At 41.1% G+C, this 71894-nt stretch overlaps 5 protein-coding genes across 10 annotated transcripts; 4 read left to right on the forward strand and 1 right to left on the reverse strand.

Annotated features, from left to right (window-relative positions):
• The first annotated feature begins 5871 nt into the window (after nucleotides 1–5871).
• Nucleotides 5872–19695, forward strand: slc9a3.1 (solute carrier family 9 member A3, tandem duplicate 1). 4 transcript variants are annotated; one of them, XM_077008004.1, is made up of 16 exons: nucleotides 5872–6342; nucleotides 10896–11198; nucleotides 11297–11457; nucleotides 11585–11663; nucleotides 11818–11995; nucleotides 12462–12682; nucleotides 12885–13087; nucleotides 13196–13285; nucleotides 13390–13460; nucleotides 13582–13711; nucleotides 13865–14013; nucleotides 14327–14444; nucleotides 14525–14698; nucleotides 14794–14848; nucleotides 14935–15027; nucleotides 15590–19695. In XM_077008004.1, the coding sequence occupies exons 1-16, from the start codon at nucleotides 6084–6086 to the stop codon at nucleotides 15856–15858; spliced, it is 2553 nt and encodes an 850-aa protein (XP_076864119.1). In that variant the 5' UTR covers nucleotides 5872–6083; the 3' UTR covers nucleotides 15859–19695. The 4 variants fall into 4 exon arrangements, with proteins under 4 accessions (XP_076864119.1, XP_076864120.1, XP_076864122.1 ...); XM_077008005.1 differs by having other exon boundaries at nucleotides 15593–19695; XM_077008006.1 differs by lacking the exon at nucleotides 5872–6342 and adding an exon at nucleotides 9614–10112.
• A 14-nt stretch (nucleotides 19696–19709) lies between these two features.
• ago3b (argonaute RISC catalytic component 3b) lies at nucleotides 19710–39764 on the reverse strand. 2 transcript variants are annotated; one of them, XM_077008001.1, is made up of 20 exons: nucleotides 39649–39764; nucleotides 39264–39491; nucleotides 34856–35027; nucleotides 34390–34510; nucleotides 33665–33873; nucleotides 33212–33348; nucleotides 32877–33011; nucleotides 32435–32522; nucleotides 31903–32050; nucleotides 31183–31302; nucleotides 30507–30650; nucleotides 29857–29990; nucleotides 28964–29148; nucleotides 28572–28731; nucleotides 28273–28363; nucleotides 27868–28062; nucleotides 27504–27638; nucleotides 27267–27368; nucleotides 26883–27082; nucleotides 19710–25726 (listed from the first exon to the last, which is right to left on the reverse strand). In XM_077008001.1, exons 2-20 carry the CDS (start codon nucleotides 39280–39282, stop codon nucleotides 25618–25620), a joined length of 2604 nt encoding a protein of 867 aa, XP_076864116.1. In that variant the 5' UTR covers nucleotides 39283–39491; nucleotides 39649–39764; the 3' UTR covers nucleotides 19710–25617. The 2 variants fall into 2 exon arrangements, with proteins under 2 accessions (XP_076864116.1, XP_076864118.1); XM_077008003.1 differs by having other exon boundaries at nucleotides 30528–30650; nucleotides 39264–39757.
• A 1341-nt stretch (nucleotides 39765–41105) lies between these two features.
• Nucleotides 41106–46444, forward strand: olah (oleoyl-ACP hydrolase). The gene is made up of 7 exons (XM_077008008.1): nucleotides 41106–41217; nucleotides 41472–41603; nucleotides 43435–43573; nucleotides 44467–44566; nucleotides 44896–45065; nucleotides 45237–45319; nucleotides 45681–46444. Exons 2-7 carry the CDS (start codon nucleotides 41474–41476, stop codon nucleotides 45821–45823), a joined length of 765 nt encoding a protein of 254 aa, XP_076864123.1. The 5' UTR covers nucleotides 41106–41217; nucleotides 41472–41473; the 3' UTR covers nucleotides 45824–46444.
• A 3659-nt stretch (nucleotides 46445–50103) lies between these two features.
• On the forward strand, nucleotides 50104–54651 carry tekt2 (tektin 2 (testicular)). Of its 2 annotated transcripts, XM_077008010.1 has the most exons (12): nucleotides 50104–50193; nucleotides 50344–50492; nucleotides 50885–51050; nucleotides 51199–51324; nucleotides 51527–51732; nucleotides 51895–52038; nucleotides 52232–52346; nucleotides 52570–52677; nucleotides 52772–52915; nucleotides 53039–53118; nucleotides 53411–53610; nucleotides 53731–54651. In XM_077008010.1, the coding sequence occupies exons 3-11, from the start codon at nucleotides 50895–50897 to the stop codon at nucleotides 53607–53609; spliced, it is 1278 nt and encodes a 425-aa protein (XP_076864125.1). In that variant the 5' UTR covers nucleotides 50104–50193; nucleotides 50344–50492; nucleotides 50885–50894; the 3' UTR covers nucleotide 53610; nucleotides 53731–54651. The 2 variants fall into 2 exon arrangements, with proteins under 2 accessions (XP_076864125.1, XP_076864124.1); XM_077008009.1 differs by having other exon boundaries at nucleotides 53411–54649.
• A 2151-nt stretch (nucleotides 54652–56802) lies between these two features.
• On the forward strand, nucleotides 56803–58279 carry LOC143516137 (free fatty acid receptor 2). The gene has a single exon (XM_077007729.1). It carries the CDS (start codon nucleotides 56820–56822, stop codon nucleotides 57834–57836), a length of 1017 nt encoding a protein of 338 aa, XP_076863844.1. The 5' UTR covers nucleotides 56803–56819; the 3' UTR covers nucleotides 57837–58279.
• The last annotated feature ends 13615 nt before the right edge of the window (nucleotides 58280–71894 follow it).

Here is a 71894-nt window from a genome sequence, read left to right on the forward strand (position 1 = left end):
CCACCTCCTCCAACATCTAGGCGCAGCGGTGGAGGGGTTAACTCTGCCCATCCAAAGACTAACCTTGCCTGCTGCTCCCACACTTGCGCCGGAACCACCCACACCTCCTCCTCTTTCCGAACTGCTTCCCAGTGTCTCACCCTCAGTACGTATGGCTGTTCCAGAGATATATGATGGTTCTCCTGGTCTCTGTGAAGAGTTTCTCCTCCAATGCTCCCTATACCTTGCCTTTTCCTTGCCCTTCTGTTACCTTTATACTGTTTTGGATTTTCTGGATTTTGACCTGGATTTTGATTTTGGCATTTGGATTCAACCCCGCATCGTGATTCTGCTTCTTTACAGTTGTCAGTTTTCTTTATAGGCAATTTATAGCGCAATTCAGTAGTTTAGTCCACCGTGTAATTACCTATCTCTGAACTGAATGGACTATGCTAGAATGTGCAGATTTCCTTAGAAAGTGTTGATTGATTTGCTGACATTTCTGTTTGTTTGAAATAGAAGACGCATATCACATCGTATCTCACCTCTGGCAACATTTTTGTCCTTATTTCTCATATACCTCTTCCATTTTCCTCTTTCTTGCAATATCTATTAATCCATCATCACCCGTTATTATATTGTGAATAATAGGATACTAGCTTGCAAATTATACGGTTAAACATTAACTTCAATATCTAATTTTAGATTACGTATTTTTATGTCTTCCGCGATTCCTGCCAGTGTATTACAGTTCCCATAAGGTCTTTCCTCCATTCCCCTTTTTTCTATTTTTAGTCAAGGGTGGAGAAAACCTTCCCCTAAACAAGCACATACTAAAATGTTAAAGCAAGTGTAAAGTTCATATAAGTGTTGGATGGGAGTGGTATGATAAAACTTGCTGTTTTAAATGGGATATTACAGCATGTTCTACTGTTATTAAACATGGATGTAGACTATACCTTCATGATAATTAACTTTGTTTTCCTCTGTTAGCCTCTGCACCCATTGGACTGCACCCATTAGATATATTTTAAAACCTGGAAGTGGTTTGTTTTACAGCTTAGGTCTCCTTAGAGCGCCCCTGACTCCTGCCTTCTGTCCATCTGTGTGAGCACGTTCACGTGTATTTATGCATGTGAGTGTGTTCGTCAGTGTTATTTTTTTCACTTGCCTGTCGTCTTTTTAATGTAATGAGTTTCACTTGTTTCTTTTTAACGTTTGTGTATTTAGGTCGGATTCTTCAACATCGTTGTACTGACTAGTCCCTGTTGTTGCTGCGTGTTGTGTTGTTTAAAATAAACGTTTTGTTCTTCTGTACCGCTCTCACCTCGGCACCTTGCTTCATCCGTTGCATGTTACAATTACACTACCACATATGGAAAAGGTTGATAGTATGTGCATAAAAGTGTGTGCACAACAGTATGCGCAAAGAAGTGTGTTTTTGCTTCTAGTTGATAGCAGAGTTTGGTTTGTTTGCGTATACCTTGTGTTAGTACAATAATATTGGCTCACCAGATTGATAAAATGGTTACTTCTTCTTCTCATCATTTCCTAAATAGATTTTTTGTTTCATTTTGTTTAAATATGTCTAATTTTTCCAGACACTTGTCTAAGTCTGAGTCAGCCCATCTCCCAGACTGCAGCTGAAAATATACCTTACTCAGTATTCTTATAGATATCATACATTTATATGAAGAAATCAATGAGTAAATGAAAACAAGTATAGTAACAACTCATCATGACTCAAATAATTGCCAAATTAGGGGTTAAGTTCCAAATTTATCCATTTTATTTTTCCAGTACATACACTGGCAGTATTAAACACAATAAAACAAAGTGCAAATCTGAAGGTCTTTAGGTGCATGATGTTTTATGTTCACGCTGCACCGCACTGTTCAAATGTTTGGGGCCCAGTCTGAGATTAATTCTTACAGACTTAGTCCACCTGCAATAAAGGCTTACTCTGGTTTCATTTCTGTAAGGAGTTAGGAGAAACAGCTTCACACTTAACCCTGAAAACTGGTGTAACTATATGCAATACATAAATAAATTGATAAAAAAAACTCTTATTGTATCTCTCTCTCATCTTCTGATGGCTACTTCCAGTAGGATAATGCGCCATGTCATAAAGCGCAAATCATCTCAGACTGGTTTCTTGAACACGACAATGAGTTCACTGTACTTGAATGGCCTCCACAGTCACCAGATCTCAATCCAATAGAGCACCTTTGGGTTGTGGTGGAACGGGAGATTCACATCATGGATGTGCAGCTGACAAATCTGTAGCAACTGTGTGATGCTATCATGTCAATATGGACCAGACTCTCTGAGGAATGTTTCCAGTACCTTGTTGAATCTATGCCATGAAGGATTAAGGCAGTTCTGAAGGCAAAAGGGTGTCTAACCTGGTACTAGCAAGGTGTACCTAAAGTGGCCGGTGAGTGTATGTATGTGTGTGTGTATATGTAAGCATGGGTAACATTGGTAACATGTTGTTATATAAAATATATAATATAGACTCACATGTTACCAGTGTTAGTTACCTGTGCTTTGCTGTGGAATTGCGTAAAGATGCCAACTCTGATGAATGATGAAGAGTTACACTGAGCCTTTCTCAGAAACCCAATGGCACTTTTCAATCAACACACGACTTTTACATCAGTCAGCACACCAGTGAATAACTAGAATAACTAGAATAACTACATCCATGACAATCTCCACCATTAGTCTTCCTTTTCAGATTATACGAATGACACAGGTAACCTGTGCTATGGAGAATGAAAGCTAATCTATGATCTGACGTTTTAAACCCAGTGTTATGTTCGGAAATGGCTTGACTCTAAGTTAAGCAATCAGAAATACTAACCTTATTAATTCACAAAAAAACATATTTTTCAATCTAGCATGTTGCAAAGCATGCTTTAGCGGATGAAAAAGTTCCCACAATTGAGTCTACATTTGTGTTGTGTGCTGTCATTGTTTACAATTGAGACATCTGATTAGCATTGGAAAGTAACAGTAGATATGCTAATAGAAAACAATCAAACATCATCTATCTTTAGTCTTTAACCTTGCCTATACTGAACAAGTCCACCAATTATGTGTTCTCTAATGATGTCAGGGGGGTAGTTTCCCTGTATAACCTCAGCAAGTATAATAGGTTGTATGTATATTGTATGTGCATTGTGTGCATGTGCAAAGGAAGAGGGCATTAAGTCTGGTTTCCTCATGTCTGTGGTTACCTGAACCACTTGAAGCAAACAACTCAGCTGTGTTTAAAACACACCCTCTTTCCCTCTGAATGGTAGCACTGATTCACCTGCAATGGCTCTACTTGTCTGGGCAATAATGTTTCATGGAAAGCTGAGCTACACATTTCTTTCATCTATTCTTGCATATTCTATCCTACATTAAGGGTTACATTGGGCATGTTTTAAGCAATTAAGGCAGTATAATAAAATACACCTTTAAATTACGTTTTTTGGTAAAGAAAGGATTTATTGCCCAGTTTTGTGAATGTGTTGTGTTGACACAAATCAAAGCAAGTGTTAATGTACAGAATATTTAAAAAATGATATTTTAAAGTGACCCATGTAATCATTTTGACATAAGGTGTAGCAAAAACACAGTTTTAACCATATGAAGTTGTATCTCAGTGTGTATTCTGTTTCGAAAACCCAGAAATTCTTTTGTGTTTGAAATGAAACAAAAATGTGACTCAAAGTCCTTCTGAGATCGTTTATAACACGCTTCACGCCAATTGTAAAAACTTTGATAGGAGTTCAGCTGATATCAAGTGTGCTGTTTTGTTTTAACAATATTGATAGCACAGGATAGCAGTTAAAACACAGACCAGTTAAAGCCTGTTTCTGACTGCAAAAAGAATCATAAACCAGTCCTCTCCACCTAGTGCTGATATGACAAAAAAGAGACAGCTTGACCTGTATCAAGAACATTATGTACCTTATACATTAGCTTAGCTCCTTTCAAACAGGTCTCTAGACCTGAGACCTTGCTTTTGAAGTGTATGCTTTGAGGACTGTCTTATAAATTAATGTTCACATCCTCAGGCATAGCTACAGGGTGTATCTGAGTGAAGCAAATGCAAAGCAGCAGCCATATTTGCACACACTCCGGTGGTTACTGGTTGTACTCTTAAAATGTTCAGTTCAAGTCTTCCTTTTAAGCAGTAATTGCAGGTTTTAATCTTTTCAGCTGAAGTACATTTTGGAACTCTATTGTGTGTGGTAGGTAATGCATGACAAGGCACTTTTCTAATACATATCAAAGAGACACCTTAAACGATGTTGTGAATCAACAAAAATAATAGTAATTAAAAACATCTGTGAACATAGCAAATAACAACTATAATAATAGTAATAGCAGTAATAATAAAAAAGATTCAAGGTAATTGTTGTTATTATGTAACTTCTTGTGACAATAAAGAGGGACAGGAGCAGTTAATTAGCAGGAAACATTCAATGTAACACAGGGGCATAAGACACAAGGAAATGTAAGAAACAAGCAGAGTCATGAACACAGAGAAAGTCAGGGTCATGAACACAGAGAAAGTCAGGGTCATGAACTCAGAAAGTCAGGGTCATGAACACAGAGAAAGTCAGGGTCATGAACTCAGAAAGTCAGGGTCATGAACACAGAGAAAGTCAGGGTCATGAACTCAGAAAGTCAGGGTCATGAACACAGAGAAAGTCAGGGTCATGAACTCAGAAAGTCAGGGTCAATAACTCAGAAATGCAGGGTCATGAACACAGAGAAAGTCAGGGTCATGAACTCAGAAATGCAGGGTCATGAACACAGAGAAAGTCAGGGTCATGAACTCAGAAATGCAGGGTCATGAACACAGAGAAAGTCAGGGTCATGAACTCAGAAATGCAGGGTCATGAACTCAGAGAAAGTCAGGGTCATGAACTCAGAAATGCAGGGTCATGAACTCAGAGAAAGTCAGGGTCATGAACTCAGAGAAAGTCAGGATCATGAACACAGAGAAAGTCAGGGTCATGAACACAGAAAGTCAGGGTCATGACCACAGAGAAATTCAGGGTCATGAACACAGAGAAAGTCAGGGTCATGAACACAAAGCAAGTCAGGGTCATGAACACAGAAATGCAGGGTCATGAACTCAGAAAGTCAGGGTCATGAACACAGAGAAAGTCAGGGTCATGAACACAGAAAGTCAGGGTCATGAACACAGAAATGCAGGGTCATGAACTCAGAGAGAGTCAGGGTCATGAACACAGAAATGCAGGGTTATGAACACAGAGCAAGCAGTCCACTACAATGCTCATTATAGATCATAGGAAATACCTTGTGAAGAGCTCTGAACAGTCTTATATACACAAAGACTAACCAGACCAGGTAAAACTGATTAATACTAGAGGTTTTGACTCACAGGTAACTGAGGTAAGGTCTTTAACTGTATACCAGGTGTTTTCAACAAAATGCTGTTTCTAATAAAGTGGCTGGTGATTGTTGAATTAATAGCCTTCTTTTGAACATACCGAACATTTGATTTGCAAATTGCAACTCTGAGAAATGATTTTGGCCAAATTATTTTCTCGTAGAAGCTTGATATGAGCTCTCTAAGAAACAAACAAGCCTAGGGCAATGCAAAAGGGCTCATCTAATGAACGTTGATCTGCGCACAACTCGGTCTTTATCCCAGACGTCTAGAAATGTATAGGATCTGGTTTTGTGCTTCAAATGAGACATTGTGATGCTGCACCTGTAATGCTGCAAGTGAGAGTCAGGAGGGTGGGGCCTTATTGTCATACTTACCCAATCACTATTGGACAAGAGGAGGAGCTATAGATGTAGAAGGGATGGACACAGGTGGCATATACACACCACGCTCTGACAAAAAAGACTGTGTGAGAGTGGCATAGAAAGAGAGTGGGTATAATTAAAAAGAAATGGTAGCGTGAGAGCAGTGGGACGTTTGAATGAGTGAAGACTTACAGGACAAACAAATGCAGGTCTCTCTAGGGCACAAGTGAGAGAGAAGGTAACAGACAGGAGACGGACGAACAAAAAGACTACAACAATTAAAACGAGCCTTTAATCTTCCCAGCAGATCCTTTACACACATGGCACTTTACTTACAACTCAGCCTTCTCCTCACCACGCTGCTGCTCTTCGGGGCACCATGCGCATACAGCCAAACAGGGGTGCGGAGCGTCGGTGAGAAGAATTCAGCCTCAAGCCACAGCAGTTCGACTAGTGAGAGCACTGGCAACTCGTCGTCAACCATCACGACGGTGCCCATCGTCACTTGGAAATGGCATCACGTGGATGCACCGTACCTGGTGGCCCTTTGGATCCTGGTCTGCTGGCTTTGTAAACTGTGTAAGTAAACTGCTTGTATAGATGCACATATCTGGTTCATTGAGTGTATTGTGGTGATTTGGAGACAGAATGGCCACACTACCTCCACACTGGTCAATATGTGAAAATAGTCTTTATAACTAAGTTATTCTGTTAGTGTGATGTAAAGATTTTGCGTAAATTGTCTCAAATTGTAATTTATATCAACAAAACAAGGTTTGCTGTGATTACTATACATTACCATAATGTTACTAATTGAACTATTATTAGCAAAACAAGATAATTCGGTTATAGTCAACATATTTTCAAAGAGACATATGTCATATGACATTATGACATGGTGAAGATTGACACTTGGGTTGAAGATATTTTTCTGAGTTTAAATGAACTGATATACACTGAACAAACTTCTACCAAGTAATACACTTTTACTGGTGATATATTATTCACAATGACGTCAGATGGGGTGTGTCTGTGAAACAGTAGCTCATTCCAAATTTGCACACAATCAACGCCATGCCAGAGAAATCTAATGTGTCAACTGCAATTAATGTTTCCAGAAGAAAAAACCTGAAACGCCTTTCATTATTAGAAGACAATGTGTAGCTTTGTGGGGACTGTAATGAGACTTTTCAACTTGATAATGTCAACATGCATCAAATGCATCAAATCCAGATCAGTTACAGCTTTTGTAGACAACAAAGCACTTCTGCATGTCTGCAGTTCAGGGGGTTCCCTGTGTTTTATAATACTGGAATCAGACTTCAAGAACTTTCAGAAAAAATGACAGATCTAAGTAGGCCTATTTGTGGGTTTGTGATTTTATATCAGAAAAAAAAGTAAATTTCGAATGAATTCCAGCTTCATGAATAATCCACATGTTCGTCTATCAGATCATCTGGCTTAAGATAAATACCAAATCATATGGCAAATGTGTCCTCTGGATTACAGTGACCTGCGCCCCCTGGAGGCTGCTTTATGTACTGCAGTGTGAAGAAGCTTGAGTTTCTCAAGTCAATGATATGCACTTCAGCTCTAAGAAGGACTCACAATGCATAATTTAAGATGTGGAGTCATTTTCCTCATTGCTTGACTTTTACTTGGCCAGACTTTGATAGAATTTCAGCTTTAGGGCAGCCAGTGTAATGGCAGATACCGATACTGCAGTGTGGCATTCCAGACCATAGAAACTAAGCAAGCAGGACCATGCAACAGGACAAGTGAACTAACGATATACACACTGATGGGACACTGATGGTCATGCTTGTGACTTAAGTGTGTGAGTTAAGCCCAAATCATCTGTAGCCTATATGTCATTTGAAAGCCCTCAGGGCAAAATGCCCGACAAACTAAATTAAGCGCGACGAATGTTGTCACTGATAACAAGTTCTGCAGATCATATGTGACTGTGACACCCATGCAGGTTACGGCCATAGACTTAAGGCAGGCAGGCATGTGTTTTCTTTCAATAGCGCCCCGGATGTCCTTTGTATGTTTAACAACTCTGTGTTCCCAGAGCTCAGTGAACTGTTCAGGAAACATCACTCCATATGAGTGTGAAGTAAAGCGGTAATGGGCAGAACTGTTAGAAGTGCCTCGCTGTCTGGAAGCATGCCAGTGCATGGAAATTTCCAGGGTTAATAGTAGATGAGTAGATATAGTAGAATAGTAGATGCCTGTCCTTGAAGGCACTGAATGCTACGTTGAGTTGGCTTCAGCAATTTCTACTCACGGTATCTTTTGTTCCATGTGCTTGTCTGCTTTCATTGGCAAGGAGTGAATCAAACAGAGACACACAAAAAGACAAACATGGAGTGTGTCTAGCCAACGTAAAGAAAGAAAATACATTTCTATGGAAATGACATGATATTAGTAGCGTTAATCAAAATTGCTAAATTATATTTTTAAGAATTTGAAACCATTTATTTTCATGGTATATAAGCATTGGCCATTTTTCTTTTCAGCTTTGGAGAGAGAGAGAGAGAGAGAGAGAGAGAGAGATCTGGAGAGAGAGCTAGAGAGAGAGAGAGAGAGAGAAAGTACAGAAAGTACAGAGTACAGAAGCAGAAAGCTTTGAAGTTCTGAATAGTTCTGCAGACCCAGACCAAGAAAGTTTAATCAGTAGGGACTGACATTTTGAATCCTTTTCAGTCTACTTCTGTACTTAAAATAGGTCTCTGACCTTACATTAATACATCTTTAAATGAACGGACATACCATGAATGTATCATGCCGCAATCTGTCACCTTTTTGTACTGGAAAGCTCACTAACAGACATTGGGAAAGGATTACGTCAATCATTAAAATGAACCTACTGCAGAGGAAGAGAGAGTTAACATTTCATTGAAAGTTGGTTGAGTCATTTCAGCTGGGTCACATAAATATCCAGTTCAAGGTCATCGTGGTCACCAGAGAGCCATGACCTTTCATGCCGTGTGGGTTTGCATTTGAATCATGCAATATGTACACGGAATAAAACACCAGTGTATGGAGGCATTACTTGTAAGGAAAAGGCCAATTCCTGCTGCCAACATTTTGTTCATTCATTGCATTTGATAAGAAGTCTGCAATGTATCCAGTAAAAATGGCAACAAAAACCAGCATCCTAAAAATACCAACTTCAGTGTAACAACCTTTCAGCACAGTCTGTCCAAGATGAACAATTTTGAACAACTGTTGATTAAACCAGGCATGAACTGATTAGCTTACAGTCCCCTTTCACATTATGGTATTTAGACAAAATGAGCCAGTGAACAGACCAGCAAACTATTCACCCTCTTTAATTTACATAACACTACACAGTGTTCAAAGTCTGATCAATGCCTGAGGATCTGATTGATAAATAGCATACATAAACTATCTACAAATGATGTTAGGGCTATTGAATGATGTTAGGGCTACTGATGGTTTGCATTGGTCTTCAGTAGGCATCTTTCTAAGGATCTTTTTCTGCCTTGTTTCCAGATCTGAGATGTATATCACCACAAATAGTATTGTTGTGCTGTAGAGTACGTAGAGAATGTAGAGAGTAGGAATGTAAAATACAAAAACCAATATTCTTAAAATTATTACATTCTAAACCCAAAAGACAATTACTCACTTATTCCTATAATATTCCAAAAGTGGAAAAAAGATAAATGCAATGTGTTGGAAGAGACTCATTTGAAATGTCTTAACATGACGCACTAACGTTGTGTGCAAGAAGGAGGTCCTTAGTCCTCTCTGCTACAGCGTAACTTAAAAAGCTGAGCGTTTCTGAAAAACTACACTCATCACGCAACATTGCACCTTCACTGACCAGAGGCAGAGGACGAATGAGTGTAAGGACAGAGAGAGAGAGAGAGAGAAATGGAATATATATCTGCAACAAAGAGAGCCAGGAAGGTGACACGGAGCAGGGCATGAAGGATGCTACAAGCTGAAGAACAACACCATTCCCAACAATCTGGAAAGACAGACAACAAAAGGCTTGCCTTGCCACGAGCGTGAGGACCGCACACAGCCAGCGCACTGCTGAGCACTGTCCTTGCAGGGGTAGAAGTGGCAGGAATAACAGTGTTTCAGCTGCCACAATATGCCATTCCCTGCTTGCCCTTGTTTTCTGAGGGCTTTGTTCCTCATGTCTGTGACAATTCCAATGTCTGCTGGAGGGAGTGCAGAGTCGAGCCAAAGCCAGCACGCAGAGATAAACATAACATATGTTCCTGTAGTAACAATGAAATGGCATCACGTGGAGAAGTCCTACCTTGTAGTACTGTGGATACTTGTGGCCGGAGTGGCAAAGATGTTTGGTATGTGACTCCGAAAAATAAACAAGTGAGGTATTGAGCACAGTAGTTCAAGCTATTTCAGTAGTTCAAGAAGTGTAATGTTTTTTTCAGTAATTGAATTAAGTTGTCATGCCTGTTATTTAGCACTACTTCATGGACAAGTTCATTTCAAATTTGGGTTACAAGATTTTTTTTCCTCCATTCCATTATGCATTATAGCATTACATTATAAATACTATACGAGATTGCTGACATGATGTTAAACCTGGATGGATCTTTCAGAATTTTCATTTTCTAAATATGCTACAAAGTGGAAACCCTGTGAACTTGTGAATTATTTTTAGTAATAATCATCCTCAGAAGCATCAACAGTCATCGCCATCCCACATTGCAAGGCAGCAAGCTGTAACTAGCCAAATCTTTTACAAAAACGGCAACTGTAAGAAACAGAAAATATACACAATCCGTTTTTTTTTTTTTACTATTTAACAAATTCCTCAGGGGAGCACAGTAATTAGTCTTTGAAGTCTTTGCCGTCTTCTCAGCTGACAGGTTTGTGTAGTACCTGCTGAATCTCATGTATGTTTTAACTCACAGATCACTCAGTCTGCACTCAGCACTGTTCAGTCTAGGTCTGGCCTGCTCTGTCACGTGGCTATTTTGTGCATTATTGGTGAATGCTGGGATGTCCATGTCAGAAGGAATTCTGCACATAGAACCACATAGTGACAGAAAGAATAATTTGCATAATATTCATTTTAAGATATTTCCACTGGTTTACAGAAATTAATCCTCTCGTTGCAGTGGCCCAACTGAATTCCCGGCTCAAAAGCTTCTTCCCTGAGAGTGGCCTCCTCATCATCAGTGGTTTTATACTGGGAGGGATCATCTGGGGTGCTGATAAGGCACAGACGTTCAAGCTTGTGCCACGAAATTTCTTCTACTTCCTGCTGCCACAGATCATCCTGGACACAGGCTACTTCATGCCAAACAAACTTTTCTTCAGCAACTTGGGTGCCATCCTTGTCCACGCCGTGATTGGGACGTGCTGGAACGCGGCAGCACTGGGCATTTCACTATGGGGATGCTTTCTGGGCGGAGCCATGGGTATGTCTGAGTGATCTTCTACATCCTAAATCATTCTGGTCATTAGCTCTGTGCATTCACGAGAGCAGTGCACTGAATGATGTGTGTGCACCCTGCAGGAAACCTGCAGATAGGCCTCCTGCAGTTCCTGCTGTTCGGCAGTCTGCTTGCAGCCGTAGACCCCGTGGCTGTGATTGCTGTATTTGAGGAGGTGCATGTCAATGAGGTGCTGTTCATCTGGGTGTTTGGAGAATCACTGCTCAATGACGGAGTTACTGTGGTCAGTCTCATTCTCATGTTACAATGGCTTAAAAGGCAACAATCTATTTGATGATTTGCTGTTGATTCCAAACAATTTAGCTTCATCTTTCGTCCTCTTATTGGCTTATTTTGATTTTCTCATACAGGTGCTGTACAATGTTTTCGATGCCTTTGTGTCTTTAGGAGGGGATAAAATCGATGCAGGAGAAATAATCAAAGGCATAGGTAAGAGTCTGAACCGCTTTTTACTACCATTATGAAAATTTGGAAACGTTTTCATTACAGTCATATGTATCGTATGTTGTGTATTTCCCTTGGCTTTGACCCATGTTGACCCTTTCTTCATGTCTTACTCTTTTCCTTTTGGTTTGCATATCAGTTTCATTTTTTGTAGTTGCGTTCGGTGGTTCGCTGATAGGTGTTGTGTTTGCCATCCTGATCTCGCTGCTCACCAAGTATACTGGGAAGATCCAAATAATTGAGGCTGGTTTTATCTTCGTACTGGGCTATTTGTCCTACCTCACTGCAGAGATGCTCTCCCTCTCTGCCATTCTTTCGTAAGAACCTGCTCAGCACTTTTTAAATAATCGACATTTCAAGCTTTGCATCTGATACTATTAGTATGTTTCTACAAACAATTTATTACTGATTAGCGAGGTGGACATGTTTGTATTACTGCTAAACTGAATTTGAAAAGATCAAGTGCATATAATTTAAAAAATGTCAAATTATTTGTGTGCAATGGTGTTTCCTAAACATAAAATTTTAACAGTACTGGAATAATTAAAAAGTAATAACACTGTAATTGTGGTCAATGATATATAGGTATTTTTATTTCATCCCATCCCTAATGTGTGAAACATTATAGGTAGTTGTGAGAAAGTTTCTACAGTATATTAAAGCAATAACATCAAACTGGTTGCTGATGTTGGCATACCATTGCAAGCTTCTAAAATTCAGAACAACTCTTTTCTGTACTGTGTCAAAGTTTTGACGAACGTTTTCTTTCTTTCTCCACAACAGAGTCACTTTCTGTGGTGTCTGCTGTCAGAAATATGTGAATGCCAACATGGATGAGAAGTCTGTTACTGCTGTGCGGTATGCTATGAAGGTATTTGCTGTTGGCTCGGAGACAATGATTTTCGTCTTCTTGGGTATCACAGCCATTGACTCTGACATCTGGGTGTGGAATACTGGCTTCATATTACTCACTCTGCTCTTCGTTCTAGTCTACAGGTTCATGGGTGAGTTTGTTAATGTGAGCGTGGCTGTGTGTCATGATATTTTAGGAATGTGTTCATTTGTGCAGAAATTCCTGTGAATAACATTAGCATATAGTTACAAGTGAATTAAATGAAACTGAATGCTATCAACACCTATTTGTTAATTATATTTTTTACATCTGCATGTCTCCCTCTGCATATGTGTTTGTGTTTGCACCTAAAGGAGTCTTTTTCCTTACTTGGATTCTAAACCGGTACAGACTGGTACCTATTGAGATGATTGATCAGATCGTGATGAGCTTTGGTGGCTTGCGAGGGGCAGTGGCATATGGCCTGGCAGCCTCATTAGATGAAACCAGGATCAAAGAGAAGAACCTAATGATCACCACAACACTCATTGTGGTGTACTTTACTGTCATACTTCAGGTACAACGTTATCATTGTCTCAACACTAAGAAAAACTAACAAATAGATTAAAAAAAACTATGATGTTCATGTCTATTTAGTTTAACATCACAACATTTCCCCTCCCAGGGTCTCATTATGAAGCCCCTTGTCAAATGGCTAAAAGTGAAGAGAGTATCACACACTGACCTGAAACTTATTGAGAAAGTGAATAACAGGGTAAGCTTTGATTAAATTACTTAATTCATGAAACAGATTGACTACAAAGAAACATGTTGAGAGAACATGAATGCATGAGTTTGTTTGCATATATTTGTGCTCAGGCATGTGAGCACATTTTGGCAGCAATGGAAGACATTTCAGGACGAATAGGGGATAACTGGTGGACCAGAGGGTGGGCACAGGAGACTGATTCCTTTTTGATTCCATGGCATTACAGACATAACTGTCTTACTTTTGCCCTTTCTAGAAAGTCCAGCAGTTTCTGACTTCTCTTTACTGCCCATCTATTTCAGCTGGAAACGCTTTGAAGACACATACATCACCTGGTTTTTGATGAAGCCAGAAGCCAGAAAAAACAGAGACTACCTTTTCAGCATCTTTCATAAACTAAACTTAGAAGATGCCATTAATTATGTTACTGAGGTAAAGCCAATGATAACATGCCTCAGAACTGACCTTTTGTCTTTTTTCATATTGTGGATATAATACTACACTATATGAATGAATGAATGAATGAATGAAACTATACTCCACATTGTTTATTCCAAAAAAGCTGAAATTTACTTGTTAACTCAGGCAGAAAAACGGGGATCTCTGGCCTTCCTGAATCAGAATGAGGGTCCTATTGTGAATTTTGAGAAGAAATTGGGATTTTCTGGAGTGATGCCTGACATCATGTCTGAGCTCGACTTTGGCAACAACAACTTGCCATCAAGCTCTGACACGTAAGTTTTGATTAAATTAAATAGTTACAAGATAACCTAGACAGACACAGACATAGTTAGTTAGACATAGTTACAAGATAACAGAAGTGGGTTTGGATTTACACCTGTATGACATTTCAAGAAAAATCCAATATCTATGACATTGTCCTTAAGGTCAAGTCTTCAGATCAGCTGTGCTACAGGAAGTGTAAATACCATTAACATAGAATGTTTATGAATGACACACCACTATCTTAAAGAGGTCAAACTGACCTTAATGACCTTGAAAGTGATGATGGACTATACTACAGTATTTGTCCTTTTGTTCACACAGTCGCACCAATGTTCCTTCAGTGTCTCTGAACATCCATGAGAATGAGATGAAGGGCATGAATCAAGACTTCAATGCCCACCACCTACTTCAGCAGCATCTGTACAGGAGCAGGAAAAACGTATGTGGACTCTCTCTCACTCACACATGCGTCATTCTAACACACAAACCATGAACCATTATAGTGATGTCTCTTCACAGCACCGTCACAAGTACAGCCGTAATAACTTCAGAATCAACCAGAGTGAGGACGAGGTGCAGGAGATCTTCCAGAGAACCATGAGGAGTCGGCTGGAGTCCTTCAAATCGGCCAAGATGGGGGTTACTCCTGCCAAGAAAATCACAAAGCATCCCAAGAAAGACCCAAATCATAAAGTATGAAAAAAATAAGAAATCACATAATCCTTCCAATAAAAACACATTGTGTATACATTATTAGAGGCCACACTAACAATTTTGTTTATTTCCAGATGTCTAATGGCAAGACGCCAGATAAAAGCAAAAAACATCCATATGGAGATGAAGGTATCATGTTTTATTACTGTTCTTCACGTCACGTTCATGGCTGTCAGGGGACGTTCACTCTCTTTACTCTGGAATCTCTTGTGCAGATTTTGAGTTCTCAGAAGCAGACAGTACCTGCAGTGTAGATGGTGGGGCCAGAGGTGGCAGCTCTCTAATGAGAGGCACTCAAACATTGAAAGGTGAGCAAAAAATGAAAAGTGAAAAGTACTTCAACTTTTATCTTAGTCCAATTTAGGCTATATGCACTTCTAAGGGGAAACTTGCATGTGAAGTTGCCATTATCTATTTCTGGTAGATATATGGTTGCTATTGACTGAGGAATGTCATACCTTCATAGTTAACCGTCATACTTATACCTGAGGCTCACCATCTGCACCGAAGGGACTGTGACTACTTGGCCTGGGAACAAGAACCTTAACTTTAACTGTAGAACCATCCTGCGCACCACAGACTTGTGCTAACGGGCCGCCCAATGGAGGATGGGTTCCCTTTTGAGTCTTGGTCCTCCCGAGGTTTCTTCCTAATCCCCACCATCATAGGGAGTTTTTCCTTGCCTCTGTCACCTCTGGCTTGCTCATTAGGGATCTGGACACATACGATTGTAAAGCTGCTTTGTGACAACATGTGTTGTGATAAGCACTACATAAATAAATTTGACTTGACTTGACTTATACCCTACATAGTTAACTGTCATACTTATACCCTTCATAGTTAACCGTCATACTTATACCCTTCCTGTAGCAGGTGTGGAGAACCCGGCATTCATGCCAGAGATGGACGCCCCTCCCCCTCCATGGTTAACAGAAGCAGAGGCTGACACCAGTGTGGCCCCTTCCCAGAGAGCACAAAGGTACCTCCCCTGGAGTCCCAGCAATCTCCACCGTTTAGCACCTTTGAGGATCAGTGACCGCTCAACAGATTCCTTTTTGATGGCTGATACTCCTGCCACAGAGGATTCACCTGAGGACCCATCAGAGCCAGCGCCCCAAAGGGATGGTACACACATGTAGCATGTGTACTTCAAAGTACTCAATCTTTATTATTTACCACTACCCTCCAAAACATCTGATCATGTTTGATAGTTTAAATACTCATAGCTGCCTATTAAGCATTTAAATATTACTGTGGAAGTTTTTTTTATTATTATTTTTTTACCATCTTGTGAAATTATTTTAATAGCACTTTATCACAGGGATAGTAGGCCAGAGAATAATACATAATGACAGTCACATGATATTGAAAGAGTGCTACAAGCACATCTGGGACATCAACAGGGGCTGCTGTACACACTGTGAACATTTAATGAACAACAGTCCTTCTACAATCCAGTGAAGGCATATTTATGTAGAAAATGTTATTTTTGGTGTTAATGTATTCTTCCATAGTGTATGATGTAGATTCAGCTACATTTTAGTTCTTTCTCTTTTTTGCCCACTCCAAAGTCCTTTTACTTGAACACGCTAATAAAAAATATTAGTAACACTTTATATTTCCATGACCCAATAAACAGCATTTTAATCATTAACTTATAGTTTGTTAATGCTATTCAAAATTATATAATTGTTTTGGATAAATCGATAAATACTGCAGTTTGAATAATTATACTAATTTATATATAAATTGTTGCAGTATCTTTCAGTATCCTGCATAGAAGATCATTGTGGTAGTTTTTGGCTGGTTATAATGCCACTCAGATGCTCAGATTGTAAGGTTTGGTGGGCAGAAGTGCAGTTGAACACTGGTTCCAGTCCAATCACTGGGTAATCCAAAAACAATAAACGGGACATAAACAAAATAACCAGGCACAGATTCAAAAGACATAAACAGGTTCCAAGAACAATGACTTAGAAATGCAAGACAAATGCTGGCTGAGACTTCCCCAAGGTTTAAATACACAGGAAATATAGAAAACTAGACACAGGTGAACTTAATAAACAGGGGACTGGTAATGAACACAACGAGTATGAGCAATGTTGTCCACTGGAGTCATGGTGGAAGCTTCAGACCTGAGAGGAAGCTCAAGGATGTCCCTCCGTAGAACTCCATAGAACTCCTCTGGACCATAACCCTCCCAGTCCATGAGGTACCCGATCTTGACACAACAATCATATAGTCCAGGACCATACAGTATAAAGTGGAGATCTGTGAATCACTCCTCAGTACGCAGACTGCACAATGGGCATGCAACATACGCCTTGTGGAGCGACACGTGGAAGGAAGGGGAGACATGGTACGAACGTGGCAACTTCAATTTGTAAGTGATGTCATTGATTTCTTTCTCCACCCAGATAATGGGACTGCAGTTTAAAACTCCCCATAGGTGAAGGTCCTGAGGGGACAGCCGATCTCCTGGTAGGAGTGAGCAGGACCATGCCTGCTTGAATTGTCTGATGGCCAGCTCTAGATGCTAGTGAATGTTATTCCAGACTTGTTCCCTTATCTCTATCCATGAATCCATAGCCGGAGTGGAGATTGACATTGGATAGGATGGAACAAATGGTGGCTGAAAGCCTAATGCACACTGGAAAGGAGTTAGGCCAGTGACAGGCAGACTGGACTAGAGAGTTTTGTTTTCCCAGTTCTGTTATTCTGAGGATGGTAACCCAAGGTTAGGCGAATGTTCACCTCCAATCTCTCGATGAAGGACTCCCATACTTGGGAGGCAAACTGAGGTCCTTCGTAAGACAGTGTGTCTTCCAGTATCCTGTGAAACCTGAACACCTGTTGGAATACGACTTCTGAAGTTTCAAGGGGTTAAGGGGAGAGCAGGTAGTAGGATAAACCTCAATGCCTTAGAGAATCAATCCACTACAGTGAGAATAGCAGTGCTACCATACGATTGGGGAAGAACCACAACAAAATCTACAGCAATGTGGGGATAGCAAGGGTCACTCTCGTGTAGGTGGGGGAACAAGTTTACCGACTGGCAGTGTACAGGGAGCCTTTGCCTGGGTGCAGTCTGAGCAGGAAGTTACAAAAATATCCTTTACCATGTCCACTAATGGTGAGACAATAATTGCTGTGTTTTCACCTCACCAGGGTGACCTGAGGAGAAGAGTGAGGAATGAGTTCAGCTAATTAGTCCAGGACAAAATGTTGGAGGCCTTGGAATTGTATTGGTCTTCATCAAAGTACCACAGAATGGCTCCTATGACACAATCAGGAGGAAGAATGGGAAAGCACTTGGAAGCACAATTGGACTGATCCAGATTATGAATTCTGAAGAGGGCATCAGTTTTACCGCTCTTGGTCTGCAGGTAATCTGGAAATGGGACTGGTTAAAAGACCAGCAGACCAGTTGCAGAGGTGTTTGTCCTGCCTTAGACACTCCAAGTTCTTATGGTTGTTTAGAATGATCTAACCAATGATGCCACTCTCCTAATGATGCCACTCTCCTAATGCCAGCTTGATGGCAAGCAGCTCCCTGTTCTCCTCTTCATAGTTGTGCTAAGCAGAATACCATTTGCAAGAGACGAAGGTTATAGGATGTAATTCTGGGGGAGAACCTAACCTTGAGAGGGCATTGCCTCTATTCCTCTCTTCAAAGCTTCCACCTGTACTAGAAATGGGACTTGTAGGTCAGGATGTTTTAATTGAGCACCAGTGAAGGTAGCCAAAGTTACCAATGAAGTTTCAATAGAGTGCATGGGGTTTTCCCTTAAGTATTGCTGCGTGAGTAGGGCAGCAATAGCACTGAGGGGTGGTCGGTAAGGCCATATGGCAAAATCTATTATGCATAGTATCTAGACATGGTAATAAAAGCCTTTTATCACTCATCCATTTTCTCTCAGTAGTAGAGACTGTTGACCTGCATCTGTTTTTACCTTGACAATTCCTCAACTATATCAGCTATGAACTCGAGGCATAAATGGCGGTGACCCAGTAAGTGATGTTGGGCTACCAGGGTGTCTGGTACACAATCAGATCCTGCCAACTCAATTAAGTGGTGAAGTCTTCTATCAGGTTCACTGGGCAAAAGTGAAGTCAAACACATGTTGAATGAAACAGGTTTAATGAATCCAATCACAGGGCAATTCAAAAATAGACATAGACATGGGACAGGCAAAAGGGCAAAAACAGAGTAACCAGACATAGATCCAAAAGACATAAAGAGATAAATAAGAATAATGAAGCATTGGAAATACTAGACAGATGCTAAGGGAGACACAGGTGAACTTAGTAAACAGGAAATTGGGAACATGTAAGAGGATTATGAGAATGGAGTCCACTCACTGGAGGCAGGCTGGAGGCTGCATGATCTTTAAATACTATGGATTTGCTTTACAAGTAAATGTACCATTCAGTCTTCAAATTTAGTTAAGCTGTCATAATTATTGTAAGAACTCTATGCTGTAGCATTTGTGTGTCTATTTTTATATGACCTTGACCATGTGCCTGTTGACTTACTAAGTAATGTATTTATTTATTCAAACTGCAGCATTTTTAAGTGTCTATAAAAAAAAAATTATTGACTATCATTAAGGCTGTTATAGTGTTACCAAAAATATTTTAGGCATTTCAAAGTGTAACTTTTTCATTTAAAGTTCCATCATCTGCACATTTTTCTTCAATGGCACTTTCACTTTATTTGAATTCTTGCAAAACACTTGACTTTAATTTTGTTTCTTCCACATGGATGTATGGCAAAACACTGCAACAATACGTTAAGGCAGTGAATTATGATGGAATTACTGGCAGTGCAACTGGTGGTATATTATTTCAGCTTTTGTGGTCAATTTGTTATTGTGTATTGCACAAAGTGCCTTAAATTCTTTGTCAGGTATGTCCAGTAAACTGTTTATTTAGCCACAGTAATAAAAAAATTGCACTTTTGTGCCTAATGATAATTTTGAGTGTGCTAATTACAAGTTGAATAAGAGCCCTATGATTATGATTTCCCATATTTTGATAATCACTTTTAGGTTATCACTCAATATGTGATCATTTACATTTGGATAATAACTGGAAAAAAATTGTTAATAAAATGTTGTACTGTGTTGAAGATGTTTCATCAGCCAAAATTAAAATTAAAATTAAGATAAGAAATGTGTAAGAACACATTTTTTTTCATGAAAATACATAATATTTCTATATAATATTATATAATAGTGTGTGTGTGTAATCATACATACATAGTACACACACACACACACACACATTTTTATTAAAATATGGGAAATATTGACAATCACTTAAAACAACCAAAGGGCTCCATGAAAGATCATAATTAGATACATGGTCAGATTTCAAGAACGAGACAAAGTTCCATCATGCAAGAACCTTGTGATGTAACCAAATTAAACAGTTCCACCAGAATGCGAGTTCCAGTTTCTGACCAATCCATGAAATCCTGTCTGGATACTGACATGGCACTACAGAGCTGGAGCACTGACCTATAGACTGAACATCTGATCCAGGCCATTGCTTTAATAAAATGATCCCCACCTCCCAAACATGTATTTAGGTTCAGTTCATGGATGAGGGACACGAAAATCCCGAGGTAACTGTAATTCAGCTACAATCTAAGTTAGTCATGACTTCAACACAAATGTTTTTTATTTTTATTCAGTTAAACTTGGTGTTAGCTCAGGCGAAAGCCAAAGCTATCAAGATCCATTAAGATTCCATTAAGATCTATGGAACCCGCTCAAAATTTGTTTAAATAAATGCACTTTGATTAAATTAATGATAACGGATGTCACAGAAAATGTAGCAAGTTTCCAACCAAGTTATGTTGCCCCTGTCAGGACATCAAGCCATAAATATTTAAATACGCTGAAAAACCACTTTGGTTATTGCTATTTGGTTTGAGTCTAATTAAGAACTTTGCAGTGAACTGACAATGATGTGACAATGTGAAATTACATAAAACCAAAGAACTGGGGACTGGTTTCCTGATGTCAGGTTCGTCAGTGCAGTTAAACAGTCATGACATGCCAAGAACTCTAAAGTCGAACCACAGACACTTCTGGTCAGTTTGGTCTTGACAAAATTTAACTGGCAAGCCTAGTATATTGACAAATTCCTTGGCAAATAAAAACATACAGCTACACATACTTTTAACACATACACACATTGTACAGTATATCATGTATCGATATATACTTCAATGTAGACAGAGGCTTGTTGTACCCTTTGAACATTGTAAAATATTTTTGTTCTTTATTTACTAGTTTGAGATCAGCACCATCATAAAAGGCACATTCCACTAACAAATCTCCCCTCAGCATGAATCTTTCTCTCCACTTTCTGATGGAATACAAACAAACAACAATCAATCAATCAATCAATCCTGGTGTGTGTGAAGGGGTCAAAATCATTTATAAAGTTGTCAAAAACGTCACATGAATTATCATGACATAAATCCAATGACTTCTAAAGGGCAGTAGGGCAGTTTTATATTTGTTTCAAATGCCCTAAAAAATTAGGTGGTGTCTGCACGTTCAAGAAACAAGTACAAAGACAAAGTGAGGGGAAAAGAAGGGTTCATGCATCAGTTGGACATGTGCTTCCTAAAACAATTCCAACACACAGAAAAATGTGGCTACCCTCAGAAACAATATTCAGTTTCACAAACAAGACAAAATAAATCTGCAAGTCAACAGTCTATTGCATTTTAACCCGATTAATATTAGACAGTTTCATTATTAATGTTATATTATCTTTTATCTCTCATAGGCTTTATTAGCAAAAAATAAGTGGTGTGCATTATACAGATCAATTCTTTAAATATACAAATATACTTCTGCTCTGAATGAAAAACGCTTTGAGCCAAGGCATCCATTAGTCCAGCTTTTAGCCGAAGGGTGGAGTGTATTAGATCACAGTTTTTGCTCCACCCTCACAATAATTACTGCTCCACCCTGACATATAACACCTGATTTACTGGGCTGTAGCAACTATTTCTGTGGCAACTTGCGAAGACAGAATTTGTGTACTACAGAATGAGTGATCATATATGAACAAAAATCACAATTCCTATATCATACAAGTAGGGATGCATTGCCCTGTAGATTGATCTATTTTTTCAAGTAAAATGAAATGCTGGTAGTGCTAGAGAAGTAACAATCATGCTCAAATGTATGAAATAATATTCACATGCCATTCACCATCAATCAGATATGCTTTTCACACAGCACAGTTGCAGATGTGCTTACAGACTGCTTTTAAATCACCCCCCCCAACATTATCTGCTTTCACAGTGAGTCCAGGTCCGTTCACATTGAGTCAGGGCCTTTCAAACTGTACAGACTCCATCATTATTCCATTGTTCTGAACCAGCAGTTATAAACAAATGCATAGAGATCTTTGGACACTGGTGGAATATTGGATCATTCATTCATGTTGGCCATTCTCGAACACTGTGATGAGTCATGGTGGTTATGTGCTGCATGTATCTCATGAAGTAACTCGTGATGACATACCTCCATGAATTTCTAATTATTATTGTGTAAGGGGCCAGCTGTTCATAAGTCATGCCACCATTTTGTTTTAGGAGAAACTATGATTTAATGTCATCTATAAAAATGAACAAAACGTCACCTAAAAATAGCCAAAAGATTATCGTCATTTATTGCCATCTTGGCCAATGAGATGGCAGTCTCAGCAAGGTAAATGTATAAAATTTATTTGTGCCTGAATTTATGGAAGAAACATAGATACGATACATTTTCATTACTTACAATATCTTCATCACTACAGTGCAATCCTAAGGAGAGGGGTTCCTTCAGACCATAAGCATGTGTTGATTCATCCACCAGTCAAGGTACAGGGACATTTGTGTACTGTTGTTTTATCTCTAAAACATTGATATTTAAGATAACATGTTGTAAGTGTTCTTGATGCAATATCCCAACAGCTCCACCTTAAAACCCAAGCTCCACACCCAAGATCTCCATCCATTTAATATCCAGATGGGAAACTCATAACAAGGGGTAACGTTTGGCTGTGGACTAAAGAGGGGATGGTGGGTGAGACCAAGCCTCTAACATACAGCACCGCACCCATTAGCACCTTGGGCACACAGCCCAGACTGAGACCATACAGCGGTTTACAACAATTAAGTGCAATAATATTGTAATCACCCCTCACAAAGACCACCTCTGCAAACAGGATTCTCTGGTATCATGGGGCCATGGCACGGAGGTGACGTATACCGTCACCCTCAACCACTGAGGCACATTGGCTTAATCTGCGTAGACTGCAGGAGAACCTGCTTATGGCCCTGATAACGAGACTGTGAAAGTGCAGGGCGAAAGCTTGTACCATCTTCCTAAGCACAACAAGGACAGAAATATTAAATAGTAATTTATCATAATATTCCTTACACCCACTTGTTTGCTGGTGGCGTTCTAATACAGAACAAAAATGTCTGATTTATTTTTGATAAGTTGTAAGTAGAGGTTTACTTATACAAAGACCAACAGATAATGTGGAACAATGCCTAGGGGCCACCAATGAGCAAGATATTATTTGCATAATGCTAACTGGCGGCTGCTAACTTTGATCATTTTTTTGTCAGCATCTTTGGTCCAAGTGTGATAAACTACATAAAAAGGGCATGAGAAATTCATTTACTTTTGAAAAGTGCACTTGCTGGTTCTGCCATGTAGGCTTCACCACCGTCACTGGAGGAGGAGAAAGATCAATGACGCCATACAGATAAACAAGGGCCAACAAAGAAACAAAGAAATGAAAAAAAGGCATTTTGTTTCACAGGTCAATTAAAATATAAAGGTAAATTCCTTTTGTGTGCTGGGATCTCTCATAAGAGAGAAGGATCAACTTAGCGTGGTCAGCTCAATAGTTTTTCATGTTTTAAAGAATAAGTTCGGTCCAAGATCTTAAAAACTTTTTAACAAATGCAGGATGAGGTTAAATGGCACAGGGACTTAAACGTCTCTAGATGTTTCCAGGCACTTTGTCTCAAATCTCTACAAATACCCAATGTCTTCACATGAAGCATATCCCCCAAAAAAGCTAATCACTTCTTTAGCCATTCTTTAAGAAGACAAGGTACTAGAACTCTCCAAACTCCAAAAGCTGGCCTTACCAGTATAAATGAAAATTCCGGCCTTTCCTAAAATTAAAAGTCATTTGTAAAATGCCACATTAGTGTTTTCTACTAAAATCTCAATCAGGTGGTGTATATTGGACAGTATACCACAACCATTGGCTTATTGCACTCAAAATTTTGGACCAAATTATATAATGTTAAAAGTAAAGCAATAAAAAGGTGTGAAAACATCAATGATAACTTAATTTGGATAATTTATAGATGTTCTAAAGATGTTTGAAATAAGCAATATATTCGATAAATACTATAAAAGGATTTAAGATGTGCAATAAATATCTTCATCAACTTGCTGCAAAGTGAGTATGCAGAGATATAGGCCATTCACCATTCATTTAGAGGTGTGTCAGTTTAGTTACTCAGTACCAAATGGCAGACCCAACCAGACACTGGCACAGAGAGGTGCAGAAAAGTGACATGGTCAATACACACGTGTACACACACACACGCACTCACATACGCGCGCACACACACACACGCACACACACACATGCACGCACATACACACACACACACACACACACGCGCGCACACACACGCGCGCACGCACACACACACACACACACACACACACACACACACACACACACACACACACACACACACTCTCTCACATGCGCATAAGCATGCATCCACGCCCCCACACACACCCCCCACACACCTCTCTGAGCAGAAATCTTTGACTGACCTTGGGTTGAGTGTAACGGATGTTCTCAGGTTGGTCATTAGGTGAGCCTGCAGTCCCTAGCTAATGTGTCACTCTTTGCTTGCTCAAAAAGGGAGTTGGGAAGGGAAACAAATAAACAAACAAACAAACAACAGTCTGTTTCTCAGTGCTTGGGCATGTGCACCTCAGTCTTTCAAAAAGAAGAAACAGGCATAAAAAAAATAATAAATGAAACTAAAACGCCTGTCAGGATCACAGCTGGGCCTAGTTTCAGTAAGAGTGTGAGGGCACGTTACCCATATCGGGTGTCTCAGAGCACAGCTTCAGAGATGACGGATCAGGACCCCCAATGCTTAACGTTAAAAATACTATCCTACAGCCCAGAAGAACAAGTAGAGGTTGCATGGTCAGCATGAGATGTACTGTATGTCAAAGGCCAATGAGATGTTTCTCAATGGCCAAAGCTCAATATCCTTTGGCAGAAGCCTAGGAATCAGTTTAAATAATATTAATGTTATTAAGATCAGCACAAACGTAAAGGGATACATTTATAAGCAGCTACAGATCGTGTTGCGATTGACCAGCTATGATGTGCAATACTGCCCCCTATTGGTGTTCCGCCAGTAAGTCAGACTGAAACTGCATGACCTTTGTAATAGCATTCATCCTTGAGCAATCTAAATACTCTAATTACCTAGTTTCACCTGACTTAACATTAAGAAGGGCTCCATGACGTTAAAGAGACAGACCGAAACAAACTCAGTGCTAATAAATAACAGTACATAACTGCTCTCTAAGGTACTCGCTAGTCAACACAAGAAGAGGAGAAAGCAGGGGTGTGTGGAGGAGATATTAGGAGACTGGCTGTTTCTTCTATTCTATTGCATAACCGTGTTAATCCTGCCCCTCCCATTGTATTTAGTTACGTTCAGTGTGTATTAGCAGGCAGGCAGCGTGCCAGTGCGACTGGGAGGAGCCTTCTTCAGCTGTGTTCATGATGCCAGGAGTTGGGCAGCTGTGAAGGCAGGACTAGGCGAAGTACATGGTCCTCACGGTATCGTGGTGAATCTGCACGGCTTTGGCCAGAGCCTGTGGGTCCCGGCCATTGCTCTGCCCAGACACATGACTTCCCTCCGCACTGGGGGAGAGGGGGAGGACAGAGGTGTAGAGAGAGAAACAGAGGGAGAAAGAGTAAGGCAAAATAATGTGGAAGATACCTAATAATCGAAAAAATAACTTGTTTCTGTGCAAAAAATAAATAAATAAAAGGTTGGGATCTCTTTATTATTCACATCTACTGAACTACTGAACATTCAGCTACCACATGGCTATTCTCACAGTCTCACAGTCATGTGATTGTGTGGTTTGAACTAAACTAACTTATTAACCTGAAATGTACTTGATTATATTCCACATTTGGACTAATAATTGTCACGTTGCGGTCCCCGAACCCTCCCTTTGGGCGTGTGTTTACGTCGTCTGCGTCTACTCGTCTGCGTCTGTGGATCTCCGTGGGTGCGGTTATGTCTTGTGATAATCCTCACCTGTGGCTCGTCTCGTCATCACTTGGGGTTTATGTGGTTTGTCTATTAATGTGCGTTCGCGGGGTGTCCTGTGCTCGTCGTTGTCTAAATGTACCACGTTCGTTGCTAACGTGTGTTTTGTGTGCGCTATCTGCGCTTTGTTATTTGTATAATAAAGTGACGTTGTTGGTCGAAACCAGCGGACTCGTGCCTCGTCTGTCTCCCTGTGCCCAGCGTCACAATAATACCAATTCTTAAAGCCTTTGTTTATGAAGTGCAGTTTAAGGTATTTAATTGCAGAAAGCTGAATTGGGATTTGCATACAAGCAAAATATCCCAAAGGCTTGAGCTGTTCAGGTCTGCCCTCCCAGGAGAAATTCTGCCCTTTACCCAGACTGCCCATACTTCTAATACGCAGTTTACCGATTGGCAAATGAATGAATGAATGAATAAATGCCCTGCTTGTTTCAATTGCACCCTTTGTGGCTGTGATAGGCAAATAGGCAAACCACGCCCCCAAGAAGAAGAAAAAACCCCAAACAACTCTTACACAGACATCTTTCAAGGAGGAGGGCTTATTTTCATGAACACTAAAATAATTTTAGATGCACAAGAATGATATAAATCACAACCAGAACAAACATTGGGCTTGTAAAGACAACAACACATACACACATTGTCAAAATCAACAACAAAACACCGTATATAAAAATTGATTGGAAGAGCGGAGCCTGAAGCCCGAGCAGCAGAAAGGGCGGCGATCTCCCCCACCTGTCGTGCTCCTTGTCCACCAGGTGGTAGCGGGCGCGGAAGGCCACCAGGTGGGCGTAGTAGGCGGGTGCAGGGATGGAGACGGAGCGCGTGCAGCGCACGTAAGTGTGGCACAGCTGGTAGGTGAGCAGCTGGAACTCGTCCGCTGTGAAGCAGTTGTCGTCCCACAGCACGTGGTAGTGTGATGGGCGGCTCGTACCCTGCGCAGGACAGTCCATCCGAATCAGTGTGGCCTCGACGAAAAGCTTATGACACGACATAAACGTTTTCTTGCTGTTCCTCATATTTAGTACTTCAAACAGCTACATATCAGAACTCATATAGGTGTTCCTGTCATACACCGATGCCATTTTATGAATAAAGGGCCACCTGATATTAATATACCTGGATTCCAGCATGACTGCAGAGGTAAAAGTCAAACTCATATGGATGGGTGATGTCAGTGTCCACCGTAGTACCAGCAGGGATGTTACCGCTCCGTCCGACCTGAGAAAGGGTGGGAAGGGAGAGAGAAAGTAAAGGCATGACGACTGAGAACTGAGAACAAAAGAAAACAGGAAGAAAGAAGGAGGTAGAGTAAGGTGCATGAGAGTTTGGTGACACTCCTCTGTGAACACTCACCCTCTCGTTACGGTCAGCACAGAAAAGGCGCGTGTGGTGGCGCTTCTGGACAACGATATAGGTAATGCCGGGCTGGTACTCTCTCTCTAAACTGATGCAGGCCTCACGGATGGCCAGCAGTTCATAGTACAGCACCTAGAGTGATATTCCACAGCGTCGACACCCAAAACACTGCTATCAGATATGGAAACGTGTAGGGAATGATTAGCATTACGACATGTTAAACTATTCAGTACAAGTCATGGTGTCGTTTTGACTTTAGAATTCTGTTATATGGCTGTATCATTCTCCAAGACTTGAGAAACAACATAAAGTGTATCTGAGACATGCATCTCCTATGGCAACAAACGCTAGCAGGCCTGACCTGGCGGAACTGTCCCTCAGACACCCCGTCCCGGTAGAAGATGAGGCGTGTGGGTTTGTAGCGGGTGGACTTATAAAACTGGATGAGCAGCTCCCGCACCATGGAGGCCAGGTCCTGGATCACCTCCTGCCGGGGCCTCTGCACTCGCACCGTGGCACAGTACCGACTCGGGTGGCCATCCATACTGCCCACTACCTATACACACGCACACACACACACACACACACACACACACACACACACACACACACACCAATCCATGTAATGTATTAAAGATTTTGAATATAATAAGGAATATGTTTTCTGTGAGTATGCCAGAATGTTGACAGAGAGAGAGAGAGAGAGAGAGAGAGAGAGAGAGAGAGAGAGAGAGAGAGAGAGAGAGAGAGAGAGAGACAGACTCACTGCAGCTATTGAAGGCTTCTTGCCATCTCCAGCTGGAGGGTGAGTGACATCGGCTCCCAGGAAGATGACAGGCTGCTGGAACACTGACGGTCTGGGAACGCAAAAAGATGCATGTGTTCCAAAATGAGTCCCGCACAGGACGAGTCCCACGCACAGTGAGTCCTGCACACGACGAGTCCCGCACACGCAGAGTCCCGCACACGACGAGTCCGCACACGACGAGTCCCGCACACAGCGAGTCCCGCACACTACGAGTCCTATGCCCGTCGACCTGCTGTGTGATGTCTGTGTACTCGTACCGTTGATGAGGGACCAAGACGTTGTTAATGCCACCAAGTTTGACGTTGATCTTGAGGCAGAGGTTGGAGAGCGTCTGTGGGGAGGTCTTCACCACGTTCTTCACTTGCACACACTGAGTGGCCATTCCTAGGAGGGTATCTCCTACACGCTTCACCTCCGCTGTGGAAACACAGAGATCTAAACATGTTCATATTTCATCTTTTTATGAACAAATCAAATGTTACCTAGACAAACCAAAAAAAGCTTGTGTGTGTGTGTGTGTGTGTGTGTGTATGTGTGTGTGTGTGTAGTGGGACACTGCTGTAGACAAACACTTCTCAGGAAATAGAGTGATATGCCTTTGCCAAAGTGCCCAGGCAGTAGCAGCGGCGCAGGTATGGTGAGTCTTTACCGTAGACGGGTGTTTTCCCGGGCAGGATGACGATGATGAGCTGCAGGCCAGCGTAGGTGTTCTTCAGGTGTCTGAACATGGGCTCCACACTGTCCGCTCCCTGCGCATACTTGCAGAAGCACGGCTGGCCCTGGATGGGCATCCCCGCGTCCTTCGAGATCTTCCGCAGCTGATCTGTAAAGCTCCTGTACACCAGCAGGGGGAGACAAAGCACTGAGCTGGAATATATACTGTATATACATTATACAATATAGAGCAGGTATCACCAAATGGCGGACCGCGGTCCGGATCCGGACCCGAACGCCGTCCTGTCCGGACCCAATCACATTCCTGATTAACTGGATACGGACCCAAATGGCAAAATTTTTTTAACGGGAGACTATATTTTAAACCGGTGAATTTATTTTTAGAGGAGAGAGGGAGAGAGAGAGAGAAGGAGAGAGAGGGAGAGAGTGAGAGAGAGAGAGAAGGAGAGAGAGGGAGAGAGTGAGAGAGAGAGAAGGAGAGAGAAGGAGAGAGGAGAGAGGGAGAGAGAGAGAGAAGGAGAGAGAGGGAGAGAGTGAGAGAGAGAGAGAAGGAGAGAGAGGGAGAGAGTGAGAGAGAGAGAAGGAGAGAGAAGGAGAGAGGAGAGAGGGAGAGAGAGAGAGAAGGAGAGAGAGTGAGAGAGAGAGAGAAGGAGAGAGAGGGAGAGAGAGAAGGAGAGAGAGGAGAGAGGTCTGGGGGTTGGGAGAACGGTGCAGTTCTGAGCAAATGTGAAAATTCTGTCCAGCTGCAACATCTTTGGTGTGAAGAATTATTTCACTACGATCAGCTGAACACACTGTGAAAGAATCGCTATGTAATAAATTAAATAAGTAACATTTATATAAGATCAGGGAGGAGAGAACACGTACTTGAGGATCTCCTCCCGACACTGTCTCTGAGTGGCGAAGCAGGCGATGGCCCACATCTTGATCTCCACACCCGTGTGGAACTGCTTCCCCCGCATGTCCCATACACCATGGCTCGGAGTCGCCACTGTACGATTCTACACACACACACACACACACACACACACACACACACACACACACACAACGGGATGTAATCTACAGTACAAACACTCTCGTAAACACCCCCCCCCCCCCCCTCCGCCTCCAGTTCTTCTTTGTGTAGTAAAGCATGTAAATTCGTGTAAATCTCAGATTGTATTTAGCCACATACAAAATACAGATGCTGAGGTGGGAATTTTATGATTGTTTCTACAGCAGCTGAACTGTGTCTACATCTAGCCATGAATGAGGTTACCACTTCAGAAGACATGACATTATAAAATTGTATGAGTTTTGTATGCAAGTCGCATGTTACCCCTATTACACGTGCACAAATACTCAGGTGTAGTCAAAACAAAAATGCATAGGAAAGCTCCACCCACACTACACACCCCATGCCTGTCTGAATGCAACAGCACACACACACACACACACACACACACAAGCATGCACTCACACACGTGCGAACGCACACACGCAAACACAAATGTGATTGAAAGGGGAGAAGGTACCAGGAAGTGTTCAGAGCTCACCCTGCCGCCGTACTGCAGCATGGGGGCGGGCAGGACGCGACCTGTGACCTCGGCCATCTCATCACGCACGCGGAACTGGAACTCCTGTACGAACGGGTCCGCCTCGTAGTTCGCACTGCGCACCTTTAGGGGTGGGGTGGGGGGGGGGGGGGGATTCACATGGAAGATGATAAAAATGGTTCAGGAGGGAAGATCTCTTCATTTTATGACAAGTTCTTTAAATATCAACATAGTAACTGAACTGGGAATTACTCCTGTAGATGGAAATACATGTACATATACTGGTTAAAGATGAAAGTGAGGTTGTACGTTTCTTCTCAAAGCTGTTGCGCAGAAACAGAACAGGAATACAAGTGGGAACAAATATTGTAGGGGTAGCCTCTAAGTACACTGAATGCATGCCATACGATTGGCTGAAGGAGTTTAAATGTTTAAATCACCAAAAAGTGACTGTCGCATACCTACTTTGCATATAGTTGAGAAAGTCCCAATTTGATGTGTCACTTGTAGTCCTGTCCCTTGGGGCTAATCGCCTACTCTTATTAGAAATGAATGGTTGGCTGTTCGTTTGTCACTTCCTAGTGTGATTGCGTAGGGGACATTTTTGAGAACGCAGCTACATCTTCTGGCCACTAGGGGGTGATGAGATGCTCACCAATCTGCTGATTTCCTCTTGCCTGTCTGGGGCAGAACGGGCCGTGGCTTTGATCATGGTGGATGTCTGGTTGTCTGTGAGTTTCTTTATGCAACGTTGGCCAGCAACAACATTACATACCTGCAAGAAGGCAAAACTAATTTAGACTAATATAATTAGAGAAATAGCAGAGCTCAGGCAAAAGACAGAACTGACGGAAAACCTAATGAAACAGAAAATATATAAATATATGACGTCTGAGTGTATTATGAGTGCCAGGAAAGGGAGTTGCAGAAGAGCCAGGATAAAGTCATCACAAGGATCATATAATTCAGGTTGTCAGCATTGCCTCAGAAAACTAACGTTCTGGTTATACCCATTATTAAGTTGCCTATGCTGGACAATGTTGCAGTGGAGACGTGCCTCCCCCAACCTGTGCAACTCCTGTCTCTGTTCACAAAGTGGTCGCAAGTGCATGTTTGGGGTATTTATTTTTAGCTTAGTCAACTATGAAGCCTCTAGGAATGTCCACATGGAAGATGTCCTCTTCACTGTCCCCCTAAGACCAATGTGACTTGAGTGTGAACCCACAGCTACACAGACTAAACAGTCCCACAGCTGAACAGTCATACATGAAGAGCTGGAGAGGACATTAAGCCGGCTGCCGTCTCCTCCCACTGGGACACAGAGTGAGCCGCCTGGGCTATTAAAGATGAACAGTAAGGTGTGAGAGTCTCTCACCTCCAGGGGCAGGTAGGTGTGTTTCTGCTCCTGGCCCACCTGCAGGCAGGGCAAATGGGGATATTTGAGCTGAAGGTTGTATTTCTCTCGGAAGTACTGCGCCACTGTCCTCTCCACGGTCTGGCCATTCTCGAGTTGCAGCGGAAACCTGTGGGGGAGGGAGGTGAGCACAGGCAGACAGGGAGGGACGGTCAGAGGAAGGGGGTTCTCAGGGCTGAGAACAGCCTTGTGCCTGGGGATAGCGACTAGCAGTGTTCGGATATCTGTGGATACAGCGAGCGGCTGCTCTGGAATGAGTATACAGAATAAAATCAAGAGACAAGCACTTCAAGAAAACTCTGAATGAACAGCAAAGCAGCTCCTTGTCGAACCTTTCATGACTAGACAAACAGAACAGTTACACTTGGAGATTTATTTATGCAACTGAAGTAAGATATAGTCAAATTCTGACTTACTTTAGCTTTAACTGAAAAATAAGAAACTAGGAAAAATGAATATGAATATGAGAACAGCTGCAGTAAAAGGTTCTTACGTCTGGTGGCTGGCAGGCCGGCGGGTGACATTACAGACCCTATACTTCCTCCTCATGGTGCCACAGTGGGTCACCTCCACCTTCAGACCTGTGGGATGGATCAGATGTGTTGAAACACATTTTGCTAGCCTGAACAACACAGATCTACAACTACTATGGCATTATCTCAAACGCTCTCTCTGTTTGTGCCATTACCTGGAGAAGACACAAAATAACAGCAGAAAACAAGTGGCGGAAGCTGCACGTGTAATTTCAACTATGTACAGGGATGTGTTTGGTGATAAGCATGAATGTCTGTGCTAAGGCCCCCTGAGCTATGAAGAACACTTCAAGCCACTGTAAGATAGACACCTCAAAAAGGTTTGTATTTTTGTGAAGGCTTTTCAGATTGCTGTTACAGATATTACAGTAGTACAGTATTTGGACATACACCATAGCCCACCTTTGATTTCTTTGGTGAATTTGACTCGGTGAGAGTCTGTGAGAGGGCGTGGCTGTTCATCGATGTTGTGGATGTCCAGAACTTCACACATAAACTGGATCACTGGCTGGGCTTTGTAGAACGCTGTAGCAGACACTGCACCCAAAGGAAGAAACAGAACAGACGGGTTACATTCAACCTGAAACGCCATTCAAAATCTCTAATAATCAAATTCTTATCCAATTCTGACTACATTATTGGATTGATCTACAATGCTTTGTGGTCATTTGATGTTGATAAATTGCAAGATCTCATCTAGATCTCATTTCCTCAGTTTTCTGTAATGCAGCACTAACCATCTATGTTGAGCATCATTTTCCACATAGCTGGACGCACTGACTGGTGGAACCCAAACCACACCTCCCGTCCCCCCCCCAGGGGGTGATCATAGCCCTCGGGGGAGGAGAAGAACGATCGGCCCACTGGGGTGTACCTGATGATTCAAGGAGCAAAAACTCAACAAGTGGAACAAGACCTTCTCCAACCTGGACGCAGTCCATTCAGTGAACGCTAGCATGTTGCCGGCTAGTCCAAACACAAACCCAATCTGGCAACTAAAATGATACTGATCTCATTAAACCATTACATCTGATCACAAGACAGGAAGCATAACACGAGCTCTGTTACTTAATCCCCACTATGTTTCAGCGATCTGCAACGGAGATCTGAAGGAAAGTAATCATGGCAAATAAACGCTAATTTCCCTCTAGATTCCCCAAGTTCCTGCTGAGCTGCTGGATAGCACTGACCTCATGGATGGAAGGTGACGCAGTACCACGTCCACAGCGTGGACAGGGTTGGTGCTGATGGGCTTGTCCAGGTCCAGGGGCTCGGATCCACTCCGACCTGTCAAAACTTCATGCAGCATATGCCAGCTCACCAGTGACACAAACTTGATGGAGACCTTGAAGGGGCGGTCCTTACCGCCCTCGCCAGGCAGTGTCACATCTAGATCCACCTGCAGAAATAGGAATCTGGCTGTGAAAAGCATGTGTTTGCATGAAAAGGGCTTATATGATTAGACGGATTCCCTGCCACAGTAACTCTGATTGAACAGACACAGAGTCTCTTCATTGGACTTTGTCACTACTCTAAAACCTTATGAGTAAGTACTGTTAGCCACTTTTCCACTCTGAAACTGACTCACTGTACTGACTTCACTCCAGATGTTAGTTAGATGCTTCTAACATTTATAGTGTACATGGGCTCATAAATAATTTATGCAAACATGTATGATTACAATAGCCCAGCCAGACATCACTCAAACTTTTTTATTTTTTATTTTTTATTACGTCTCTAGAAATGTGATACAGCATAGGGAATAATACCGGTTAGTTAGTACCAGGTTTGGTAGCTTACTGGTACAACTTTAGAGTATGTTGTACACTGGAAACTCAAGTGTATATCACTACTGTTTATTTTGATGAGTTTTTATTTTTGTATTTTTGTATTTGTGAGAATATGTGTACTTTACCCCTCCTGTTGCCACTGGAAGAGGGTGTGCTGTGTAGAGACTTTTCTTGCCATCATATACTGGTCTTCTGTCCCCAAAGATGGTCACCTTAAAATGCTGCACCATTGAGTCCACAACCTCCCTAGAGGGGCCAGACAGGTTGACAGACAGACAGATTGAGACAGACAGGACTGAGACAGACAGGACTGAGACAGACAGGACTTGCTCATGGACGGGTTAATGAAGACAGATCAGGAAGTGTGTCCGGGCAGTTGGGTTTGATATTCAGTTGCATAAAGGTACATCAGAAAATAATGTATGTCTTCCTAAATATATGCCTATCAAAGCTATTTCCTAGATCTCATGAGTCACCATTTCCAAAGGAGCCACACACAACATGTGTGTGGAAAGAAAGAGCAGCACACACATCCTCAGTTCTTCTGAGAAAACACAACAAGAGAAGATGTGAAGTGCACATGTTCCGCACCTGTTCACACGTCGTGGGCATCGCTCGGGTTTGATGTCCACTTCGTACAGGTAGACGTCCATCTTGGGGATGTCCACCTGGAAGCAGTTGGCCAGCAGTTTGATGGGCTTCCCCATGGTGCCATAGCCAGGTCTTCTGGACACCGGGAAGAGGGACACGGCCCCAACGGCTCCTGCACACACACACACACACACACACACACACACACGCACACACACACACACACACACATATACACACACACACACACACACACACACACACACACACACACACACACACACACACACACACACACACACACACAAATACAACAACATTAGCATGAGATTAGCATGAGGTGAACGATCCTCCCAGAGGCTCATGGGAAACATTAATTTGATAAATAAAGTGTAAATGTGAAAAGTGTTTTCCTCCCCAGTTAGAAAATAAATTCAAGGCCAAGAACAGGACTTTGACAATAGTCCACAAAGGACCTAATTATGACTTTAGCATTGAAAATAGTACCTTAATGTAACATGTATAAATACTGGCAAGCATTAAAATATTGGCAGGTTTGCAATATTGGCATTTAAATTATTTATACATGTGGGATTATGTGAATGGCCATATTCATCATCACAATTACAGATTTGTCTTTGACACTGGTCAAGATAATCACAGCTTAATTAAATAAATTCAATAATTAATAAAAAGTGAGCAATTTAACTGCAATTTGCTGTTGACAGATTTAAACATTTCAGAAGCCAATAATGTGATGATTAACAATGATGTACAATTCTCATCTCTTTGGAAACATGTAGATAATCAGTTATTTTGTTTCAATGCTAGAAAAGAAAAGGTCTAAGAAGTATGTGCCAGTTTGTTTATTACTAACTCCACATTGAAGGCAACTACACCTACATAATGGGATAGTTTTTTTCATTTGAAAGACTTGATTTGAAAGATTTAGAACAGGGCAGGGACAGGACCATGTTGTTAACCTCTGAATATACTGTAATAACAGCTGAATATTATGAATTCTTGTAATGGAATCTCCAAAATCATTTACAGTCACAATAAAACTATTCAAAACTCTCAACCAGGAAACAAACTCTTTATAGATATTACTTCACCAAGATAAAACGAATAAGCAATTTTAAACCTAATAACAAATAAACAAATATTTTTGTATACATATAATTTATAATTACACACTCATACATGTGTATAGGAAAAATGCACTGGTGATATTTACATAACCCTGTCACCATAAAAATGCTGAATAGCACAGACACACCAACAGCAATTAGCTGTCAACTTTGACCAGTGCTGCATGAGAAACCAAGATGGAGGTGCTATGCACAAGCGATACCAACGTGCAAAGAAACCAAACATTTGTGCAACAAAGAGAGCCACTTGACCTCACTCGTTTCCTCCAAACGCCTACGCAATGGAAACGCCAGTGACTGACATCAAAGACCAAGAAGACACTTCCCACACCTTACTGCCACACATCCTCGTCTGCACACAAAAGTAAAACCAAAAATATTCCACTAAATGTCTGAGCAATAAAATATCCCTGAACCAAAACTGAGACACAATGGTGTCAAAAATTTGTCATGGTGTTTTTGTCTTCCCCCGTTCCCTCTAAGGGAGAGTTAGAAACTAATTACCAAATAGCTTTACATGTCTGCTGTATGTTTTAACAAACAATTCAAAGTCTTTCACTTTAAAGATCATTCGAAACCTCAACCATGTGTAATGATGTCTCAAAATGTAATGAGACAAAGAATTCTGGACTGTTATGGCTCTGCACAGACACAAAAATAACCCCCACCTGCTTCATCTTGGTTAAGATTCTAAAAACTGATGAAGATCACCCAGAGGATTTCAGCTCAACCAGTCCAAGTACAGATGAGAGTGATAAATGAACCAGGACACACCCAGCACACGCTGAAAGCTGTGACTACGGTAACAGGTTGGCTGAGGGGGACATACAGATGTCCAAAGTCAGGGCTGACATGGCGACCTGGGAGCTAAAGGGACCTCAGGTGCTCCGACTGATTCTTATAGTTCCCAATGTGCCATTACCATGCCGACCACACCCATGTGGCACCCACTATCCATGGCAACCAACACCACACTAACAAGCAATAAGAGGAAAACAGGTGATACCATATATAGTCACTGGTACACCTAGTCACAAATCAGATGACCCGATATCACCATAAACTGAAGTACACAAAATATATTTTATACACACACACACACACACACACACAAGTTCATGGTCAAGAAAACACATTTTTCTAACTGCTAGCACTCGTAGATACAGTATGGTATGCAAGGTATGCAAAACATTTACAGCATAGATTTGAGAACTTAAATAGAGCACAGCAGCTGTAAACAACAATTAGTAGTAGCAGTAGTAATATTGTTAATAACTATTAATATGGCAGTTGTTACCTTTAATACTTCCTCTTTTGATAAAATATGGACTTAGTCAGTATTTCAAATTAAATCAAATTAAAAGGTATTTATATAGCACCTTCCAACAATGCCTTACATTGGCCAAAGTGCTTAACAAAACAAAAATTTTCAAAAATTCAAAAAAATACCTTTTGAATTTCAACATTTTTATTATTGTTACTTTAAATATTGTAATTCTCTTCGTATGGGTGATAGTTTAGTGAATTAGCAGCCGACCAATCAGTCGCTACAACAACCGCTTACAAGGCTCCCTGTTTCTCCGGCGTGACCAGACGAGTAGCACCTGTGACACACACAGCACCTCTACGACACACAGCACCTGTGACACACACAGCACCTGTGTCACATACAGCACCTGTAAGACACACAGCACCTGTACGACACACACAGCACCTGTGATACACACAGCACCTGTACAACACACAGCACCTGTACGACACACAGCACCTGTGCCACATACAGCACCTGTGCCACACACAGCACCTGTACGACACACACAGCACCTGTGATACACACAGCACCTGTACGACACACAGCTCCTGTACGACACACACAGCACCTGTGATACACACAGCACCTGTACGACACACAGCACCTGTACGACACACAGCACCTGTACGACACACAGCACGTGTGACACACACAGCACTTGTACGACACACAGCACCTGTGTCACATACAGCACCTGTGCCACACACAGCACCTGTACGACACACACAGCACCTGTGACACACACAGCACCTGTACGACACACAGCACCTGTACGACACACAGCACCTGTGTCACATACAGCACCTGTGTCACACAGCATCTGTACGACACACAGCACCTGTACGACACACAGCATCTGTACGACACACAGCACCTGTACGACACACAGCACCTGTACGACACACAGCACCTGTGTCACATACAGCACCTGTGTCACACAGCATCTGTACGACACACAGCACCTGTACGACACACAGCATCTGTACGACACACAGCACCTGTACGACACACAGCACCTGTGACACACACAGCACCTGTACGACACACAGCACCTGTACGACACACAGCACCTGTGCCACATACAGCACCTGTGTCACACAGCATCTGTACGACACACAGCACCTGTACGACACACAGCACCTGTACGACACACAGCATCTGTACGACACACACAGCACCTGTACGACACACACAGCACCTGTGACACACACAGCACCTGTACGACACACAGCACCTGTACGACACACACAGCACCTGTGACACACACAGCACCTGTACGACACACAGCACCTGTGACACACACAGCACCTGTGTCACATACAGCACCTGTGTCACATACAGCACCTGTACGACACACAGCACCTGTGCGACACACAGCACCTGTACGACACACAGCACCTGTGACACACACAGCACCTCTACGACACACAGCACCTGTGACACACACAGCACCTGTGTCACATACAGCACCTGTAAGACACACAGCACCTGCGACACACACAGCACCTGTGCCACACACAGCACCTGTGCCACACACAGCACCTGTACGACACACAGCACCTGTACGACACACAGCACCTGTGCGACACACAGCACCTGTACGACACACACAGCACCTGTGCCACATACAGCACCTGTACGACACACAGCACCTGTGCCACACACAGCACCTGTACGACACACAGCACCTGTGCGTGACAACCGAGCCACAATGCAGTGACGTCGGAAGAACAGGTGCGTCAAGATCCTCCACACACTGCGATGACAACCCGGCGAAACAGTCGCCAACCGTCACACAAATTAGACGGACCAGCACCAGAAAAATCCCGACACGTCGAATCAGGATGTTGCTCCTACCGAATAAGCATCCTAATGTATGAATACTCAACAGTAGTCAGGATATTTCCAGCTGTTTTGTACAACTACAAAAACACGAAGCATGTACCTGAAGTGCTGATTTCCATTCATGAGGTCTGTGCCCGGTTCTAGCCGGCTCCAGGAGTCCCAACTGGGCTCAAAGACGGGGGCTGCTGCCGGGCTGATCAGGGCTCGGTGCTCTCACCACTCTCGTCCACTCGCCGTATTGTAGTGCGGCTGAAAGCGGGCTGGTTTGGGTCAGCTTGGCAGCAGCTTCATTCGCTCGTCCCTTTCCGTTTGTGGAAGCTCTGAATACCTTCCAGATGACAAGATAACCAAACTTTCTTTGGAAAAAAGAAAAAAGACGGACTCCCACGAGTCTGAAATGTTTAAGCTACTACCACGGATCTGAGTTCACAATATCACAATCAAAGCGACATTTTAGATGGAAAAGAACAAAAAAATGTTTATACATAAACCACGGCTGTTCCAGGACCGAAGGTTCAGCTTTTAGACGGTTCTTGTCCCCTTTACCGGTTACACATTGTAATTCCGTTTCGGTGGTGTTACCGGTTCACCGTCTCACTCCAGTCAGGAAACACCAGGAAACACCGTCACTTCCTACAGTCACGACACACGTCTGCCTCTTAAAGACCATTACACACTATAACACACACATTCACTTAAAAACACCATTACACACTATAACACATACATTCACTTAAAAACACCATTAGACACTATAACACATACATTTACTTATAAAACACCATTAGACACTATAACACATACATTCACTTATAAAACACCATTACACACTATAATACATACATTCACTTAAAAACACCATTACACACTATAACCCATACATTCACTTATAAAACACCATTAGACACAATAACCCATACATTCACTTATAAAACACCATTAGACACTATAACCCATACATTCACTTATAAAACACCACTAGACACTATGTCCCATACATTCACTTATAAAACACCATTAGACACAATAACCCATACATTCACTTATAAAACACCATTAGACACTATAACCCATACATTCACTTATAAAACACCACTAGACACTATGTCCCATACATTCACTTATAAAACACCATTAGACACAATAACCCATACATTCACTTATAAAACACCATTAGACGCTATAACCCATACATTCACTTATAAAACACCATTAGACACAATAACCCATACAATCACTTATAAAACACCATTAGACACTATAACCCATACATTCACTTATAAAACACCACTAGACACTATGTCCCATACATTCACTTATAAAACACCATTAGATGCTATAACCCATACATTCACTTATAAAACACCATTAGATGCTATAACCCATACATTCACTTATAAAACACCATTAGACACTGTAACCCATACATTCACTTATAAAACATAATTAGACACTATAACACATACATTCACTTATAAAACACCATTAGACACGATAACCTATACATTCACTTATAAAACACCATTAGACACGATAACCTATACATTCACTTAAAAACACCATTACACACTATAACCGATACATTCACTTAAAAACACCATTAGACACTATAACACATACATTCACTTATAAAACATAATTACACACTATAACACATACGTTCACTTATAAAACACCATTACACACTATAACACATACATTAACATGTAACTGCTCACTGGTATCACTATATTCTCTTTTCAATTATAGGTTATCCGATTTGATAATATATATGCAAGTCTAGATGTGGAGTTTTTAACAGAAAAAACAACTAGTTACCCCAAAAAGGGTTCAGAATACATACATGCTATTAGATATACTGCAACTGGTGTTTAACGGAGTCCATGATATAATACGTTTTCATATAAGTCATATTTGATTATGGATTATGGTCTGAAGATGGCGACATTGCATTTTTATTTTACCGTGCTTACCAAAGAAGAAGATAAACCACAATTCTTTCTACTTTGTGTTTTTGAATAAGTAGCTGCGTATTTCTGCACTACTGGTTTAAGGTACGTTGTTGCGGTCGTAGACCAAAGCTAAGAAAAACTTTTAGAGAAATAAGCGTTTTGAAGGTAACAAGGATTCGTGGAAGTTGTTAACTGATAACTGTATGTTGTAATGTTTTCTACAGACATGTTTTTAATACTTCTATAACTTCGGTTCGACTCGTATCTTAGGACGTATAACTACTAATTATGTAGTTTAGCAAAGTAAAATTAACTGCTTAAAATCATCAGTTGTCATTTCATTATTCTCCTTTAAGGAATGGATCGAGTAATTAATAGGTTCATCAAGCGTCCAGACGCCGCAGTCAGGCTGGTGTGTTTCCCCTGGGCAGGAGGAGGGTCTACCCACTATGCACGCTGGGGGCAGATTCTCAACTGCTCTGTAGAAGGTATGGCAGGTGTCTTCTCAATAAGTTCAGATTAATTATCATCATGATTTATTCAGTTTTTTTTATTGTAGATTCAAATGTTCCTTTTTTCAGGTACCGGTGTTACACCGAATTCTGCGACCGTCGAATTTTGTGACCGCAGAGGGCGCTATTTCGCAGTTTCAGGTAGTTTCAGTTCACAGGCACGAGCGCTTTACGAATGCTGCGTAAGCTACGCCGACGCGCTTTCTTTTCTCGTTTTGCTGCTGTCCACGAGCCAAAATATGAGAGATGCGTGTATTTACATTTTATGTCGTCTGTTAACAAGAATGTTTCATTACAACATTTTTACACGTGACGACAGGAGTAAAGTCAGCCAATACATACGCCTGACAATAGCAAACTTTTCATAAGTAAGTTATGTAAGCTGCTGTCATTTGCACCTCATTCCGAATGATAATTATACACTTCTGAATAAAATGTTTAAATATAGTCTACTAAAACGTTTTTAAAACGATCTTTTAATATTTTTTGAAGATATATTAAAGTCACAGATCCAGTTGGCAGCTGTCAGAATGGGTGACCCCTATGCCACGGTCAGTCTGTCCACTCCATTCATGAATGTTTTTCTTTGGCTAACAGGTGTAGGGATGGTAAGTCACCTGAAAACATTTGGTTGGGTTTTAACTAGTTTGTATGGAGATGGACAGCAGTCACATATTTAGACAGCAGCCATCAGAATCGGTGACCCCTATTCCAAAGTGCACTTGTCCATTCCATTCATATTTTTTTTTTCTGTCTAATAAGGTGACGGGATGGTAGGTCACCAGAAAAGACATGGCTGTTTTCAAAATGATTATAGGTGGAAATTCAGTGGGGTCACATATTCTGATGGCAGCCGTCAGAATCGGTGACCCCTATTCCAAAGTGCACTTGTCCATTCCATTCATAATTTTTTTTTTCTTCTGTCTAATAAGGTGACGGGATGGTAGGTCACCAGGAAAGACATGGCTGTTTTCAAAATGATTATAGGTGGAAATTCAGTGGGGTCACATTAAGAACTGGTGACCCCATGCCAAGGTACATCTGTCACATCTACCATGGAAACATCACCCACTGTGACTCCACAATAACAGAAAACAGTGATAGCAAAAACGTTTTAGTAGACTATATTTAAACATTTTATTCAGAAGTGTATAATTACCATTCGGAATGAGGTCCAAATGACAGCAGCTTACATAACTTACTTATGAAAAGTTTGCTATTGTCAGGCGTATGTATTGGCTGACTTTACTCCTGTCGTCACATGTAAAAATGTTGTAATGAAACATTCTTGTTAACAGACGACATAAAATGTAAATACACGCATCTCTCATATTTTGGCTCGTGGACAGCAGCAAAACGAGAAAAGAAAGCGCGTCGGCGTAGCTTACGCAGCATTCGTAAAGCGCTCGTGCCTGTGAACTGAAACTACCTGAAACTGCGAAATAGCGCCCTCTGCGGTCACAAAATTCGACGGTCGCAGAATTCGGTGTAACACCGGTATACTGTATTTTACTATATTGATGCTGCACCACCAATCAGATGATTTTGTAGACTAAATCCTTTCATTCCTTAATATATTAAATATTTGTCACATTTGCTTAGATTTGTTTTCAACTCTTTAGTTGGTTGCTGCCTGGGGTGTTATTGTAAAAACAAGGCAACATTAGGAATTTTTTTATGTAATATCCATACACTGGTGATTTAAAAATGACATTCAGTTAAATTAAGATTCAATTATATGATTTAAGATTATATAATTATATGAATCTTAATGCCCAGGCCCGGGTTCTCCATGTCCTGACTTTAGTGTACGCGGTCCGACTGCGGGGCAGGGAGGCACGAGCTAAAGAAGCCTTCTTTCAGCATATGCAGGAGATTCTCAATGAGGTCATCGACGTACTGCTACCAGAACTCAAGGAGAAACCATTCGCCCTCTTTGGACACAGGTTCAGTACTATTATGTAGACACAGGAGATGACTGCCATTTTAAACAAAATAAAATAAAATAAAAAACAAAAAAAAGGTTAAATGAAGTAAAAAAGTGAAGTAAAAAGGTTATGATGTCTGGAATGTAGGTTTAAGTGCAGTTTGATTTAATCTAGATTTTTAAATTATTTTAATATAGATTTTTACAATATCTCTCATTGCCTGTGTCACGCTACAGCCCCGAACCCCTCCCTTCGGGCGTGTGTTAATGTAGTTCATGTCTTTATATGTACGTCCGTGGGTGTGACTGGGTGTGTGTATGTTCACTTGTCTTGTTAGTCTAATGTGTTTCACGCGGTGCTTGTTAGGCTACGTGTATATAGTGTGTGTGTTTGTATCATTTGGTGCTCGTCTTTAATGTGATGTCTGTTGAGTGTTTAAACGTGAACGGTTGTTTCAAGCACGCCGTGAGCGTGTTCTGCGTCAAGCCCTGTTGACTGCTGTTTTAAATACGCCGTGAGTGTTACCTGCGTCAAACCAAATAAACGTAGCCTTATTTGAACGCACCTCGTCTTTGCATCCTCGACTCCCTCGCACCCGTTACAGCCTGGTCATAGATTTACTCGTTTTGAATAGAGCAGATTATCTTTGTCATCATACAGGTATAAATAAATCTTTTTGCATGTTCCAGTAATTTTGTGTAGTGTTTTATAAACAAAATTAGAAATTGAAATAGATAATAGTTTTTACAGTGAAAAATACTGTAAAAAAATAAATGGTGTCCATATGTTCATACGTAGATGTTGGAATACTGCCATAGAATAAGTAATGGTAATAATATCAGCACACTGGTGTGTAGCAATTGTCTAGAGTGCAGTGGTTAAGAAGAGTAACCTTCTCTTCATGTTCCCAGCTTTGGTGCGATGACTGCTTACGCCTTTGCTGAGTATGTGAAGAAAGTTCACAGTCTTGAACCAGTGCATGTGTTTCTCTCTGGAGCCTCTGCACCGTTTGTAAGTGTTATGAGCACATATTTGTGTAATATAGTGGCGGAGGGAGTGTAGCACACATTCATGTCTAATTACCAGACAACGTATGTCTTAAAGGGATGGGTCAATCAAGCAACTGACTGAAAGATAGCTAATAGTAGCACTGTAAGGTTGAGCTTTCCCTTTAAATTGAGTTTAAGATTGTCTTCTGGTAAATTATTGCATTGCATTGATGCTACAATGGATTTATTGAAGTTCAATAAGCATTTTATAATTTTACAGTTGGCAGCTTAGGATTGTAATCCAATATGAGTAACATATTGGCTAAAACAGTGAATCACCGTCTTTCCCAGTCTGAAATGAGATTACAGGCCCCCCGAAGAAGCCAGCTATCTGATGAAGAATTCCTCCAGTGGATGACCACTATTGGAGGAACGCCTCCTGAAATACTGGCCAATTCTGAAGTGTTGAAGCTCTTCCTGCCTGCCTTGAAGGCAGACCTTAGTGTAGTGGAGAACTACAGGTGGGTGGAATGCTTTCATTGAGTGATTTTTAAAAAGCAAGGTACTAAAATTCAAAGTGAGCTATATACTGTACATATGTACACAAGGTGCTAGGCAATAATTTGTCAAAGTAGCCAGTCAGTACCAAGTCACAGGTTCAGACACCAGACCCAGACCGTGATGTGTTGCAGGTGCAGCAGGCCACAGAACCCTTTCTTATCTTGCCCGGTCTCGTGCTTTGATGGCAAGGAGGACATGCCACATGACCTGCAAGGTCAGAGTCAGAGCCAATCACGGCAGTCGCACGATTTGCTACATTGTTTCCACTTTATCAGCACAGTGAAGTGGCTGTAATATGTTTGTAAACAGGTCATACCAGCACTTTAAAAAATGATGACAGAATATAAATGATTAAACTGAATTTTTGGTTCTCCCTTATGCTTTAAATCGCAACCCTCTGTATATTGTGTAAAGAACCACGGGTTTTTGCTATGTCAGTCAGATGCCACATACATCTAAGAGTCTTATTATATTACCTTAAAACATCCAAGTTCTAGTCTATGTTTGAACTAAACAGGTATATCATAATGATAATCTCATATATATATAACAAATGTCCACTCCTTATTTTACAGCATGGAAGATTATAACTACTGGTGACTTCAATGTGCACATGCTTTCCGGATCACATTTCTATCTGAAAGATGCAGAAAATGAGAAAGTCATCCTGGACTATATCACAAAGCACCTAGAGACAGCTGAGATGAACTACTTGTAGATCACCTCTGGATGGCGCTACCGGCTCATTTTGCAAATGGAACTCTTAATGGAACATGATTGTGCTATTGCAGCTCAACACAAGTTGAGGGTGAAGGCTTGTAACCTGAGTGTTACTTTCACAATGTAATGTTGACAATGCATTAAGTATTTCCTTAAATTAAATTCTTGGGCAGGTGATGAGAAATTATTTTTAAAAGGTGACAATATTTGGCACAGTTGTGTATAATTTAAAAACAGACAGAACATGAAATATATGTTTGACATAGTTAATTTTGACTGACATGTTTCTCCTTTTAACCCTATATTGCATTAATTATTGTTTAACTATGAAAAAAACTATGTAAAAATGCTTATTTAATAGAAATAAAAAATAAATATATATTTTTTATTTTAGAGGGAGGAGGGGTGGCAACAATATGCAACATATGGCAACAATGTGCAGTTATGGAAAGTACCATAAAATCCATATTTTTTAAAAATCCAATTTATTGAAAATTGGACTATGGAAATCCAGATTATATGTAGTAATATATCTAACCCAATATTTAAATACACTTGTATTAAGAAGTATGCCACATCTCTCTTGAGATGAATCATGATATAAAAGATTGTGATAGAATGTCACAGTATATTAAACATTTATTACTTTTTTTTATAAAATACCTCAACTTGTTTCTTCTGGCTCTGCCCCCTGTGTCTGTACCTGACTGACCTGTTACAACTCTCATTCAGATTCTTCATCTTCATCACGGCCCACTAACTCATCCTCACTCTGCTCTTGTGGAAGAGCAACTCTATCCTGTTCACCTTCTCTAACATAAAAGGTGCTGGCTTTCTTCATTTCTGAGGATGAAAGCATCATATGTAAACTGGCTATACAGCCAAAATGCAGTCTACAATTCCTATGCTTTCCAGTGGAGAAATTTATAATCAAGGTAATGTTGCAGTTAAAAATATTAGGGTTAGAACAACAAAATATAAATTTAAAAAAATTCATTTTAAATGTAATAAAAAGTTGTAAGCATAGTCTCAGAAGAGCCTACTACAACTACATAAGTCAATTACAGTCCAATAGACTGAAGGTGCACAATTACATTCCATATTTGTATATAGTTGCCATATGGCAAGAATTAAATTTTACCATTTTATACAAAACGCAGAGCATCTAAATTGGTATTATTGATGAAAAATGTAAATGAACATACCCCAAATAAGTATTTACATTTTTTTTGTCTAAATCTTGAATAATTAGTGCATTGGTGTGACGCTCGATATATGAGGCACGACGAACGTCGAACTGTGCAACATGAAACGTTTAATGTGAAAACAAAAACACGTGAAGCTCCGTACGGAGTGTAAGCAGAAACAAACAACTCTCACACAGGCACGAAACTTTAGACAAAGACGAGCACAAGTCATTGTGCGAACGCACATTATATAGGTGATTAACACATACCCTCGTGATCTCGAGACAAGGCACAGGTGCGACTACGAACACGCTCACAAACGACCCACACCCACGGAACTACGAATATGGACATAACTGCACGCAGACGACATAACTACATGCCCACAGGGAAGGGTCCGGAGCTGTGACCGTGACAATTGGGAGCCTTCAGGTCCTGAACTTCAGTGTGGTGTGTCAATAAGAAAAGGAGGTACAAACATGGACTTGCTGGTCATGTGGTGTCAAAAGTTACTGTTCTTGTCAAAGAAGTTTCCCCCACCCTCCCAATTAAATAGTAACATGGATTTTATGTTTAGATTTTTTAAATAAAACCAAGATAAAGTAATTGTTGCCATGTGGCAACACCATAGTAACTGGTCTTAGATCTAGGTAAAGAGATCTTGTGTACCTGATACACAATTAATGTAATGTGCAATTACTGAGAAATGGTTGGCAAACACTATCTTCCTGAAATGGAAAAAGGTCTTCAGAGTAAACTGGGTTTCCTCTGTGACGTGTGTGTGTTCGCTCTGTAGTGCTTTTAAAAAAACATGCTAAATGTTAGAACAGTTATTAGTCAAAAAGGGCAAAGATTTAGTTTCTGTTTAACACGTTCCTCATGCAGTGCTGACAGACAGAAGTTAGCAATAGTCATTGCACATTCTCAATGGGATTCAGACCTTTGACTGGACACCCCAAGAACATTCACTTTTGTTTTCTGAAGCCCCCTGTGCCTTGGGACCGTTACAGCATGCAGCAGCGAGTTCAGAAATCCAAAACTACACACAAGACTAAACTAGAGATGTGGGTAACATGATGTATATAACCAAAAAATAGGACAGGGAACATGAATCATGTAGAACTGGGAAAACTGGGAGCTCTGGTGATAAACCTGCAAGTTCTGGGGCCATGTCTTCTCTATCGCAAAGCATCTTCACTGCAAACTCTCTTATTCAGATCATGATGTGAGTTTCTTTGGCTTCTGCTTTGCCATTGCAGAGGCCAATAACTTTTGTGGATACTGGCTAAAGTACTAGTCACTTCCATGACCACAGGTATATAAAATTAAGCACCTAGGCATTTTTACAAACATGTGAAGAAATGGGTTGCTCTCAGGAGCTCAGTGAATTCCGTTGTGGAACTGTGATAGGATGCCACCTGTGCAACAAATCCAGTCATGAAATTTCCTCGCTCCTCTATAAGATTTATAAGAAAATTGAAGTGTTTGGGAATGACAGCAACTCGGCCACGAAGTGGTAGTCCATGTAAACTGTTGGAGCGGGCTCAGCAGATGCTGAAGTGCATAGTCAAAGTCCAAGTCAAATTTATTTATATAGCACTTTTCACAACACATGTTGTCACAAAGCAGCTTTACAATCGTATGGGTCCAGATCCCTAATGAGCAAGCCAAAGGTGACAGTGGCGAGGAAAAACTCCCTATGATGGTGGGGATTAGGAAGAAACCTCGGGAGGACCAAGACTCAAAAGGGAACCCATCCTCCATTGGGCGGCCCGTTAACACAAGTCCGTGGTCGCAGGGTGGTTTCAAAGTTCTACAGCAACAGTCCAGGCTCCTGTTCCCCAGCCAAGCAGCCTCAGTCCCCTCGGTGCAGGCGGTGGGCCTCAAGCGGGCCAGCATCAGCACGGCTCTCTGTGGCAACGGCTCATCCAACCCCGGCATCGGCACATCCACCGGCAAGCCAGACCATCTCCCAGGTGCCTGCAGGTGCCTGTATCCAATCGTCTTGGGTGGAGGCATGCAAAAAGATAGACAATACAGACTGAGTGGACATGAATTTAAACCCCCATTGATTTAAATGTACATAGCTCACGTGCCAGTGATGAGCATGTGGCTCCGGCAGGCTAATCTATAGCAGCATAACTAAAGGGAGGGGTTCAGAGGTGACCACAGTCATGAGGGCTCACTGAGACATTGCTTTCCAGTCAAGTCATTGTCACAAATAGAGTGATGCCAAGACACAGCTGGATGACAGCATCAACATCTCAGATCACCAGAAATCTCAACGTCTGGGGGCCCCCAAGCCCCTACACCTTACAAGGGGAATATTAACTGAAGACTTGATTAAATAGGTGAGTCTTAAGTCTAGATTTAAAGATTGGAACTGTGTCAGAATCTCGGATTGGAGCTGGAAGGCTATTCCATAATTGAGGGGCTTTAAAGGAGAAAGCTCTGCCTCCGGCTGTAGTCTTACAAATTTTTGGAACTAGGAGAAATCCAGCATTTTGGGAGCGCAAAGGGCGAGATGGGTTGTAGTAAGCAGTGAGTTCACTCAGATATTGTGGGGTAAGACCATTTAATGCCTTATAGGTTAACAGAAGAATTTTAAATTCAATGCGATATTTAATTGGAAGCCAGTGTAATGCCTCGAGAGTGGGACGAATATGATCGAATTTCCTAGCCTTAGTTAGGACTCTAGCTGCAGCATTTTGTACAAGTTGTAGCTTCTTTATGGACTGTTTAGAGCGTCTAATTCATAGTGTGGAATGGGTTTCTCACAATTCTGACTTTAATCTCACAATTCTGACTTTTTTCCAAGTACCCACAATTCTGAGAATAAAGTCAGAATTGTGAGATTAATGTCCGAATTGTGAGACTAAAGTCAGAATTGTGAGATTAAAGTCACAATTCTGAGAATAAAGTCTCAATTCTGAGAATAAAGTCAGAATTGTGAGATTAATGTCAGAATTGTGAGAATAAAGTAAGAATTGTGAGAAAAAAGTCAGAATTCTGACTTTATTCCCAGAATTCTGGCTGCCCTTTTTTCCAATGCCCCGTTTTTTTTTATAGTGGTCCTAATCCTCTTCCGTACCAAAGACATCTTTGTTTGGGAATAAAGCGTTGGTGATTTGAAATAACGACTCCGATTGGTCGTCTCGCTACACATCAACGAGCACGCGTGGTGTGTAACACTACAACATGTTATAGTACACTTCAATTATATCTGCATATATTTACGTACATTTTCCTTTCAGTCAGTTTTCTTCTGCTAATAACAATGTAATGCCTTGTTTGGAATAAGCCTTAAATGCAACTGATTCCTGCTTGGCAGACGTCACACCGTGACCGTGCAGAGCTGTTTACCGTTGCTGTGGTGTTTGGGATGTGAAGTAACGTTTGTTACTGGTTGTCAGGACACAGTAACGCGTCCTGCTCTTATACGTACGCACAAAAGGCGCATCTGCAAATTCCCGAAGTCCGGTAAGTTGATCTAAATGTTGTTACAAGTTTGTAAGTTTGTAACTGGTTTAAGGCGCGTACACTGGCTTAGTAGGAATGTTGCGAATGTAAGAATTACTTTCGCATTTGCGCTTTTTTGCGCCTAATCGAAATTATGAAATGAATCGTAGTTTATTTTTATAGTAGGCTATCTGTACACCGTGAAGTGGAGAAATGTACCTGCTCTTCAAGACCTAAGTCGAATTAACACAAAATAGGAAGGGGAAGATAGACATGTTTTGTTACATCTGCTTGCCTGCATATAAATGGCCTTATACATAAAATAGGTTACTCCTATGAGCAGTAAATACATTTCTCTATTATGCCCAGTTAAGTTATTAAGTTACTACTGTCGTCTGTCGTGCTTGACATAGACCAGTAAACATGGCTACCCCGAGTATGAAGCCAGGACTCCGCTGTGGAGTCTCGGACTGGGAGAACAACAACACACAAATCTCACGCACTGCTGAGCACATGCGACAAATATCCCATCTGATACGACAGGAGGGGAGAGCTCTGCGGAACGAGACCACCAGTAAGGTAATCCACAAGGGATGGAGGTGGACCTCAGTTGTGACACTTTATCTCATAGACTAAACTTGCGCTTGCTGAGAATGTCATGGATGAAAACTAGATTGATTAATCTAAGAAACCGTGCAGGTTTGTACATTCTCTCTTTCACCTCCAGGTGATCTGTGATGAGTATGATAACAGCTGTCGACTGAGTGACAGGGTTCGTGACATCACACACTGGAAGAAAAGCCTGGAGGCCTGTGCACTGAAAGTGGACTCAGAAATGGACTTACTGATTCTAGTGAGCGTGAACACAGAACTATTACACAAATATGTAGATACATTGGCAATGACTTGAAACTATTAATGGAATTGGTAGGTCAAAAAATAAAAACAGTTTAAATAGGATCAGATAGCTAAGCTTGAGTCTACTAGTTATGTGGCCCAACAGCAAACCTTTGATGCATGTGCAGATTCTGACTGAAGCAAATGTCTGTGTCAAGGCCAAGGAAGAAACAGAGCGTGCTCTGGCAGCTACAGTGCTGCCCCTAGAGGTCACTGCTGAGTGCCTGACCTTAAGGGAGGGTCGGCGGGGGAACGAACTGGTTAGTGACTTGGTGGAGGCCGAGCTGAAGAAGGAGGTTGAGGTGATTACTGTGGTGCAGCGAGTCCTACAGAACAGTATTGACCAGGCCTTCCAACAGCTGTGGTGAGATTATGGGAGAGAACGCGTGTGGGAGAGAGAATGTGCACAGTGCTTATCAGAATTAAATAATAAGGAAAGGAAAATGATGACGCACAACCCTCACACTTCATATAGTCTGTGCACATGTGCCTCTCTGTAGCCCCTAATGCAGACAAACGTGTTTAGTTTGCTGCAGGAAGCCCGTCACCAACTGACACTTGACCTTCAGCACAAGATGGAGGCTTTGGATGTGGACATATACTGCCTGTCACTTACTGTGACATCTCCTGAGATCTCACTGAAGCCCAATCCCACTAGAGTTCTTCCTGGGTAAGGTATCGGGTTTTTAATATTTTAAGCTCATTTAATGGTATACATTTAATGGTATAAGCTTAATCATCTGATCACATACTTTTAAACCTTTTATACCATTAAATTGAACCTTTTACACCAAGCAGCAAGGGCATCCCAGTAAAGTGCTTCTAGCATAGTTCTTACCTTGTGCCTGAAATTCTGATTGCAGTTCCACAACTCCCCAGCAGTGGGAGCAGTTCAGCCACGGCAATATATCTCGAGCCAAAGATGAGATGCAGAATTCTCTGCAGCTGAGAGAGAATATCAGCCTCACTAGAACACAGGTAAGACAGGTGATGTGTACATGTTTGGTTGTGTCTTCACAACTGATTACTTTACCTCTTTCTAAGTCCAAACCAACTGTGTGCCTCTTTATTGTAATTTCTTACACACACACACACACACACACACACACACACACACACACACACACACACACACACACACACACACACACACACATACACACACACACACACACACACACATGTATCTCTTCTTTTTCAGGTACAAAATGAGCTGGATGCTCAACGCATAGCTACAGAATTTGCCTTTCGTAAGCACACGCATCACTTGGAGCAGGCCCAACAGGAACTCCAGTGGCAGCTAAAAACTGTAAACTGTTTTATCATCTTCTAAAAAATAGATTGGTAGGTAAGTTTGGAAAGTAAACCTTGTTTCAATTTATTTACATACTAAATTGTATCAGACACAAGACGAGATTTCTGAGCTGGAGAAAGACATCCGTGAGCTAGAGAGAGACGTCCAGGCTGAGATGGCTCCTCTAAAGCTGGTGCACACCCGTCTGGAGAACAGAACCAAGAGGCCTGGCATGGATCTGTGCAGGGATGATGTAAGCATCAGAACCAAAAAGCTGACCTCCTCTTTCAGCAGATCTTTTGTGAAGTTTCACATATCTATTTTTTTGTTTTTAATGTATGAAGCGTTCTGATTGGTTCTCATGTCCTCTACCCAGGTGCAGTATGGGCTAGTAGAGGAGTCCAAACATTTGGATTCTACCATTTTGGCTCTGAAACAGAAATTGGCTCAGACTCAGTGAGTCAGTTCTGTCTGAAGCGTTGTCCTGTTCTCTCGTTCTCTCTTCCTCTTTCATATTTTATCTATAACAAAATGAACTCCATATGCTGTCATGCACAGTTGTATAATGCAATTATTACTTTATATTATGACTCTAAAATTTGTATCTGCAGATATAAAAAAACATTGCTAATGATATATACTTATATTATATATAAAATGCTGCCTCCCAGGTTTGAACATTTGATTGTTAAAATAGTCTCCAAACTTGGACTAGATTCAGGAACCAAGTGTCTGTTCTGTCTGGCAGGGATTCCTTGCAGTCTCTGCGGAAGCATGAAGCTCAGATGCTGGAGGATCTGTCCTGTAAAAAGGAGGCCCTCTCCCTCGAGCAGCGCAGCGTCAAGACCCACCAGCGTATGACTTTGGCCGCCAAAACTGAGGCTTCACTCTCGGCTGTGGTGCCCCTCACCAACTCTAGCAACAGGCACAAACTAGAGATGGCCTAACCTACTCACTCAACCCATCTCCTATTCTAACCTACCCACTCAACCCATCTCCTCTTCTAACCTACCCACTCAACCCATCTCCTCTTCTAACCTACTCACTCAACCCATCTCCTCTTCTAACCTACTCACTCAACCCATCTCCTCTTCTACTCACTCAACCCAATTAATGTTTTAACCTACCCTCTCAACCCATCTCCTCTTCTAACCTACCCTCTCAACCCATCTCCTCTTCTAACCTACTCACTCAACCCATCTCCTCTTCTAACCTACTCACTCAACCCATCTCCTCTTCTAACCTACCCACTCAACCCATCTCCTCTTCTAACCTACCCACTCAACCCATCTCCTCTTCTAACCTACCCACTCAACCCATCTCCCCTTCTAACCTACCCACTCAACCCATCTCCTCTTCTAACCTACCCACTCAACCCATCTCCTCTTCTAACCTACCCACTCAACCCATCTCCTATTCTAACCTACCCACTCAACCCATCTCCTATTCTAACCTACCCCCTCAACCCATCTCCTCTTCTAACCTACCCCCTCAACCCATCTCCTCTTCTAACCTACTCACTCATCTCATTTCCTGTTTTAGCCTTCTGACTCAACCCAACTGCTCTAATTTACTAACTGATCCTATAACTACTGAAATAATCTTCTAGCCTGACCTGACTTAGTCTAACCCTTCCATGCATCATGAAATGAAATCTCAATCAAGTAGGATATGTATTTTCCTGAATTAGGTTTTAAGCAGGCTTGTTATATTTTCATCAAAGCCAGTCTTTCTAGTCTTACCTTTATAACAGTATAAAGTTTGACATGCAGGAACATGACATGTTTTAAGTGTATTAATGTGGTAATGTGGTGATTATTATAGATGGAAAATAACTCTGTGTGTGTGTGTGTGTGTGTGTGTGTGTATAAATATATATAATGTAAAAATATATTAAATTCTTATTGACCGAAGGTGTTCAACAGTTTTCCAGTGTGATGCACGACTTTACATTGAAATCTCCAAAGAAACTGCAGGTTTCATACAGATGTCCTTCATCACAGCTGTGCAAACAAAGTGGTTCTACACCTTCTACAGCTAGAAGTAGAAGATGACATGTAGAAGTTTATCAATCCTTTCTCCACTAATGACCTTAATGGCCCTTAATGGCTTTAAATGAGTTTGTAAAACTATCTCTGGGGAAAATAAAAGAGACAGAGGATATTACACAGTAAAATTAAATGCTTTGCAAATATTGTCAAGCACTCAAGAGCACGTAGGTACATTATGTATGTATATAAACAATTTTATGCAAATGTATAATTTTTCCACAGGTTCAAAAGCTGACCACTGATGTGCTTTGTGCATTGCAGTGAGCGTGTCTGCAAAGCTTTGAATGCAGGAATACTGAATTTAAGTAGTCAGTAGTATTCAGAAGTAAGATTCAGTAATTATATGAATGTAAGTAATGCATTCATGCATAATGCAGTAATATGTCCAGTAATATAAGAAATTACTGTCTAAGCACAAAATTATATCAATCAATAAAAATTTATTTATATAGCGCTTTTTACAACAGTTGTCACAAAGCAGCTTTACAAGTGTCCGAGTCCAAACCCCCAGTGAGCAAGCCAAGGGCGACAGTGGCAAGGAAAAACTCTCTAAGAGCATGAGGAAGAAACCTTGAGAGGAACCAAGACTCAGAGGGGGAACCCATCCTCCTCTGGCCGACGCCGGTCATCATGACAACAATTAGAGATACGAAAAACAACTACAACAAAAAAAGATGGGAAGGATAAATAAATCTGTATGTATAAAAATTTTTTTTATGTATTTATATAGATGAGTTCTCTATGTAATTCTTATTCAGTCCTAAACGTCTTGATGGTTGGTAATAATAGTCAAGAGCAGGGGAGATACAGCCATAGCAGAGGAGAATTCTGGGTGGTGAGAGGGGCCATGGCAGTGGGCTGATCCTTCATCCATATCTGGTTAGGCTGGAGGTGACAGGCCCAGAGTGGATATCAGGAAAGGCTCGTCTCTCCTCGTCTCAGTATTTCTCGGGTAGGAGGGCAGCCATTTGGAAAAAGAAAATATTAATATAATAATATAAAATAAAAATGTACATATAATCTTTTGTTAACCCAAACAAGACAAAGCCACAGCCTTTACTATCTATATTTATGGAGTGTATTCTTATTATTATGTACATTGTACATAACACATGTTTAAATCACAGGTATTTGATTCAGACAAATGTCTCATCAAAAAATGCTGACCAGTTTTGATGAATAGAGTAGAATGCAGAGTTAAGAGTCATTAGGGAGTCTTTACACCACTGACTCTCACCTCCCTGCCTCTCGTAACATGTACCCATCACTCTACACACAGTATCAGATCTGGCTGTGGACCAAGTCAAGTCCATTTTATTTATATAGCACTTACTTACAACACATGTTGTCACAAAGCAGCTTTACACGCACATGGGCCCAGACCCATAATGAACAAGCCAGGGGACCAGCACAAGTGGTGTGTGCAGTTTCCTTGCATGCACACGTCACCCACACATGCTTCGAACATTCACTTGCCTCATGCCAGTATTAAAAGGATTGAAACCTGCAGATTGTCACATTATTTTCTTCTCCGCATGTAAAGGCGTAAAGTTTATACTGTAAACCAGCATCGTGCTTTCACCTGTTTTTTTTTTAGTCATGCCTCCAGCTGCCCTGCCATCAACCTGCTGACTTTATGGGTTTATGACTGATCCCTTCAGTTCGTTTAAGGAGATCCAGCTGGGGATGGATGGGCATGGCTTCCTGAAAAGCTCGATTATTCTGAACCATTTCACTAATTTCACTAAAGGGCACCGCTACAGCCTTCCCACTGCCATTTACACTGAAGGCAATTAAGATCGGAGCTTGCTGCACAAATGCTGTCCTGGTCCATTACTGCTGCCTGGGTGGTCACTGTCCATTTCTACATCAAATCAAGTCCAGCCCCCCCAAATGCACTTAGCACACACCTTTAAAACCACACACGTTGCACACACCAAGCTCTCCACTAGCTTGACATCATAAGTTGTTTTTTGTCTTCACTGTGTATGTTCCTGGCGCTTTCCAATTCCATGTAACCTTGGATTACTTAAAAAAAATTCCAGTCTTATTCAGTGTGTGAAGAAGTAAGATTTTTTGTAAGGTTTCTTATGATCTCCAGAAAGGATGGGCACGATTGATGTTTCTGACGGCATCTCCTTGGTTGTGTACTCTTTCACCTTCTTGCTTGGACTCCCTGCCAACATCCTGGTTTTCTTCATGTATGTCCGCAAGGCTAACAAACGTGGTGGCACTCCAAACGGTGTCTATGGGATCAACTTGTGCTTATCCAATCTGATTTTGGTAGCTTGGATGCCCCTAAAAGTTGTCGAGATGGTTCTCCAGAACTGGATGCTGCCCGAGTTGCTCTGCCCAATCTACAACTTCTTTCTCTTTGCCTCACTTTATGGCAGTGGTGTCTTGCTCACCGCGGTGGCGGTCGGACGCTACCTGAGCATTGCCTTCCCCATCACCTATAAACTGTACCGCCGGGCCCGTGCCTCCTGCCTCATTTGCACCCTCTTGTGGACTATAGTGCTCTTGCATCTGAGCTTCGCCTTCGTCACAGAGAAAGACGGCTATATTGTGTCTCTGGACCAGCGCAACACGTCCAGGTGTTATGAGAACTTCACGCAGGAGCAGCTGGACGTTCTGGTGCCACTCCGCCTGGAGATGGCGCTGTTGTTGTTCACGATGCCGCTGCTGCTGTCGGCGGCGTGTACGCTGCGTTGTCTGGCGCTGGTGCGGCGCTCCTGCCTGTCGGCCGACGGGAAGCGTCGCGTGCTGGCCGCCGAGCTCTTGGCACTCGCCGCGTTTGTCGTGTGCTACGCGCCATACAACGCCTCGCACGTGTCGGGCTTCGTGCAGAAGTGCAACGTGGAGTGGAAGCGGCAGGCCCTCATCCCCAGCTCCTGCAACGTCTTCCTGGAGCCCGTCATGACGCTGACTCTGTCTGCGCCGGCGCCGGGCTGCCTGCCGCCGTGTCCGTGTGGGACGCGGGCGCCACAGCGCAGCTCCGTCGTCTCGAGGAAGGACCCGCTGGCCAGTGCGCAGCGCGTGGCCTCACTGCACGAGCGTCAAATGGCCGGCCAGCCCAGAAACGCTGACAAAAATAAAGAAGCCTCACCAGGAAGAAATACATAATGAGAAGAAAGAAGCAATTGAGTGCGCTTGTGAGTCACTTGTCAGGTAAAACTGGTGTCAAATGTAAATTAGTTTACCGGCACCATTGCAGGAACTTTTCCTTTTGGCTATGGACCACAGCAAACCTTCTCATCATAAATTGTTAATAATTAAAATTAAATGCAACACTTCTCATTGGAGACTTAATGTGAGTGTTTTGTTATTTTATATTGTACAGTACACATAGTCCAGTTGGAAATCCACTGTCTCACAGTAAAGGACCCACATTTAAAAGTAATGAAGCTATTAAGCATTATAGAACTTTTAACAATTTGATGATAAAAAACAATATCTTGGTAAATGTCTTTATTGATTATTTAGTATAACTTTTGTGCATGACCACTCTTACATTATTTTATTACTCTATTGCAATATTTGTCTGTTTGCAAACACTAATGAATCTGACATCTTCCATACTTAAAACAAATACACACACACACTTTAATCAAAAATTTGATTTAATTTTGATGCATGATTATTGTTCATTTCAGAAAAGGCAATTTAAAAGTTTGTTTTTTTGGTTTTCACCGCGAAGGTGAAAAAACCATAAGCAATAAGTACTGTTTTGACTGCAAATCAATAAACAAATAAATAAACAGGTGTATTTGAGCAATTATTAATTCATCTTGCAAAACCTAAGTTTCAGTGATCCATAATCAAGTTTATCAAAGGCAAGCAGTGAGTAGCAATGATGTCACAGGAGAAGCCATGACAAATTCACTTGCAGACATAATAATATCAACTGATATCTTTAATAGTGTCATTGGAAAAAGATCAACACACATGAGTTTCAGAAGTACATTTACAGCACAAGAAATGAAAACCTCCTTTTATTCATTATGGGAATACAGCTTTTGTTGTAATATATATTTTGAATAACAAAGCATACAGTTGCATGAAAAAGTATGTGAACCCTTTGGGACCCTTTGGTCATTAAAGTGTTCTGATCTCCATCTAAGTCACAACAATAGAGAAACACAGTCTGCTTAAACTCATACCACACAAAACATTATATGTTTGCATGGTTTTATTGAACACAACATGTAAACATCCACAGTTCAGGGTGGGAAAGTATGTGAACCTCTAGGAAAATGACCCCTAAAAGCTAAATTGGAGCCGGGTGTCAGTCAACCTGGAGTCCAATCAATGTGATGAGATTGGATGTGTTGGTTAAAGCTGCCCTGCCCTATAAAAAAAACACCAGTTTTGAGTTTGCAGTTCTTAAGAAGCATTGCTTGATGTGAATCTTTCCTCACACAAAAGAGCTCTCAGAAGACCTACGTTCAAGAACTGTTGACTTGCTTGAAGCTGGAAACGTTACAGAAGCCTTGGTGTTCATGTGTTCATGTGTCCATGTGTCCATGTGTTCATGTGTCCATGTGTTCATGTGTCCATGGTAAGACGGATGATGTCACAGTTGTGTCCATGGTAAGACGGATGATGTCACAGTTGTGTCCATGGTAAGACGGATGATGTCACAGTTAGCCTCTCCCCCAGCAGTCAATCTTGTATGTTTTTGTTTATGTTGCCATGTGCGTTTCGTAGTCCCGCCTCATGATTTGTAACCCTTCCCCTCCATAGCGTATTTAGGTGTTTAATGTTTAGTATGTGTAAGGGAATTTGTGATTTACTGTCTGTTACCCTCAGTCAGAACACTGACATTCAGTTCACTCCCTTATCGGTGTTTCTGCTCCTCAGTTAGAACCTCTCTCTCTCTCTCTCTCTCTCTCTCTCTCTCTCTCTCTCTCTCTCTCTCTCTCTCTCTCTCTCTCTCTCTCTCTCTCTCTCTCTCTCTCTATACCTCTGTCTACCTTTCTGTCTCCCTGTCTCTCTTTGTACTTTTCCACTTCCCCTAGATCCAGTCTACTGTACCTCTTCTCCTGATAAGGAGAACACCAATCATACATGTTTTATTATTCTTACCGAGTTATGTTAAGACACATCATCTTTATGTGTATCTGTAGTTTTTGACTACATGTATTATCATTAAAACTTGGAACTCTTTCCTGACACCCGTGTTTTTTTTCCTGACACACTCTGTTTTCCCGGCGCCGGCTACAAAACTCTTGAGGGCTCAACAAATTTATAATCCTGATTATGAACCCTAATGGTTTTGCTCTACGTTTAAAGGACGATTCTAAAAGAAACTTTAACCGTATGGTGTATATATACCCTGTGGTTGGTCTTTTACTTAGCTGGTCGTTGTTTTACATACAGCCTGTGATTTGCTATCATGCTTTATTGTAATATTCTGTGTTTTAGTTTCTAGTTGCTCTGTGTTCAGTATGTCTCTGCGTCTTGGTTATGTTGATGTCTCGGACTCCCTTTTGGATTTGACCCAAGCCTGCCTGTACGACCCTGAATGCCCTTAAATACATTTCGCTCTCAGGGATTGTTGGAGCCTCTTCGCTCCACAATGCCGCCTGCGTTACAGACACTCTACAAATGGAGAAAGTTCACCACTGTTGCTACTCTCCCTAGTCGTGGCGTCCTGTAAAGATGACTGCAAGAGCACAGCGCAGAATGATCAGTGAGGTGAGGAAGAATCCTAGAGTGTCTGCTAAAGACTTACAGAAATCTCTGGCACTGGCATTTTTGTTGACAAATCTATAATATGTAAAAGATTACACCTGAATGGAGTTCATGGAAGAACACCATGAACGACACCACTGCTGTCCAAATAAAACATTGCTGCCAGTTTGAAGTTTTCAAAAGAGCACCTGGATGTTCCATAGCATCACTTGCAAAATATCCTGTGGACAGATGAAACCAAAATTCAGTTTGGAAAGAACACAATGCTATGTGTGGAGAAAAAAAGGCACAGCCTCATTCCTACTGTGAAATATGGTGTAGGGGGCACGATGGCTTGGGGCAGTTTTGCTGCCTCAGGGCCTGGACGGATTGCAGTCATCAACGGAAAAATGAATTTCCAAGTTTACCAAGACTTTACTTATGCAGGAAAACTTAAGACCATCTGTCCACCAACTGAAGCTCAACAGAGGAAGGATGATGCAACAGGACAATGACCCAAAACATAGAGGTAAATCAACAACTGAATGGCTTCAACAGAAGAAAATGCACCTTCTGGAGTGGTCCAGTCAGAGTCCTGACCTCAACCCAGTTGAGATGTTGTGGCATGATCTCAAGAGAGCGATTCACACCAGATATCCCAAGAATATTGCTGAACTGAAACTCAGTAGCGAACCGTGACCATTAAACCTGGGCCCGCTCCCCCCCCCGGAAAAAAATTGTTTCCTTTCCTAATTAACTGCAATAAATAAAAAATAAAAAACTGAGAAGACAGTACAGCTTTAGAAATGCAATAAGCAATAATATCTGTACTAGATAACTTCTTAAGCAAAATAAGGTTCCAACAAAATAAGGTTCACAGCTCCGTGTTCCTCGGGAGCGGAATATGTAAACAACGCGCACGAGGGCATCAAAGGAATGAATCAAATCTAGCTAGCGGTGGTACGCTAACGACAGCTAGCGTCGCCACAGCGGGCGGAAATTATCATACAGTTAAGCCCGCCCACTAAGAGGGAAGATATGATTGGTCAATTTTGCTGTCATTTGAAACTGGTATTGCTCTGAATTATAACTGCCAGGCCCTCTGTAAACGAACATCGGGCATCACAGTCCTGATAGGGGGAGACACAGGCTCACAGGCTTCCACTTAACCCCTAACCTTCAAACACAGATTGAATAGACACAGGTGAATCATTTATTTGCTTATATTTCTGTAATTGTTTAGATGTCGATTGTCATAAGTAGATAAAATTTTTTTTGAAATTATATATATTTATATTTTAAGAATATTTTATGCCCTCTGAGAGGGCGTAGAGTGCCCTGACGGTTCCCCACTGGTCAAACTCATTTTCACCGCGGGCCACATCAGCATAATCGTTACCCACGGAGGGCCATATATAACTTATAAATGTACCTATTCCTTAATGTTAAATACCTCTGAATTTATTACTTATTCAAGTTACAAATATTACAGATATATTTGCGTAAATGTAAAAAAAATGTTTGCTTGTTATTTTGTTAGGTTATGAAACCCACATTAATCCATCAATCAACAATTAAACTATTCAAGTGAATAAAGAAAAATTGATCAAATATCACATTTACTTTGTTCAAAACTTGAAATATCAAATAACTGAAAATAACAATTGGGCTTCAAAAACGCTCCCTCTGAAAAAGACTGAAGTGCGGCGATTTCTTTAGCCACAACAAAGCTAGCTTTTACTGCTGTTTTGTTTGTGAACACATTCTGTTGTGATTGCAGTTTATTTTTTAATTCTTTGACAATTCGTCGTATTTCTTGATGTCTAATTTTGGCATTCTTAGCTCCGTGTTTGGTCGCAAAATGCCGACGTACAACCGCCACCGCTTCATACCCGTTTTTCTCCTTGAAGCGCAAAAATCGCTTTCCCATCTTTCTTGAAACACCCTTCTATCTGCATTGATGTTTCTCTTCCTGGACATTTTGGGATCATTATTTGTATTTCTCAATTACACTTATTGGGAAAATCGCATCGATATGGAATCACTGCAGTGTTGAGATACCGTCACTTCGTGGGTTACATAATTATGGAAAATGTAGTTTTTGCTCACTTTTACTTCTTTTTTTTTTGGACAATTTGGCTATTTAAGCTCTCGCGGGCCACATAAAATGATGCGGTGGGCCACATTTGGCCCACGGGCCTTGAGTTTGACACCTGTGCTTTAGAGGGAATTGGTATTAGCATTGATTTACCTTTTAACTGATACTAATAATGAGCTCATCTGGCACAGTATAGCATAACTAAGGAAGATCGTGGTTACACAATTAACCAGATTTATTCACTAACCAACAAATATAAAATATAAAACAATAACAAAACCATACTAGATTACAGTAACAAGAATAATACCTAATGGAAACAGAGATACCGACCGGTGCAAGCTGCCTCACGGTGCAAGGAAGAAGAAGAAAGAGGAAGAGAAGAAGCAGAAGAGAAGAAGGAGGAAGCCCAGGAAAGAAGAAGAGCCAGAAGAACCCCCCCTGCACCCTCAAACCTTTCCCTTTTATAACCCCCCCCCCCAGTATCTCAAACCTCTCTCTTTTACAGCCCCCTCCCAGTATCTCAAATCTCTCCCTTTTATAACCCCCAGTATCTCAAACCTCTCCCTTTTACAACCCCCTCCCAGTATCTCAAACCTCTCCCTTTTATAACCCCCTCCCAGTATCTCAAACCTCTCCCTTTTATAACCCCCCAGTATCTCAAATCTCTCCCTTTTGTAACCCCCAGTATCTCAAATCTCTCCCTTTTATAACCCCCAGTATCTCAAATCTCTCCCTTTTATAACCCCCTCCCAGTATCTCAAACCTCTCCCTTTTATAACCCCCCATTATCTCAAACCTCTTCCTTTTATAACCCCCCCCAGTATCTCAAACCTCTCTCTTTTATAACCCCCCAGTACCTCAAATCTCTCCCCTTTATAACCCCCCCAGTATCTCAAACCTCTCCCTTTTATAACCGCCCAGTATCTCAAAACTTCTGCCTTTTATAACCCCCAATATCTCAAACTTCTCCCTTTTATAACTCCCCCCCCCCCAGTATCTCAAAGGGACAGCAGTCACAATGACCAGGTTAACCAATGGGAATCAGGTTGCTGGTAAAGACAACAGAGTACATTTTCATACAGAGTGCATTCCACACAGGACTGCCACCTTTGGGGTGAAGTCTACAAACCTTCTCAGGGAGTGATGGAACTCTAACCCTGTTAGCATAACCTTTCCCAGCACACAACAAGCTGCAAAACCAGACTAAACATGCCACACAAACACACTGATATAACTAAAATACAAATGGGCAGTTTTATCCCATTGCTATGGGAACCTCTTGAGGTAAACCACCAAAACCCCATGGTTTTATGGAGGAACACCAGATCCTGTATCCCCCACAGGAACACATCCCACCACTCTTACACTGCCAAAGTAGAGCCAACCAGTTATTAAATTCAAAGGTTCACATACTTTTCCCACCCTGCACTGTGGATGTTGTGTTCAATAAAACCATGTAAACATAATTTTTTGTGTGTTATAAGTTTGACAGGTCAAAATATGTCAGATATGTCAACATATCTGTTGTAGCTTGTTTTCTCACAATATTTCTCAAATGTTTTCTGAGTTAAATCAAACAAGGGCTAATCACTGCAAAGCTAATGTCCGACACACTTGAGTGGTGTGGAATGACTACCTGTGTGTCTTTTTGACTCCGTGAGTGGGTGTTGCTATTTTCCACAGAATGAGTTGCCATGATGTGACGTTAGCAAGGAGCATACAGGCAGCACACAGATGCACACAAAATGGCTTGTTTATTTGCTATGAAAGTATTACGCTAGATTGCAAGTTAGTCACAGTATAAATGACTGGTCGTATCGATATACAAATAATAAATTAAAGCTTTAAGAGGTTACAGCTGCAACTTGTGCCTGCCTGGACTAAACTTTAGCAGTGCAGAAAATTATGTCATTGGATTTTAAGTTCTTTATTTAAATTCAGAAGGCTGGTTAGTAGAAGGACGTCTGTTAAGGGTTTGGAAGAATGCGTTGGCTGGTTTGAAGTTGTTCTATCAGATACCAGGAACGTGACTGACCTGTCATTGGTGAGTGATTTGGGAGATTTCTCTTTAGTTTGATAACATTATAGGGTTAAATTCGTTGATATGGCACTGTAATGCAGTCTAAGAACAGTTTGCGCTCTGAACAACAAGGACAGAGTTGATAAAACTCACAAATAATATATATATATATATATATATATACACACAAACATACATACATACATACATACACACATCACCATCACAGCAAAAAGAATACCCACATTACAACAAAATAAAAAATACATACAACTGGTACATGAGCAAACAATACCACTCATCAGAATATTTACAGGGAGTTGCACTTACCCACATGATTTCTCAATCCCATAAAGTCCCTCTCCAAGTTTTTAGCCTTGACAATATGTCCATTTTTATATTATAGAGACAAAATGTTAAATAAGCAGTCAACACCCTGGCTGAGCAATTTGTCTTTGGTACTGTGGTAGCCAATAACAGCCTATGCAAACCTAAGGACCTAGTCCCATAACCTTGCTAGGTGGGCTTCCCATATTATTAGCAGAACTAAACAAGGGATATCAGGGGTATTGAATTTTGCATTTGTTACTAGTTTAATTATTTTCAAAATGATGGTAGAGATGTTGTAACGTTGGGCAGACACAAGTGCTGAGGAGAGCCGGGTTTAATATCTGGGGTGCTGACATAGAGCATGCGAGGATGGTGAGGCATTCTAATTCAAATAAAGAACAACAAAAGACAAAAAAACAAATACAAGAACTCAGAACAAGGGACAGAAAGCAGGCAGATAAACACAGGAACAACTTACAGGGCAGGAATACAATAAGCCAGGGTTACTAACACAATCTCTAACACAAAGAGTATAACACTTTGACTTACAAAGAGGGACTGAAACACAGGGAGTACAAGTACCAAACAAAGCAAAACATAAACTAGAAACACCTGAGCTGAATGCAAGGAAGGAGGGAAAGACAAGACAAGGTGAACAACAGAAAACACGGACTGGACTAACTGGGGAACGGATCTAGACAAGGTTACACAGAAGACACGGACTGGACTAACTGGGGAACGGATCTAGACAAGGTTACACAGAAGACATGAACAGGACTGACAGCAGGAGTGGATCCATACATGACGATGTGTTCTGTTCTTTTGTGTGTGTCTCTGTGTGAAATATCTTCTAAATATGTAATTCTGATGAACAGAGATTAGATTTTAACTTCTAAAATTGATTTTAAACATGGAATATTTTAATCTTGATATCTTCTCATGTGTGGATTGCATCTAGATTTAGTGCTAAACAAGGATGCAAACTCATTAAATCATTCATTTTCCATGCAAATGCATTACATTAAGTACCATAAAGTATGTCATTATGTCGTCTTTTAGATCTTTAGGGCTTGACAGTAAGTCTATTGCGGTATCTAAGTCTATTAAGTCATATGTCTTATGATCATGTGACTACCTGAGAATGGGAGAAATTATGTCTGCAGTTGTAAAAAAAAATTCTTCTCCTACTTCAGCTGTGCTAAAGTCTTTTCCCAGAACTGCTTTTATTAAGATACAGTAGAACCCTGGAACCCGACGCTAATTAGTTCCGGAAGGAGCAGGGCTTAATTTGAGCCAGATCCTGCCGGAACAGGATCCCGGAACTCTTTCATTTTGAAGTGTGCGTTCCGGGAACTGTCTGCCTCGATCCGGTAACTTTCAAGCCTACTAATTATAGGTTATGAAGAAATCTGTCTGCATTGAACCAATTAATTGAACAATTCTATAAAATAATTTTTTTAAACGGAAGATCCACATTCAGGCTTCCTAAATCACATAAGAGCTTTCCCTTTTAGCGATGCCTTTCCGCGTCTCCCCTATGAAGCTAGTTATATTTTCGCAAGTGACCGTAGCGCGACTCCGCACACCACACAAGTAATTTATATATACGAATTGGCTTGTTATTTTGACATTTGTGCGCCTAAGCGTTGCGTTTTGTGTGCAATCCGGTGACATTGTTACCCTTAGCAAAAAGTAGTATATTTAAAGTTCATTTTATTAAGTATACTTCAGTATAAGTATAGCAAGTATACTACAGACCATATACTTTAAGTGTACTAGAAAGTATACAAATTTAATACTTTTTCGGACTAAATTGGAACATTTCTAGTTTATAAAAGTATACTTTAAAGTTCATTTTCAAAGTTTTCAAAAGTACACTATAGCAGGGATGTCAAAGTCAAATACACCGAGGGCCAAAAAACCAAATTTGCTACAAGCCGAGGGCCGGACTGGTTCAATGTTTATTAAAACATATTGAAATGATTGCACATAGCCTATTGAAGCAAGACCTAACACAGTGTATAAGCCTATTATTTAATGCTTAAATGAATAAAGCAATATTTTCTTATGGATCTATCAGTAATTTCAAGTGAAAACATTTTTCAACAAGCAAACAGATAAAAACAAACTTCCTTCAAAGAAAACATGTCCTGTACATTAAATAAATAAAGTAATAAAGGTTTGAAAAGTGCTGGAATTTAGGCTAAAGTACTTGAAAATGCTTGAAATTGTAACTACTTCGTTTCACAACAAATAGCTATCTGACTGAACAGTTCTCTTGTATTACGTTAACAAATACGAGCCTCTTGTAATTCCAGGACGAAACATGAGAGAACGTGAAGACGTTAAGATTGGGCGTTTTGAAAATAAACAACCATTAAATAATGTGAATAAAAAAGTGAATTATTTCGAATCATTTGACTATATGTATAAATATTTAACTTAATTAAGTTTAACTGGTGCGCGCAGTTACAAAATTCGAGAAATGCACGACCTTGCGAATAAACAGCGCGCGACGCCCTCGCACACAGGCGGAGCCACTGCGATTAAGTCATTTTCGCCGCGCAGACCCTCGCCGCTTGTGTGCGCTGCAGTGACTTCGCGGGCTACCGTTGCATTGTGGGGAATGTAGTGTTTGTGTGTGCAAAACGCCATCGGGCGGCTGTGGCCTGCGGGCCGGTTCTAATAGTAATTAAATATCATCCAGGGGGCCATAGATAATCAATCAACCAGATCCGGCCCGCGGGCCTTGACTTTGACACATGTGCTCTATAGTATAAAAGTAGTATACTCATCTATATGCTATCAATGTCCTTGGTATATTCTTCTGCTTATATATCTGGTATATGCTTAAAGTATACCACAAGTAAACTTATAAATATACTGCAATTGTACTAGTTATACTTTGAGTCTATTTTATTGTATACTTTAAGTATACTGTTATTTCACTAGTTTACTTTAAGTTTGCTTGGCATATTACTTGTAGCTTACTATTTATGTACTTGAAATATACTCCTTAAAGTATTCTTAAAGTTTACTGTATGTACACAAGAGTGTGATGCATTTACAAAATCACAAGACAGAATGTTGAAAACAAGTTTGATATATTTTCAAACATTTCACACATTTAAAAAACAAATACATATGAAATAAAGTCCTTCCTTACTGGAGAAAATGAAAGGAAAAAGTGCCCATTTGCATGTAAAAAAATATAAACATAATGGTCTCTCCAAGATCAAGTCCTTGTTTGTAAAAAAGTGGTAATGTGACGCTGGGGTGCGAAATAAGGACGAGGCACGGAGTCCTATCTTGCGGTACAAACGGCACTTTATTTAACACATGAAAAGCACAGACAGCGCACGTGAAACACATACATGTAAACATGATCGACTCTGACAAAGACGAACACGGGACACTGCGCGAACGCACAATAAATAGACAAACCATATAAGACGATCCACAGATGACTAGATGTAAACAACATAAACACACACCCAAAGGGGAGGGGTCAGGGGCTGTAGCGTGACAGGTAAAGCAAAACTTGTGCATATGCTTGTAAAAATGTTAACATAAACATAACATTTTAAACTCCAGCATTATACTATTAATATATAAATTAAAAGTTAAGCATGAGTCAATGACTTGACCATTATTATGCACTTGGAGCAAGATATAGTAAGTATTAGTACTTTGTGGCAGAAAGATGTAAAACGTATACTAAAGTATAAGTATTAATGTACTTAGGCTTAGTCTTCTGTTTATACTTTTCAGTATAAGCCAAGTATACTTCACTATACTATTCTTAAGTATCTAAAATATAGTTTATAAAAAGTCACCTTCAAGTATACTTCCTCAGATTTAGTAAAAAATAAGTACACTCATAGTACACTTAAATAAACTTCTTTTTGCTAAGGGTAGCCTCAGTGACCCCTTGTCTCATGCCGCTGTTTGTGAACAGGTGTTCTGTCGAATTTACCTACCTGATGTTTAGATTTGTGAGCTTTTGAGTTCAAAGCTAATCTGTGCATTTCACTGCTGTTCCCAAATATAACAATGTCTGCTTTAATCTTTAGTCAACTGCAGAAAGTCTGAGTAGACTGGACCCTAGTGAGGAGGAAGTAAACCTTGTAATATTTGGCCAAGAGGAAGCATGCCGGCTAAAAGTTAAAAAAGTATTTAATCCTGGGGATCACCACAGGTCACCAACTCTCATTTAAAAAAATGTTTCTGTTTTGACAAAATAATTCCTGCCATGCAGGTATGAACTGAATGACTTTAGTAATGTTCCCAATAGTCCAATCCATCTGTCATGGGAGGCCGGGCCCGCAGCACAGGGGAGACACTGATTCAGGATCACACCTCCACCACGTCACTCCCTCGCTCCCAGTCACCGGTTTACTGACACACCCCTCACTCATCACCTGCAAATATTTGTCATTTATCTAAACACATAATGGTTCCAGGTCTGCTGTTCAGTGCCGCATATTCATCGAGTCTGTCCAGAGTGAGCCAGTACATCGCATGCACTGAAGGTCTCGTCTAAGGACCTTGATTCTTTGCTTTTGTTTATTTAGTGCGCTGAACGCCTTCTGGGGCTCCGTTTGCGCAGTCTCTACGTTGTGTGAACTGTACTGTGTTTCGTTTGACATTCAAAGTCGTGTCAGCTCCCACTTCACCTCCTGCTGCTTCCATGACGTCCATGATGTCACATCATTTATGCTGGCAATATATAAACATTTTATAACCAATGCTATCAAAAGCCCCATTTAAATCAAGCAGTAGTAAAACTGACACCTTCCCAGGTTCGTTTTCCCTCACTATGTGCACGGGGACACAGGTATGCAGTATTTAATGGAAGACGGATGAAACTGCAAGAACAGCAAAACAACAACAACAAACCCAAAATGGATTTCAGTGTAAGCCATCAGATAAAGTACAATATAAGCACATAAAATAGATGAACACAAAGACCAATACAAATTGCATAATACAAAATGCTGATAATATGCATAACCAAACTTTCTGCTACCAATTTCATTGCACTGACACAAATAGTAAAAATATATTTTCTTTCCAGGTCATTTGAAAGATATGTGTGAGGAGGGGTGAGGCAGCGTGCTGAGGTGGAGGTGTAGTGTTACCACACAACATTTATTTAATAGTACTTAATGATTCAAACAGGCTAGACTTTGAACAGACAAAGAACTCCAATGAACAGGGACTGAGTAAAACAAAGACGAGCGACAAGCACATTGACACACATTAAATACTGTTACATAAACAAGGAAAAAGTGCAACACATGACAGTAACAAGACAAGTGACATTAAGATATATTACTACTCATTACTTGGTTATTGATATTGATGGTCAGTGTCTTTTGAGGTTATACAAACAATGCAGTCACACATGGCTTTGTTTATTGCTTGAACTGGGTGAAAGGGAGTCCTGTGACGCAAACCAGAATCTCAAACTATAATTTCAGCTCATTGGATTGCTCAGTTAGCATCTCTATATGGTAGACCTACAAAGTCTATTAGGATGGCCAATATTTGCCAATATGATAACAAAATCTGTCATTGACACGTGTATGGCCACTCACTGGCCACTTTATTAGGTACACCTGTTCAACTGCTCATTAATGCAAATGTTGAATCAGCCAATCACGTGGCAGCACCTCAATGCATTTAGGCATGTAGACATGGCCAAGATGATCTGCTGCAGTTCAAACCGAGCATCAGAATGGGGAAGAAAGGTGATTTAAGTGGCTTTGAACATGGCTTGGTTGTTGGTGCCAGACGGGCTGATCTGAGTATTTCAGAAACTGCTGATCTACTGAGATTTTCACGCACAACTATCTGTAGGGTTTACAGAGAATGGTCCAAAAAAGAGAAAGCAAATGTGTTCTATAACTCAAGTACATTTACCTCAACATTAGTAAACTTATTCAGCATGACATTTACTGTGTAAAACTGTTCTAGGGGTCTTTGGAGCAAATTTATTAAACACATGCTTATTAAAATATACACATACAAACTTGCCACTATATTTGAAACACCCACACAGCAATGAATTTGACCTCTTTAGGCTTTCAGAACTATAGCGCTTCATCATAGCACAGATTATACTAGATGTTCATATGAGAGAACAGGACATGTTCTCTCAGTTAGATGTGGACTGAGATCTGGGGACTCTGAAGGCCAGGGCCTATAGGACCCCCGACACAGTGCAGTTCTTCTGCGTGTCCTTCTACTTTCATTCTGCCATGAACTGATAAACGTGGTCTGCCACAATGCTTGGGTAAGCCCTACTGTCCAAATGTCCAAATACCAAATGTTCAGGTATCAGAGGACCCAGGGTGGACCAAGAAAACATTCCCCACACCATTACTACACCTCCACCACATTATTACTGCACCTGTACCACACCATTACTACACCTGTACCACACCATTACTGTACCTCCCCCACACCATTACTACACCTCCACTACACCATTACTACACCTCCACCACATTATTACTGCACCTGTACCACACCATTACTACACCTGTACCACACCATTACTGTACCTCCCCCACACCATTACTACACCTCCACTACACCATTACTACACCTCCACCACATTATTACTGCACCTCCCCCACACCATTACTACACCTCCACCACACTAATACTGCATCTCCAGCCTGTTTACACCTCATAGGAAGGGCTCATCTATTCATCATGCCAAATTCTAACCTTCCCATCAACATGATGCAGTATAAATATGGATTCTATGTTTTGCCCACTTGGAGTCTGTTTCTCTCACACAGCAGAGTTGTTTGTTGGACACAAGCATTACATTTGGCTTCAATTTGCTAGACTGCACATCGACTGTTCATCAGAACAATTTTTGGCATTCTCCTCTGACACCTGTCATCAGTGAGTTGATTATAAACACAGGATCTTTTTCTGGATATTTTTTCTTGAACACACCGTTCTGTGTGTATTCTTGACAACCCTACAAGGTTGTCACTTTTGGAAAACCACTGCAAGATTTTCCTATTCAAATGTGGAT

The sequence above is a fragment of the Brachyhypopomus gauderio genome, chromosome 6 (assembly GCF_052324685.1).
Source record: "Brachyhypopomus gauderio isolate BG-103 chromosome 6, BGAUD_0.2, whole genome shotgun sequence".
In the NCBI taxonomy this organism is placed as follows: domain Eukaryota; kingdom Metazoa; phylum Chordata; class Actinopteri; order Gymnotiformes; family Hypopomidae; genus Brachyhypopomus; species Brachyhypopomus gauderio.

Excerpts from the sequence above, each read along its gene's own strand:
- olah (XM_077008008.1), top strand. The coding sequence starts at position 41,474 with ATGGATCGAGTAATTAATAGGTTCATCAAGCGTCCAGACGCCGCAGTC. Across the intron at positions 41,604-43,434 it reads TCTCAACTGCTCTGTAGAAG|TGTACGCGGTCCGACTGCGG; the intron begins GTATGGCAGGTG and ends TCCTGACTTTAG. Across the intron at positions 45,320-45,680 it reads CATGCCACATGACCTGCAAG|CATGGAAGATTATAACTACT; the intron begins GTCAGAGTCAGA and ends CTTATTTTACAG.
- LOC143516137 (XM_077007729.1), top strand. The coding sequence starts at position 56,820 with ATGGGCACGATTGATGTTTCTGACGGCATCTCCTTGGTTGTGTACTCT.
- ago3b (XM_077008001.1), bottom strand. Across the intron at positions 32,051-32,434 it reads CGGCCTGCCAGCCACCAGAC|GTTTCCGCTGCAACTCGAGA; the intron begins GTAAGAACCTTT and ends CCTCCCCCACAG. Across the intron at positions 25,727-26,882 it reads GTGGACAAGGAGCACGACAG|TGCGGAGGGAAGTCATGTGT; the intron begins GTGGGGGAGATC and ends CCTCTCCCCCAG.
- slc9a3.1 (XM_077008004.1), top strand. The coding sequence starts at position 6,084 with ATGGCACTTTACTTACAACTCAGCCTTCTCCTCACCACGCTGCTGCTC. Across the intron at positions 11,664-11,817 it reads AGAAATAATCAAAGGCATAG|TTTCATTTTTTGTAGTTGCG; the intron begins GTAAGAGTCTGA and ends TTTGCATATCAG. Across the intron at positions 14,445-14,524 it reads TGTACAGGAGCAGGAAAAAC|CACCGTCACAAGTACAGCCG; the intron begins GTATGTGGACTC and ends GTCTCTTCACAG.
- tekt2 (XM_077008010.1), top strand. The coding sequence starts at position 50,895 with ATGGCTACCCCGAGTATGAAGCCAGGACTCCGCTGTGGAGTCTCGGAC. Across the intron at positions 51,325-51,526 it reads AAATGGACTTACTGATTCTA|GCCAAGGAAGAAACAGAGCG; the intron begins GTGAGCGTGAAC and ends GTCTGTGTCAAG. Across the intron at positions 53,119-53,410 it reads CAGAAATTGGCTCAGACTCA|GGATTCCTTGCAGTCTCTGC; the intron begins GTGAGTCAGTTC and ends TCTGTCTGGCAG.